Source organism: Haliotis asinina, chromosome 1, assembly GCF_037392515.1.
Source record: "Haliotis asinina isolate JCU_RB_2024 chromosome 1, JCU_Hal_asi_v2, whole genome shotgun sequence".
NCBI lineage: Eukaryota > Metazoa > Mollusca > Gastropoda > Lepetellida > Haliotidae > Haliotis > Haliotis asinina.
The window spans coordinates 37,826,666-37,898,754 of record NC_090280.1 but is presented as its reverse complement, the minus strand read 5'-3'; the positions used below and the strand labels follow the sequence as shown (position 1 = coordinate 37,898,754).

General features: G+C 40.2%; 2 protein-coding genes across 2 annotated transcripts in view; both read right to left on the bottom strand.

Moving 5' to 3' along the window:
- Nucleotides 1-2,872, bottom strand: part of LOC137291056 (uncharacterized) — a 17,095-nt gene extending 14,223 nt beyond the window's left edge. The window contains exon 1 of the mRNA XM_067822338.1: nucleotides 2,287-2,872. Coding sequence (XP_067678439.1) covers nucleotides 2,287-2,794 — 508 coding nt within the window. The 5' untranslated portion in view covers nucleotides 2,795-2,872. The remainder of the gene's footprint in view (nucleotides 1-2,286) is intronic.
- Nucleotides 2,873-39,142: 36,270 nt separating this feature from the next.
- LOC137278721 (platelet glycoprotein Ib alpha chain-like) lies at nucleotides 39,143-58,257 on the bottom strand. The gene is made up of 5 exons (XM_067811238.1): nucleotides 58,018-58,257; nucleotides 42,185-42,638; nucleotides 41,945-42,070; nucleotides 39,634-39,773; nucleotides 39,143-39,289 (listed from the first exon to the last, which is right to left on the bottom strand). Exons 1-5 carry the CDS (start codon nucleotides 58,255-58,257, stop codon nucleotides 39,143-39,145), a joined length of 1,107 nt encoding a protein of 368 aa, XP_067667339.1.
- Nucleotides 58,258-72,089: the final 13,832 nt, after the last annotated feature.

Genomic DNA, 72,089 nt, shown 5'->3' with positions numbered 1-72,089 from the left:
CATAAACATAGAGTAAAAAATCATCTTAAACCTCTGTACTCATCTACCTATGGTGGAAGTATGAAAGGTTGCATCGCTTAACACCAGCTATGTCGAAACGTCTCCTATACAGAATTAAAACAACGCATATATCAATGAAAATTGCCCCCATTCTTCATGAACAGGGAGTTTAAATTCTACGTGAATCAATCTAATCGTAGCCCCCCAAAATAATGGCTTTCGCTGACTTTGACCTTGACATTCACGCTCTCACTCACTCATTATGTACCTGCGATTTGTTTTCGAATCAAAGAGAATATTGTGCTGGAAAAAGCTTGAAACATAACTACGCCACAGACTGTTTAAACAATAGAAAAACTTATCAGACACTCAGTGTGACAGGCCGTTGTTGTTTCTTTTGTGTTTAGTCTTTTGTGTGGTTATATAAAATATTTTGCTTTATATATATGGACCCTGATAATTTCCAGTCAAAAAGAAATTAAGTCAAGGAATATATGGTTGTGTTCTGTTTGCTCGGCATTGTAATGCCATGCACGTCCCAACTCATTATTCTATGAGGCCTGCACTGACTACTTGACTTTCCGATTGTTTCTTGACGATGATAATGTTTCACTAATCACAAAGGTTCGATGGTGTAGCCAGGTGGTTAAAGCGTTTGCTCGTCACGCCGAAGGTCCGGGTTTGATTCCGCGTATAGGTACAATGTGTCCCCACCGCGATATCGCTGTAGTATTGCTATAAACGGCTTAGAACTTTAATCACACTCACTAAACCACGAAATAGTAAACACAGCTCTCAATAATGCACTAATCAGTTATAAACAAACACTGTATAATCCGAGGTCAGAAAGGTCAATGACACAAAGAGGAAAATGATGTTACTATGGTAACGCGAGAAGAGTGTGGGAACAATGTCCGCCGCCACATCGAGATGACAATGTCCTCCTCCGTAGTATCGATTGACACTGTCAGTTAGTGGACGATAGGTCAACGTCGTGAGTGATGAGTTACGTGATCAAACTGGCCATTTGTTGACAGTATGTCAGAACAAATGTTGACATTATCTTAGAATAAATGACATTGCGTCCTCTTCAGATAGAGAGTTAAAAAAGCATCAAACGATAACGTTAAACACAAATGTTTTGTTTGATGTTAATTGTTTATAACGCCGCACTAAGCAATACCCCAAATGTATTGCGATGATCAGTAAATAACTGAGTCTGGCCTAGAAAATCCAGTGATCAACATCATGAGCTTCGATCTCCGCAACCAGGTTGCGATGACATGTGCCAACCAAGTGAGCGAGTCGGACGACCCTATCCCGTTCGTCTCCTCTTACAAGCATGGGTAACTTAAGACCAATTTTAACTCGGATCTTCACGGCTACAATGCACACCACTGAGATCATTTGCACTTTCCAACATCAGAAACAACCCCCGCAGGGACATCCACGAACTTAACACCATCAACGAGGCAATGAACAGCTGAAGCTAAAACAAATGTGTTTGATTTCAGTTTCAAATCCAGTTCCAGCCATAATGTAGTCAATATAAATATCCTTTCATGTGTCGTATCCTCTAACGTGATAGCTAAATGACTCGGTGTTCGGTAATCTAGCATCTAACGTTGTCTACATCAACCCCGTATCTAGCACGGCTTCATCTGACATTTGTGATGCTGACATTTCCCTTGAGCAATAGACAATTAGTGCTTCCTCAATCGTTCGTGGCTCTGAAGTACATGACCCGTATTTCGTTTCCGAAGGTGATGATAAAAAACAGATTACAAAATTACAAATGTCAAGCGGCATTAGCGGATCACTTAAATTGGCTTTAAAGAGTTCATTTTTTCATTGTTATTAGAATATCGATTTCTAATTCAAATCCCTTTCACGAAAATACCCCCCCACCCCCTCCCCTCCCTCCAGGTAATGGAACAGAAATTATTGGTAGTAGCATTTTTCTTTTCAAGAACTGTGGTCCCGGCTTTGTGTTTACTCGAAACATCGGCTATGCTATATTTATAACCAGTGTTACGCTGAAACACATAGCACGATACCAAAAATGCATCTCAGGACGAAATGCGCAGTGTACCTGACCTCACTCATTCACTGACTGTAAAATGCCATTCATATATAGCGCTACGCATGGTAACAATAAGTACCATCATTAAATGATTTGTAGTATGGCGTTGCGTTCAACAACGATAAACGTGCGCTTTATCCTAACTATCAAAATCTCCCAATTGCTTTAGTCGTAAATTGAAAAACATCAAATAAAATGTTTACCAGTAGCAAATCCCATGATGACATCCAGTACTCCGTCCTGGTTCACCTCCACCATCCTGAACGCAGTTTCAGTCAACATCTTGGGCATCCCAACCACCCAAACATCCTCCACCTCTATGTTATCACAGCCAATCACACCCATCCTCTCAGAACCCTTTCCACCAATCAGCTTCTGTGTGACATAATCGAATCTGTGCTGATACCGGTTCACAAGGAACAATATGAGAATCATCAGTCCGCCAAGGGAGGCAACTAGGAAAAGGAAGTAGAGAATTGGCCGGATAAGGAGTCTACATTTGCAGTCTGGTCGCCGACTTTTTACCCTTGCTCTTTGTCTTGGGTGCATGAGGGGTTTTGTTGCAGAGGACCCGTCAAGGATGGGGTCCTCAACGAACACATCATCGTCATCGGAGTACTCGCCGTCATACACTTTGTCGCTGTTATAGTCCTCCTGGTACCCGTTGTGCTCACGGGGGGGTTTCCGGCTGAATATAACCTTGGTATCCATTTTTCCGGTATTCAAACTTACGGAAGTTCAACGCAGGTGTGACAACTACAAGAGATCAGAGAGGCACGTTTCCTTCCATTAGAGTCGCCACTTTGTGGTGATGTCTCGTGGTGAATTTTCATGTATTATTGACTGTTAAGATGTATCGTAATACATTTTAATGTAGTGTGAACTATTATGGTGTACTGTGATGTATTGTTAACTATTACGATGAACTGTGATGCAATGCATTGTATCATCAACTATTGCAATGTAACAATCACGTGCCAATTGTTAAGATGCATGTCCATGTACTGTGATGAATAGCAATGTATTAGAATGCGCTATCAACTATTACTATGTATTGTGATGCACTACAATGCAGTATCAACTATTACAATGTATTGTGACGTATTACGATGTATTATCAACTGTTACCCTGAATTGTGATGTATCACAATGTATTATCCACTATTACAATGTATTATGAAATATTACAATGTATAGTGATGTATTGTGACGGTTCAGGTCAGCACAGGCCGCAGGGCTCCCAGAGAATGTATTAATTGAAGTGTAATGTCATTGTTAGTGCGCTGTAGGTTCTGTCTTCTCGTATTAATGTCAATACCATCTTTTGTCAGTATAGTGAGTACAACTCCTGCTGTGACAGCTGCGTAAGAGGATGTCCGATGAAGATGTTTCTTGAATGGCGTATCACAGTCCCTCACCTGTTGGAAAATACAACAATTGTTCATATTCAGGTGTAAAGGAAAACAGTGAGAGAATCTCCACAACAAACGAAAATGGATACAGACAGCTGGTAAAAACCCAGACCATAATCACAGTCCGTTGTACAGGTGTACAATAGGTGGTACGTGTGTACGTCAAGGTACATGATATACCCAACATGAAACCTGGGCGATGGAGGATGGCCTACGCTACTTGTAACAATGTCTTCAGCGTAACTTGACATCAAATAGAATATCTACACCACACCACACCACACCACACCACACCACACCACACCACACCACACCACACCACACTACTACACACTACTACACTACTACACTACTACATTACTACACTACACTACTACACTACTACACTACTACACTACACTACTACACTACACTACACTACTACACTACACTACACTACACTACACTACACTACACTACACTACACTACACTACACTACACTACACTACACTACACTACACTACACTACACTACACTACACTACACTACACTACAAATTGAGAAAGAGTTAACATTTAACGTCACATTACAAATTGACACTGATTATCTATACAATACAATCCTGTCTACGATGGACAGTAAACCAACTAGAATATCTCAGTATTACAACTACCATATTATGCTAAAATGACAGCTCTATTCGTGAAAATACAATACACAAACGGACTATAGATTGCTAGCAGCTGAATGTAGTTCAGCATACTAGGGACCATGGGTTATCAAATACCAGTATGTGGGCGGCATCATTTGTGTGACATTAGTGGCATCAACATGCTTTGTCATACATGAATGCTTTATGGGAGTTACATCACACTCGTGTCACATATCTGAGAGGTATCACAGCAAGCGATACAGATATGGTGCCGGCGATTAGGTGTGTGAATTTGTGTGTGTTGGGTTCGAATCCCGAATGGGACTCAACTATACAATAGTGCTAGAATGTGTACTTTACTGAGAAAATGTAACCCCAAACATAACATGTGATTCAATTTATTATCTATATTGAACAGGGCAAACATTAATAAAAGTGACATATATTATTCATATCGAATAGGACATTCATTGAAATCAGTCTCAATATCATACGCTGATATATATTATCCATATTGAACTGATGTCATGCATTGACATCAATATCAATATCTTGTACTGATTATCCATATCGGAATTAATGTTAATAAAATATACTGATGTATGTATGTATGTATGTATGTATGTATGTATGTATGTATGTATGTATGTATGTATGTATGTATGTATGTATGTATGTATGTGGATGGATGGATGGATGGATGTGTGGGTGAATGGATGACGGATGGAAGGATGGACAAACATTGGTATCAAATTCACATAATGGTGTATATCAACCACAATGAACATAAGGACATGCATCGTCCATATAATACTATGAGCAACATATAACATGACGATCCATGCATACATACATACTTGTGGTATCATGGTAAGCTGCATATCTGAACTGGAGCATTCAACGATGAAAATGTCATAATGCAGATTGTCGTATGCACATGTTGTCAGTGCAGTAAACTGCATTATTTACAAACCTTCTGTTGCAGGCTGAAAACGTCTATTTTCATTTGATCTGCGAAACTGCCTTTACTATACATAATGATGGAGAATTATTGTAGCAATGTAGAAACCAACCGAAAGGCTCTCCATTTTTTTCAGCTACACTATGTTAATAAGAATATGATCATATTGGTGTCCAAAATTCGCTTCACTAATAGGTCATATGTAAACGAGTGAGTATAGTTTTGCGCCGATTTTAGCAATATTCCAGCTATATAAGGGCGGCACCATGGGCATAACACACTGCAGCCAGGATCATATATCATCATATTATACCTTATGAAACTGAAATCGAAAACTATAGAATAGGGATAATAAATTGATATGTGCCTTTGTGTATATGTGCGTTCGTGTGTCTGTGTGTTGGTCTGTGGTATGTATACAAAGATACCATGCCGCGGTTTAATATGAATACTCTACTCGGACACATCATATTGATTCCAAGCCAGACAGGGATGCAACAAGTAACATGTTTTATAACGGGTATTCACAGAACCGCACAGTTACAGAGATTGATCATGACTTAACATATCTTAACAGTTTATCTTAATAAACTATGTATACAGTTGTACGTTATCACTTACGCCAGTCATTTAGTTAAGTCAATCTGGTCAAGCCTGGTCACATGGTCCCGTTAGTCGCCTCTTATGATAAGCATGGGTCACTGAAGATCAATCAAGTCTGATCTGACGTATGTGTTGGTAGTCGGTAACAACTGTTGTATAAAGATCGATGCGACACTGACAAATGATTCACAATCCACAAAGACGTGTGTGATAATGTCGGAATCGTACCTTGGTCACTTTTGTAGAAAAGATCAGACATACTTTATGTCCTAAAACTACTACTGTCACTCTACACACACAAAGGGCCACACATACAGACACCACCACACCACACGCCCTACACACGTCACACATACACACACACCACAGACATACACACACCACAAACGCAGCATAGACATACACATGCCACACACACACACAACACACGCACACACACACCCTCCCCAACACACACGTCACACATACACACACCGCAGACATACACACACCACAAACGCAGCATAGACACACACATACCACACACACACCCTTCCAACACACACACCACACACATACACTAAAATCCAAAAGATACGTTACCCCAAAACCTTTATGAATTACCTAATCGGTGTCATGGACATCTTAGAGTATGGTCAGGAATAATTGAGGATTTAAAGATTGTACTTGTAATTGAACATATTTCTAATACAGCTTTATGTAAATCATGAAAAAACATTTTTCAAATGCATTCACATTTATGTAAAATGCATCTTTTTCAGAAGAATTGTATTTTCGACCATGCCAAAATAAACACATAGCAGTGATTAAGATGCCCAAAAGAAAGAATGAAATAAAATTCTTCTTTGAGAGAGACAAAGATAAACCATTTCACGTCACCATTCTCAACTATTAAATCAAGTAGCAACTCTCTGTTGAGTGTTTCAAAATAATAAAGGAATCATTCCCATGATTTCAGCCTGCTAAACCATTTGTTGCTAATTTGCATTTGTGGAAACAAACAAAACGTTTCTTTGATATTGTAAAAAAGGTGTTTAGGAACATTAACATGATCTTTGTTTACATTTTTGCTTCCATATTCTGTTTACACATACCAATATCAATCGCCAAAACTTGGAACAGTACTTGTATCTATTCCAGGCGTAGGATGATTCTATAGGGTATAAAAGGAGACTGGAATGAATGATATGTACGAGAAATATCTCACGATTAAGAGCTGATGAGAGCGAAAGGGCCATTGGGATGGTGATTATAGGGGTCGACATACAATGTTGTTGTATAATGTACAATGACATACTCCCTTGGGTGCCATCGTATAACGGTATAAGACCGTATAAGATTCATTCAGAACTACGGAGAGAATGGGGTCGCAGACGTATCAAGGAGTGAACGCATCACAGGGATACCTGTAGATGGGTACTTCCGTCATTAAGGATGAAGGATAACGCTTCTTTTGGCGTTTAGTGCACTTGTTTTCAAATATACCTCTACGCTAAAGCTTACAAGATATCATTCTCTCCTCGAAGCCTCGAGTTGTCAATATGTCATACCATCATAAGCCTCATCAAAACTGTGTGCGTGAATCCGAAGTAGCGTATTGATTTAAGTGATCAATACGCACGAAGTATTTACACTTTGTATTTGAGAATGTCCCTTCAGCAAAGCATTTTAGGTAATGTTCTACGCTGCAAGCGCAATATAAGATATGCTTTCGTTTGGTCTGTACAAGGTTTTACCATGACTTGCATATGATGGGTTAAAAATACCAGAAAATGACTAGTTGTAGCAGAATAGGAATTCAGTCAAGGTAAGAAATAGAGTCGTGTACTGATCAAGTGGATACAAACAGCATCTTCAGTTTGGAATGTCCAACGATAATATGGACGGGGTGATGGTGAAATTCTCTCTCTCTTTGAATCTTTAATCTTCATCATCCAGCATGGTTCGTTGTTACACACACATTTGTCTCCTGTTAGCATTCGAAATCTCTTATCGTCTATCTTACTCTTTCTTACAGGCCAGTTTTTTTTCTCCCACTCTCTGTAAAACGTTTAAGTCTACGTACAAATGTTGGATCTCCTGCATTAATAAATCATTGTGTGATCACTCAAGGTATCAAATGGAATGGTAAACCTGGCACCTTACTCGTTCATTTTTTGTAAGTATGTCTGTCAGTACAACACGTGTATTAGTTTATACACACACTTCTAGACATGTTCCCTCATCACAAAGTAGTTTAAACAATACGTTTTCCCCATGGGAGAGAAAAGCCGTCCAATTTTCTTTGTGATTTGATCAATTGCGTTTGCTCTTAACTATACAAACAGACTGTATTGATTTAACAAAACCATGGAAACTCTGTATTTGCCTTTAAGTTTGAAGAATGCCTTTAGTGCGGGAATACGGATGTTGCTTTAGTGTTGGAACAGGTCTCCACAGACACTCGAGACACCTTGCACTGTTGGCCAATGTCAATAATAGTTCCCAAAACGGTTTCTAAAACCTATCGATTTATGTGATAACCCATATATACAGCAGAATGTGAAAGACTATATACTGACTGATGTTAAAATGGAATGTTTGAATGTGATCATACGGGGACAAAATTCCTTGTGTCCTCAACCATGACCAAAGTTTGGAATGCTTGGCAATCGTTCAGATGATTTGACGATGTTTGGAACAGTTAATCAGTGGCACAGCTGTTGTTATTTGGGATGTTTTAGAATGGTTTTCGCAATGTCTGGGTTGTGTCATGACGTTTACAACAGTTTGTCGGTGTTTGTGAAGTATGACCTAACTGACTGGTGATAAAAGGAGAATTCGTGAATGTGATCAGTGTCATCAAAGTCTCTTGGTTACGAAATGTTTGTCAGTTGTTAAGGTGATTTGGAGATGTTTGGGACGGTTATGCAATGTTTGGCAAAGCACAATTTATGTCATGGTTTGTAATGTTTGAATTGTTTAGGGCTTCTAATCACAGTTCGGGACTTTTTTGCAACGGTGGGAATAGTTTAGCATTTTTAGGTTGTATGCCGAGCTTGGAACATTTGGCAATGGTTTAGAAATTTGGCAAAACTTTGGCCAAATAGTATGCTGCATTTGACAGGCTGTTGTGACACTTTTTCCACTAGAGAGAGGATTTAAGCCTTGGACTACTGGTGGAAACACAATGTTAGAAATCAGTATGTTTTATGAATATGACGCCTTTCACAGCAGGCTGAAAAGTCGAGATTGAAATGTCAAGTGTTTGAAAGACCAGCCTCGAAACTTCACGTAAATCCAGAGTCTTAAACTCGAAATTAGATCTCGTTAATAAGCCAAATAAGCTAAAAGTACATGGGTACTTGTACCTGAGTTCACGAACCCCCAACAAGTACGAGGATCACGTTTATGCTATAACAGCGTCTGTCTAGTAGAAGTGTAAATGATTGAAACACAAAATCAAGGAAGAGATCTGTGGGGTTCAAGGATCTCGGATGGGGCAGTTATGGATTCCAGCTAGCAACCAATGATCACTTCTTCAAAGATGGAATGTGGAAAGAAGGATCGTTAGGAGCTGAATCCAAGTCAGATTGTCTGAACCCCGACTCAAAACATTTCAACATGATCTACAGTTGACATTTACAGTAAATATTATTTTAACTCAAATACAGCCTTGAAGAAGAAGGCACATGAGACTGTAATTTTCTGTCTAGACTATGTTATTATTGTTTCATGTGGCTCCGAGATATTTCCATCTATTATTTCAATATATCCTACAAACCCTTCTGCAAGAAGTCCGGAATTGATTCATAAACATGCTTCAGAGGCATAAGGGACTATCAAATTTGATACATGCACGAAAAAAAGAAGAAAAAAAATAGAAAAGAAAAGTTGAATTTCTTAAAATTTCTTTAATCACACTTTTTCGGAATATATTGTTTAAATTTCATCAAACAAAAATTGGTATGTAGTAAATAAATGCGTGTCTTTTCAAATAGATGTCGTGTGATATGTAACGAGGGACATGAAATTGAGTCACATTAAGTGCACGCGATTAAGGAAGTCCAAATTATCCGAAGCGTGACTGAAGCAGTCTTCACTTCTTTGATGGCACCCGTGGCGAGCCACCTCATGGTGGGTGCTGGGTAAGACTAAGAGCTCGCCAACCCCAGTGGATCTGGGTCAGCAAGGTCCATAGCACCCATTGCTGGTCGCAAGGAGCTGCCGAATTGGGAAAACTGTTTGCCGTGGGTTGCGTCCCGTGTCGGTGGTGGGTGGGATCCTGCTGGTTGAGGGCAACTAGACCTTTGACCATGTTCTGTTTGCCTAACACCACATCGGCCCCTACTTTCCCTAGACGGGTGGTTGAATGGGCCCGATTCAACCAATCGACTGGTCATGCCAAGCCCTGTGCATGGAATATATATATATGCCATTGCACAAATTTCATTTGGACTTTAAATTTCGGTCTTGGCTGAATTATTCATCGATTTTTCTGCTTTTGGAATGTATTTTGCTTTAGCACTGTCCTTCTGATACTCCGTGGTGGGTGGGGAGCTCGGATGATGAACTATATTACACTAACCATGGCCTATGAAATTCCACCCAAAAAAACAAAACGTCCACTTGAAATTGACCCTGATGATACTGACCACAGACCGTGTGCATCGACTGAGTATTGGCCGCGTTTCATTATGATTGAGACTCCTGACAAGACACCGTTAACGATGAACCCCTTTGCTGTATCCAAGGGTATTCAAGGTATTGCTGCGGATGTGGAAAACATTAGACGCTTACGTTCATGAGCACTGTTAGTTGAATGCGGGAAAAAGCAACAAGCAGCCAACCTGATGAACATTAAATCTTTTGTGGGCATTCTTGTCACGGTCTCTGCTCACAAGATCTTGCACACAAGTAAAGGCATCGTGAGAGATTGTAAGCCTGATGCTTCAAAACAACAAAGTGGCAGAGCTCCTAAAGGTCACAAAACAAAATTCAATTGTTTAATAAATATGGGTCTCTTGAAGACATGGACGTTTCTGAAAACGTCCATTCTAGGGCACATAGCTTGTCGCCCTCCAAACAAAATGCAGGGAAGATCCTTATTAAATCCCCCCCAAAAGATAGCTTATTCCAATAATATTTACAGTGGAACTGTAGAGGATTGAGGACTAATTTACATGAATAACAGCTATTAGTCCAAGATTTTACACCTTCAGCGATATGTCTCCAAGAGACATATTTAAAACAAACAGATACATTTGACCTTGGTCATTTTGATGCATATCATTGTTTTCCCCTCCGGGTGATAGGGCCACTGGCGGATCATCCATTCTAGTCGGACAAAACGTTATTCATAGCTCTGTTTCACTTATTACTAATATGCAGGCTGTTGTACTGAGAATTACTTTACATGTAGCATTTACACAATGCTCTTTCTATATTTCACCGTCTTCGACGTTCCTCAAAACTGATCTACAAGCTCTATATGACTAACTTCCGAAGCCCTGTATTACAATGGGAGATTTAAATGGGCACAACCCACTCTGGGGTAGTGTAAATACAAACGCTAAATGTAAACTGTTGGAGGACTGACAATGATTTATGTATTTATGATAATGGTTCCAGCACATATTTGCACCCTGGTATAGGGACCTACTCTTCCCTCGACTTGTCACTCACAAATTCAGAACTACTTAATGAATTTGAATGGTGAGTCCACGATGACGTCTGTGGAAGTGACCATTTTCCTACTATACTAAAATCTGTAACTCCATCTGATGTTCCTCCATCAAGACGGAATTTTAAAACGGCTAAGTGGGCTTTATTTAAAAACTTAAACCTGAACGTTATATTGACGTCCCTGATGCTGATAAATGCTTTTCTGATGAATTGACTTCCATAGTTCATAAGTGTAGACCAAATTCCTCTGCAGTTCCACATATTCGAAAACCATGGTTCAACGATGACTGGGAACGAGCTAGGACATCAAGGGGAAAAGCAGAACATTATTTCCGTCGCCATCCTATGGTGCATAATTTAAATAAATTTAAAATTTTCAATGTTAAAGTGCGGCGTACTTTTAAACAGAACAAACGCCAATCTTGGCGGAATTATGTATCCAAAATAAATACACGGACACCCATGTCCAAGCTATGGAACATGGTTCAGAAAATTAAAGGTAAAGGTACTAAATCTACTTCCATCATCTTAAACATGGAGATCAATTACTTACGGATAAATCAGATTTTGCAAATAAACTGGGTGAAACCCTTGCTAAACACTCATCCTCTTCTAATTATGTACCTAAATTCCAGCAGTATCAAAACAAGAAAAGAAAACTATTACGTTCCATTCTGATAATGGGGAAGATCATGAAACATTTTCTATTCATGAACTCCATACTGCTCTTGATCAAGCTCATGACACTGTTACAGGAGCTAATAACATACATTATCAACTCCTGAAGCACTTACCAGAATCCTGTTTACAGACGCTCTTATATATATTTGATTATATTTGGACTTCCGGGATATTTTCTTCTTTATGGCGTGATGCTATAGTAGTACCAGTACCCAAACCTGGACGTGATCATACGGATCCATCCAATTATCGTCCGATTTCATTAACTAGCTGTGTTTGCAAGACCATGGAACGCATGAAAAATAATCGACTTGTTTGGTACTTGGAAACACACAACCTCATAACAGATATACAATGTGGTTTCCGTAAAAACAGAAGTACTGTCGATCATCTAGTGCGACAGGAATCATTTGTGAAAACGCACTAATTAATAAACAACACGCTGTGTCTATCTCTTTTTTCACAGTCAGGATCAGGGTGTTCCACAAGGCAGCATATCGTCTGTCACACTTTCTAGTATAAACATAGTTTATCAAAAGTTTTAAACGATTCAACTGGTGGATCATTATTCGTGGATGATATTAATATTTCTTGTCGTGGGACAATATGCATATGAACGGCAACTGCAACTGTGTGTAAACAAAATAAAAGGTGTAAAGGAAGCCAAGTTCTTGGGCCTAATCTTTGACTCTCACTTAACATTTCTGTCTCATATTAAGTCCCTTAAAACTAAATGCCTGAAGGCCCTTGACTTGTTGAAAGTTGTTTCTAACTCAGAGTGGAGAGGGGGATCAAGCGACCCTCTTACACTTATATTGATCAGTGGTCCGTTCAAAACTTGATTATGACTCAATCGTATATGGTGGAGCCTGCAAAAGCAACCTTAAACTTCTTGATTCTGTCCACCGCCAAGGTTTAAGACTTTGTCTTGGGTCTTTCCGAACTTCACCTATTGACAGTCTTTACATTGAGGCCGATGAACCATCTCTTACACAACGTCGCATAAAATTATGCTTACAATACATTATTACATTATACTGTAATGAATCTAACCCTGCATATAACTGTGAGTTCAATCCACTTTATGAGGATTTGTACGACAGGAAACCTTCTCTTGTTTCGCCTCTAGGACATAGAATTAAACCATTTCTTTCTTCTGTCGGCATTGAGGTGGAAAATATAGCTCCTTCCCGTCTACTTTCTTCTCCTCCGTGGCAATTGGTTAGGCCACAAGTTGACCTAGTATTAACTGCATTTAAAAAAATCAGAAACTAATGAATTACAACATATACAAGAATATCATCAATTTAAAAACTAAATGTAGCAACTATAAATCTATATACACAGATGGGTCCAAGGACGGAGGCGCAGTGGCTTGTGTCACTGTCACTGAACACAGAACAATATCTTCTAGATTACCGGATAATAGCTCTATTTTCACTGCTGAAGCTAACGCCATATTAACGGCTCTTAAATATATTGAAAGACACCCTAAACGTAAACAATTTATAATCTGTCCAGACTCTCTTTCTTGTCTTCAGGCGATTAAAAGTTTATTTTGTAAATATCCACTTTTAATTGAAATTATTGAACTGTATTATAATCTTGCTACTGGCCAGTACGACATCGTTTTCTGTTGGTTACCCAGCCACGTAGGCATGTCCGGTAACGCAAGGCAAGGCAACACTCAACAAATCTGTGACACCACTTCTTATTCCATACACTGATTACAAAGTTAGCATTAGAACCTACATCAGTGATCTAATGCAGAAGGTGGGACACCCAAGTAGGTACAAATAAACTACTTGAAATAAAACCGTATATTGGTTATGCCTACTTGGGTTGTCAGTCCATATTTGAAGAGGTAATCATGCGTCGATGTCGTATTGGCCATACGAGATATACTCATGAATACCTTTTAAATTGTGAGGCTCCTCCGTTTTGTATCCCCTGTGTTGAGAGAACCACGGTGAAGCATATCCTGCTTGACTGTGTTGAATTCGCCATCATAAGGGATAAATATTTCAGTGTAAAAACAATTAGGGACCTTTTTAACACCGTAAGTTCTCATTTAATTCTTGATTTTTTAAAAGAAATTGATTCCATAACTGCATTATTATGATCTGTTGCATTTTATTTCATTGTAGTTTAGATTTGTAACTTGAATTGTTAATGGCTGTACCCTCAAAGGGGGTTGAAGTACCGTAAATTATTGTCCTCCTGAGAGGGTACGTAAGTCCCAAAACATTCCATGTACATTTAGACTTTCCACTGTTTTTAATCGTAGTAGATCTATATGTGTATTTTTAATTTGTGGTTAGATGTGACTAACAGCTGAATGGATGGTGTAAATCCAGCTAGGCTCCATGCAGGAAGCAAAGGTACTGTAAGTCCCCATGGTCCCGAGTATGGTGATCTACCTTCAATTGTTGGCAATCTATAGCCTGTTTTCATATTGTATTGTCCGAATAGTGATATTAGTTTTAACTTTCCACGCTAGTTTAATTCACTGTCCTTCGCTGACATGTTTTTATAATGTCGCAGTAATATATATATAAACTTTGATTGCACGTCATCGTCAAAAACGTTAGTGTCGAACGCTGCCAGCTCAAACAGCTCAAGTTAAATGTTCTTAGGAGGAAAGCATTCATGTAGCGATGGACATTTATTTACAGTTTCACTCAGTGCTTGTGCCCTGAACGACTCTGTCATCAGCTCGGTGCGAGTTGTTTTCGATGGAAGCTGAACATTTGATTTGCATTAGCATTTATTGTGATTGTGTTGTTTGTCAATATCCTGGGCAGTAAAGGTAGGTGAGCCAGGACGTAACCCTGGCAACGTCACTGCAGTAAACATGTAAAACATGAATTAAACATATTTACTCTTCACAAAAAGTGGGGGATAATGAACTTTCAATTTTGATAGGAAGTGTAAACGTTAACAAACGTTTCAAGGACAACCATCTTTTGGACGCACCACCATTTCATTTCCCTCTATTACCACACCTGAACACAGCGCATGATATGCACGTGCACAACGCAGTACTCCCATACACGTGCATGGGGCCCATTCTTGATTTTGACGTTTGAAAGCACTTAGAGCATTAATTTGACACTCATCTTGCATCACTCATTTGTCAGTGTTTGTTTCTAGTCGTTTGTTTTAAAATGAAAATCGTACACATGCAAATTACATGCCATACACCAATCATCTTTAAAAAGCGACAACATTCCAAACAACTATGGTTGTAAGGAAGTGTAAATGAATTCACGCACTCTCACAACATTCAGTAATATCATATCAACATTGATTGACTCCGATAAATCTCCTAGAAATCGCAAATAAAAGATGAAGATTACTTTTTTTGAAGAGTGTATAATATCTGTCACTACAGTATAGTGACACTATCACTATTCTCAGACTCAAGTTCTCAAATCTGTGTCTTTCACATTTAAGTATATAATGTCCCGGTATACCCTTCATCTATACATGTTACCACTGTAGTCTTGTTCTTCTTAAACGTCATTACAGTAAGTGAGTGAGTGAGTTTAGTTTTACGTCGCACTTAGCAATATTCCAGCTATATGGCGACGGTCTGTAAATAATCGAGTCTGGACCAGACAATCCAGTGATCAACAACATGAGCATCGATCTGCGCAATGGGGAACCGATGACATGTGTCCACCAAGTCAGCTAGTCTGACCACCCGATCCCGTTAGTCGCCTCTTACGACAAGCATAGTCACCTTTTATGGCAAGCATGGGTTGCTGAAGGCCTATTCTACCCCGGGACCTTCACGGGTCTCATTACAGTAAGATAACGTTAAACGTTAGATATTGTATTTTCTGGAGTTCGAATTCAAATGAGTGGTTGGAACAGCTTCCTGGTTAAAACTGGTCTTCAGCAACCCATCGTTGTCGTGACTGGTGACTAATCGGGTGGTCTGGCTTGCTCACTTGGGTGATGCATGTCATCGTGTCCCAGCTCCATAGATCGATGCTCAGAATGTCAATCACTAGAATGTGTGGTCATGTGTGTCTCGATTATACCACCGCCACTGTATTGCCGGAAACTGATGAGTGACACGATAAAAAGCAAGAACATCCATGTTCACCAGTGGCAACCACACACACACAGAAACAAACACACTCGCACGCACACACTCACGTGCGTTCATTCAGACTGTTTTAAGTGCACCAATATCCAGCACCACATTAATCACCTTCACTCGTCTCATCTCATGTAACAGTCTCATACCATTCCCTCAAAGACAAAGTGCGCAGCCTTTTTTATTCCAAACTTAAACACTAAATCATTGAATATTCCATTGCTCAGACGCCAAGGGTAACCTTTTCACTTCTTGTAATAACAGAACAGTTAAACATTGATTTCGAATAAACCTAGAAGCAATATCTATTCAGTTGCCTTGCCAACATTAGCCGATTTACAAATTTGTGCTCCCCAAGCGTATGGCCCCCAAGACAGTGGGTCGATGGTTATCCTCGCTCCTTTCATTAAGCCCTTGTCAGAAATGACAAATATACATGTACGCTTTAAAATATCTTATAATAAACTATCTGTAAACTTTAGACGTTGGTAAAAGCTCACGTGCGTCAAGTCAAATAATTGGGTTCGATTTCTCGCATGGGAACTATAGTTATATGAAGCCCATTTCTAATATCTCGTGTTGTGATGTTGCTGGATTATTGTTAAAAGTGGCTTAAAACCATACTCACTCACTCACTCTCCGACGCAACCATGTTTTATATTCTACCAGTAATTTACAACGTCTTAAATTTGTGATAGCTACATTTTCTTCACATTTCACTGTTTTCGATACATTTGTTTTCTTTTGTGATATTTTGTGCATCCACGTGTTATATTTATAATATTTTACTTAAAATATCATTTGATTGGAAAAATGTTACGATTCCTAAATAATCGATTAAGAGCTTGTGAGCTTCTAAGATATGTTATGTTTGAAAATTTGACATTTCATGAGCACTGATCTACATAATTAGGTCACAATGACATATATATATCAACGAAGTAGTGAGGTAGCCCACCCAACCCCATTAGTCGCAGGTTGAGTATTAATTCTAGCCTAGATCTTCAGGGTCCATTTGTCGATATTGAAATATCCTTAGAATCAACACCTAGAAAAGTCAACTTTCTCGTTTCTGTCGGGAAGGTGTAACACAGAATGTTCTCTATTAATTTTGTATTCAGTGCCTTCTGATGTGTACTGTGCCTCTTCACTCTTTGAAAGGCACTATACTACCTTGGTATCACGTCGTAAAGGGTAGTTGGGGCAGCAGGACTAAATCCAGCTGGGTCAGTCATATGTGCAGGCTATGTAACGGAAATTGTTTTGTGAACAGACTACCCACTCGTTATTGACTTCGATTTCTTGTCTCGATCGACGGAGTAACGGCATGAAAACGTATAACTTGCCTGCATCGATCGTGTTGAAGAAAACTGGAGGCTGAATTAGAAGTGTTCATCAGGATGTTTTCTTCCCATCGTCATTTAATCTGGTAAACACTGATTGAATATATGTGTGTTTACGGGATCATTGTCTTTCTGGAATCAATACATTGGCATTGGCATTGTAGAATCCCATTTCTTGATTGTTTATGGGACCATTGTCTTTCTGGAATCAGCTCATTGGCATTGTCATCGTAGAATCTTTTGATTTAGTCAACTTGTATTGTCACTCCAGATCAACTCATTAGAATGTTCACTCTCGAATACACGCTTTCATGTTGTCATTCACTAATCAACTCATAACTGTTATCCTCGAATCAACCATCCTGTATTGTCATTCACCGATTCTTGAAACAAAGGAACGAGACATGTACACGTCATGTATAGCTCACTACGTTTATCGCGAACACACATATAAATAACTGAGAGTTACAGTTTTATCTTTAGACCTGATCACTTGCTATCAGTTTTAGTCTAAATATACTTAACGAACTAACGAACACTTGTCGAGGCCAGGTAAGAATGTACAGACCCGTAATCAGTTTACAGTTTCTCTGTTTTTTTGGAAGTTTAACCATGAAATTTATTTGTTTTTCACAAACAATTATCTCACTCATTATTGCTCTCAGCAATATTCAAGCTGTATTACAGATGTAAATAATAACTAGACAAACCAGTGATCAACAGCAGGAGCATCGATCTACTGTTCGGAATTGGACCGTTGTAAGGAACTGAAAATAGTGGCCCTGTGGTTTCGTTACTATTAATAACTGCAAATATCCATAACATACTGAGACAAACAAATAAAAGAGCACATGAAAATTCAAGCGTTCCCTTAATATTGTCCGGTTTCATCGCCAGTTTTGAACAGTGCTGAGGGTTCGAAACGAGAATAAATAAAGGTACACTCCAATGAAGTAGTGTTCTCTTATTTGTTTCCGTATATGTAGATACAATGTTCATGAAATATCACACACGAGAAGCATACTCGATCGATGTAACTAACTAACTGCACCAAGTCAGTTGACGTTAGAGTTCATATACATGTGCACTGCATAAAGTAAGTGTTCTTACTCAACGTTTGAAAGATCATGGCCAACTGTTATGCTCGAAGTATAATGTCTGATCTGTTGACGATGAACTGTACTTCCTTCTGTTATGTCCTAATTATCAGACATGTAGATAACTGTTTGTTCCACCATATTATTATATCAATCTACCCCATGATAAATTTGTCTGATTAATATCAGTAACCAAATCTGTTCTGATAAAGATGATATCACTGTTCCTCAAAGAAATGTATCACGCTAAGTAGCCTTGCCTTGTATATCAATATATCAATATATCAATATACTGTATTACTTGTAAGATGTATGCATTAGAGCTGTTCCAGTCAAAGGATCTACGTTATCCGTTATTGTGCAACGCGTGAATTGAGTGTTTAGTTAATATAGCATATGTGGAAGATGAATTTCTTTCTGTTATGTCCTCATTATAAAGTATGTAAAGGACATTTTATACAGCCATAGTATTATAGCAATCCATCTGAAGACAAATTTGTCTCCTGAATATCAACAACATATTTTGCTCGTATGGAGAAGAGATCATTGTTTCTCAAGAGAACTGTCCCTTTGTTAAATATTCTTGCATTATATATAGATATATCTTGCCAGCTGTATGATGATTTGTGTACGTTAGCACCATGGTCGATGAGACCTCAAATGCAAACTTGCCATTTGTCACTTGTCATAAACTAAATAGTTCACTTGTGTAACTCAACGTGTCCCCTGACAAAAACCAGATACTCCCATGTGTCGTACTTACATGATCTGTTGCGACTGATATTCTGGCGTGAGGTGGTGACTCGCTCTTGTTATTGATTGTTGGACATGGCAACAGTATAAAAAAATGCAATACTTCCTCACATCGTGACATCAAACAGCAACACGAGCCATATGTTGGACAGATTGAGATGAATGACGACTGAATTACAAGAAGAGACTATCCTTTATCAAACCAATACATATCTTTTGACTGACACTTTAGAAGTTGACAAGTGCATTAATGACAGCCTGTACGGATAACATTTGTGATATAAATCATTCCTACTTGAAAACGGTACAGGAATCTGTATCGAGACAACGTAAGAATGCAGCATAATTGTAACATACATAATTACTGGGCTTTTTTTAATCGTCTCAGGAAAATCCTTTTCTTCTCTGACAGATATTTTTGTCGAAACTTCTACAAAATAACTGGAAGGTTTTCAAATGGTTTCAGGAAATTCTTTCGCTAAACAGATCATTTTCATCGGCAAAAGTAATGCTCGTCGAAAATTCTATTCCATGTCTTGTAGTCGAGTTGATTGTACTGGGTTTTTTTTATTTCTATTAACGTGCATCTTCTTCTGTGAAATGTTAGAGTGATGACATGAGCAGTTTCCAATATGAAATGTTTCTATCTAGAGGGATTGCCGAGCAAACAAAGTTAGTCCCTTGTGCCGATGTTTGTATCCCTCGAGGACTCCGATGAAACTTATTTCACCCCTATTGTTCCTACCTGGAGACGTTTGAACACAATAGACAGTGAGTAATGGTACTCATCGCTAGACCGTGGACAAACTTGGAAAGTTTGAACAGAATAGACAGTGAGTAACGGCACTCAACGGCTAGGTCACGAATGACCTCGTGATCACTAAGGAGTCAGATTAATTGCACCATAGTACGGCAAACATCGGAACGCTGCATGACGCAAATATTAGCTTGCCGTGCCAAGACTAGAATTTAGGATACCACGGAGACATAGCTCTGGTAATGCTGGGATATTCTTAGGATATATCTGTGATGTTGCTGCTGTCATGTTGCTGCTAAACAGCGTGCACGATACAATGACACTGGTGAGATGTTGCTTATTGTGCCCCCTGTAGTATTTTTTTCGAACCATGCAAGGTTACAGCTATTGTATTTCATGGAAACAGCTTCAATAGTGGCGTGGCTATGTACCTGATGTGTGTCTTGGATATGTCGGGGCTGTAACTGGGATATGTTTAGAGTGAAACTGAATATTTCTGTTTATAACGGGGATATGTGCGGGGCGCCAGTAGGATATGTCTGAGATGTAACTTGAATTTAAGTGGGATATAGCTAGGATACGTCTGGGGTATAAGTGCAATATGTCTGGAATGTAACTGAGATGTATGTCCGGGATATAACGAGGTTATATCTGGGGCATTGGCGGGATATTTCCGGGGTATAACTGGGATTTGACTTGGATACATATGGGGCACTGATGAGATATGTCTGGGGAATAACTGGGATTTAACTAGGATACGTCTGGGGGAATACTGGGTTATGTCTGGGGGAATGGTGGAATATGTATGGGGTGTCAGTTGGATATTTCCGGTATTTATTAGCAATACTAGTATGTGTTGGTCGTAACTGCTCTACGTCTGGTAAATAACTCGGGAAGTATGTGAGCGATTGAACACTGGTGTAAATGGGATTAAACTGGGTTCTGCCAGGGGTGTCAGAGGAATTGTCAGACATATAACTGGGATGTATCTGGTATCTAACTGGAATGTCTCTAGGTTGGGTATTTTGTGTGGCATCGGCAGAATGCCAAGGCGACCACAATCATCCAGAATCTTCAGCAGCGTAAAACCTACACATTTCTTTGCACCTTTATATTAGCTTTTTTCAACCATTTATTATGTAAGTAAGTCCCACCGTCCACCAAACCTTACTAAGAAACAGAATTGTCAGTATGTACTTGACAAAGGTTCCCCACTGGATTAAAACATCCAATAATCAACTGATCACAAGTAACACATGGCGTGTTTGTACCTTCAACAATGTGGCCTCCTATAACCCATCAAACTCAGACAACTTTCCTTGCTGCAGTTAAAGGTTGGAACATATAGCTGGGTGTTCTTTCTGGATCAATATTCACCAAGCTGCATGCGACTGTTGGCTGGTAATTGACATCTGTCTCAGTGACATGTATACAGGAGAATGAAGACAGCAATACACTGCCCTGTGTCTCACATGTGATCGGAGTCAGTATCATTGGCGTATGCGATCAATATTCTTGATACATGTCTTTACTGTTCAGTGGATTTGTTGTACTACACTGCCCTCTCTCACATGTATCAGTCGTGATTGGAATCAGTATCATTGGCGCATGCCTCTTATCTTATACCAACTATAAAGGGGTGGTCTGTAAATAATTAGGTCTGGACCTAGCAATCTGGAGGGCAGCAGCATGAACATCGATATAGGCAACTGGGATAGAATGACATGTGTCATCTAAGTCAGCAGGTCTGACCACCCGATCCTGTTAAACGCCTGTAACGGCGTCAAGTTTAGAAACAAGTTGCTGAAGACCAATTCTAACCCGGATCTTCACATGTTGCATTACTTAGCTGTAAACTGCATCAATATACACGATGGATATACTCGGCATATGTTGCTTGATAATCTTAGGGGTCCACATGGGAAACGTAACATAAATGCCTTCAAATATTCTGTTTGGCACCGGAATTCCCTTTCACAAACATATGGACGGCTATGATGTCATCATTAGAGTCGAAGTGACTGGAGCTTCATTCACATGGACATCTGACACTGCAAGATCAAACGAATGGGGAAAACGTACAGCATGTTCCACGTCTGTATTGTTAACATAGAAATGACAAACTTGAAGACGCGTACTCTTCACACCGGAGGAAATAAATATTATATTGCGGTGTCCTATGTGATAACGGCCTGTAAATTATCGAGTCGGGGCCAGTCATCCCGGTGATCACCAGCACTGGCTTCTTTCTGCGCAGTCCTTATATTTGGGTTTTTTTACTAGTCAAGATTAATGTCCTTTACCAATAACTAAAGCCAAGCTACTAAGCTGCAATGTCACAGACGAATAGTGATGTTCTTCTAGGATGCTCTAGGGTAACAGTCCAGCTGCATGACAATAGTCCGTTATCAATCGAGTCTGGGCCAGACAACCCAGCATGTATCAGCAGCATGTATATACGCATTTGAGATATGGTGTCACGTACCAACACGAAAACAACAAACAGCAAAAAACAAAACAAAAAGTCACACACAATCCAGTTATGATCAGCACGAGCTTGCGACGAGTCACCGGGCCTCACCACGCGATCACCTTAGCTGCCCCTTATAACAAGCATGTTCTGCTGAAAAGCAAGTCCACCCAGGTTCGTCATGAGTCGACCCTTGGTTGAAAGCTTTTCTCAGCTACCAGAGTGTCTTAGCTTTACCTATCCTCCGCATTTGCCTTCAAGTGCAGTCCCATATGCCTTGTTTAATTAGTTACCATGCAATTTCTAGTTCCGCCTCGCATAGAGAAAGCATAAGACGTACGCCTGTTTGTCATCACATGCGGAAACCTTTGAACCAGACAAGCTGAAACTTGCCTCATTTCCAAAATCGTCTTGGGTAGACGGAGGACACTCTGTCCTGGGAAATGCCAACTGAATCAGCAATAGGAAGCTCAGTCATTCTGCAGTCTGTCATCTCGACATCATGCATTGTCTGGTTAATTCCTGGCGTTGCTGTAGAAGCAGTCCGTATCAGGCAGAAGCCGTCTTGCAGGGCTGTACTGGGTGTATAGTCTCAGCTGCTTGCGTCCACACTGTGACACACTCATATGTTCAAGTAGATTTTGATCATTGTATGATACCCGAATCTGTCCTCTTTGGAGCGATGGATGCCCTATTGCGTAAAGCCTTCCCTCGACACGCAGAAAACTATGGTTCGAATCCCCACATGACGGGTGAAACCCGTTCCAGGTGACCCATGTCGTGATATTGCTGGAATATTGCTAGAAGCGAAGGAAATCTAAACTCACTCACTCACCCACTGTATACTTTTGGGACAACCATTTCTCTGAACTGACGCATTTAGGATACATCTCGATAACCCGTGTGTACACATATTCGACAGCGAGCCGACCATTTGTTGTGTTAGCCCCTTATTACTGAACTTTCTAGGTTAGGGCAGGCCTTCGTTGGTTACGACGAGCTAATGGTGGTCAGCTTCCATCGATATCAGATCGCGCGTTGCTAGTTGGTCTCAAGAGGTGAAAATTTACGCTTGTTATTGCTGTTGAATAAACCCAACTTTGAAGCTGAACAAATTCAATAAAGCTTTTCGCTGCCTTCTTTGAAATATTTCAATCTGAACGAGCTAAAATGTACACCAAAGCATACATATGCGAGCTCATTACAGAGACATTTCTGCAGTGGTTACGTCAGTGCCTTGATAACCTTTCCGCTGTTTTTGCCATATTGTGGCGACATCATTGTCTGAAATTCTAGGAAAGACATCAGGAACTGTAATCAAGGCTGAAATCGAATTTCATTAATCCTTATCGAAAGTCAGTACTCGCAGTCACATACAGAATGCAGAAGACTACAGGTGCGAGTCACGCAGATATTTGCCGGATAAAACAGAAATGCTGGTGTACAGTAACACGTCAGTCTGACGGTTAAGATGTTACTCCTGAACAGACCACGACCTGACCAAAGAACCGCACAATGTAATGGCCACAACGTTGGTAAGTCGACTACGTGTTCCGTTTTACCACGGTGTCAAGGACCTTAATTCCACCTACAGCAAGTCTGGAGAACCACAATTTACTTCACAAACTGCTGAGAACGCCCACTCGCCAACAAGAAATCTGATGCTAACACTATGCTGTGTATACCTGAGGGGAAACACTTGTTCAAGTCAGCGACATACCATTACCATTGGGGAGGTGGGTTGTCTTGTGCACAGAAAGAGGGTTAAAAAAGATAGTTGAAGTTAAGACCTTGGATGGGTAGCCGTGCATGGCAGCTTGACTCCTCAGAGTTTATTGGACTCCTGTCCCATCCCACAAAGGAGTACCTATTTGGTCTCACTTTTGCCAAGTGAGTTTGAAAAAGATTGCCTCTGATAGCCAGCAGACATAATGCTTAGCCGGTGGTTAAGTTATACGACAGCAGCTTGTGTTATCCGTGGTAATGGTGTTCATGATGTTGTATACGCACAAAGCAGGCCATTTCGGCGTGGAAAAATTGAATATAACTTTACGTGCTCGGTTGTTAATATTATCATCAAATGGTAGTTTACAATCTGAAGGTCTGAAGGTCTCCGGGTAGCTAAATCATCTTCATCATAGCACCTGTTCTGTGAAGGCCACGTGTTGTTTTATGTTCCACAGCGCCCTTGCAGACATTCCGTTACCGTGACAGCAATAACTGACCCGCATCGCCAAACGTTTCTTATTACAGAATTGCACGAAACCTATATGCTCTGGTTAACTCGACGCACGCAACATTTGTATCACGATTTCAAATTCTAATTAGTTATCACTGCAATACATTTACAACAGTTATATTATATTATGAGCAAGAACCAAATGTAAAATCGATATTCCTCGGATATAATATGAATGTTTTCATATTTTATTATGTATGAAATTATATGAACTGTTTGTATAGATATCAGGGCACCTTAGTTCCGTACATCTGTTTGGATCCGGGCTAGGGTTGGTCTTCAGAAACACGTGCTTGTAAGAGGCGACTAGCGGGATTAAGTGACCAGGCTCGCTGACTTGGTTGACACATGTCATCGTATCCCAGTTGCGTAGATCGAAGCTCATGTTGTTGATCATTGAATTGTCAAGTCCAGACTCGATTATTGCCGAACGCGTGGTAAAACAACCAACGCACCAGTCCCGCTACCTTGTTCTGTACGTACACCAAACAGCTGTTGATCGATTTAATTCTACCTTCATGAGCATGTGCTCCCAAGTCCAAGGTGTAAATTTGATAACATTTCATCAAGCTGTTGTTTCAAATGGTAAATAGTGTGCATTAATACGTACAATCAATACATTACGGGCACAATAGGTTATGCAGTGAGAATATATGTTGTTTGTATGACATAATTATTTGAATTCAAAGGTAAAATGTCATGATCAAAAAGTAATCAGTCTTGTTAATCCGATTCTGTGGGCATAAACACAAGGGTTAAAAGTGTACAACTAGCTCAAGGAAAATCGGCAATGACACCAGGTGGTCCTGGACACAATCTCAGGGTTGCAGGGAAACCTAGCTGGTGAAGAGTTCGAACGTCGCCTTAAGACTCGGGTTCGACTAACACATGGTTACAAAATGTGAAGCCCATTTCTGGTGGCCCCGCCGTGATACTGCCAAGAGATTGCAGAATATTCAAATAAGCAGTTATAGGCCCTTGAACATTTGGGGTAGTGTCTGACATTATATGCCAGTCCTCTACACATAGGATATTGAACATCAGGTGTAGTATCTGACATTACATACCAGTCCTCTACACTTAAGATCTTTAACATCAGCGGTAGTATCTGACGTTATACACCAGTCCTCTACACACAGGCTCTTGAACATCAAGGATAGTATCTGACATCATACACCAGCCCTCCACTCACATGCTCTTGAGCATCAAAGGTAGTGTTTGACATTATATACCAGCCCTCCACACACAGGTTCTTGAACATCAAGGGTAGCATTTGACATTATACACCAGTCCTCTACTGACAAGCTCTTGAACATCAAGGGTAGTATTTGACATTACGTATCAGCGCTCTACACGTAGGGTCTTCACCGTCAGTGATAGTACCTGACATTACGTATCAGCGCTCTACACGTAGGGTCTTCACCGTCAGTGATAGTACCTGACATTACGTATCAGCGTAGGGTCTTGAACGTGAGATTAATATCTGACTAAATATAGTGGCACATAGATGTAACAATATCCCTAGTTCACGTTCAAGTTGATGTAAACCAACACTTCACTTAGACTGTTGAAAACATCGGCGGGTAGCATGAGTATACCAGCACCCTTCCCATGTACGGTAGCACAATACATGTAACAATATACCTAGCGCACGAGGATTTGCCATACTTCAAACTTAGACCACTGAACTTTAAACGCAGCAATTGGCTTGACACAATATTCAACACGCACAATATTACAAGGGATGTTTTCATGTCGTGCAACTGCCAACAAAAACGTTCAATCAGACATCGAGAACAGTTCCGTCAATCTCCAACCCTTGCCTCTCAGAGGTGAGCATGCATTAACTATAAAATAATCAGCAATATGTCCCAGTCACCCTATTGATATATGCATGTGACAGTCCAATGTGCCCTACAAGGTTTCATGCAAAAGATGTCTGCTTTCTGCCCACATTGGAAGCAAAGTGTACCAAAGTGCTGCCAAGTGTGCCTGCCTGACTGACAGACGGACATATGTACTCACCTAGGTGATGATGATCCCGACAGCCATCTTCCTGCAAGTCCATGGTGCTTGGAATCCACCGTGACGTCATTGGTTTGGATGATAATCGCTTCCTTGCTATGGTCATTCATTTGTCCGAGCCATAATTTCCAACGCGTTCTGGCAGTCGTGTTCCAGTAGCGACTGAAGACGAAATTAAAACCGGTCGATAACCTCACCAAACAGAGATCATGGCTGTGAAGCTATGTTTGGTGCACGAAATCTGATGAGCAAACAGGAATCTGTATTTCAAGCAAAGCCTTATCACTTAGGTTCATATTATGAAACCAATATTTTATGTTAAGACATGTTTCAGAAAGATATGGGGGCTCGGTTACTACTGTTGTTGATGAATGGGCGTTTGGTGCGTGCGAGCGATGAGCTACCTCAGAATAATCTCGCGGGCGTTTGTTCCGCCATGTTTATTATCGATCACAGCCACTGCCTAGTACCGCTTGTGTGCCGTGTGTCCAATGGTTGGTTAATTGACTAAAAATCGAAGATTGCTGGAATTAGAACCCGCTGATCGGCCGAGGTATTAATGATCATATCTACCAGAGAAAGGAAACCGCAATTGCTGCACTCCGTCTCCGAGGTCGGAGAGCAAAAGACAATCATCGACCAATCAGGGCGATTGTGTTGCCATGCCAACGGAAAGCTACAAGCCGCAATATCGTTTGGTGTTATTACACCGCCGCACACGATATGTGTATAAATCATGTATACACACCCGCAATTGATTTCAGAACAACTGCCACCTGACGTTGCTATGAATAGTTTGATCACTGTAACTTAACAGAAATCCGTCGGGAATATTGTGATTTCCAGGAGGTATCTACAAACATGCTACACAGGGGACAACTGGTGTAGCAGACAGACGGCAAGTGTCCTCTATATGTATATGGCAAAACTGTATGTAGCTGGTATATGTAACTGGTGACAGTACATTATCCAGATGGTAGCATTTATCATTCAAAACAGGAGATATCGCTTGTGTGAGATCAGACGATATCTCCTAGGAGATATCGTTTTGGCATTACAGTTTGAACAATGCCCTGACAATGCTATGATGTTATGAACTTGATGACGTCACAATGCTATGACATCGCTGCTCTGCAAATCTAATGGCTGTGTTCAGAGATTTAATTTTTTTATTGAAAACTAATGAAGAATGATTTTGGATAATAAACAGATTCTCACCCTCGTGTCTACTGATATCAGTAATACCAACACTTGTTACTTGGGGGAGATTCTCTATACATAATAATAGATGCTACACAATAATAATAACGATGACAACACGATATTCGGATTCCAAGCGCTATATGCAAAGTGCAATACCTTACCTTCATGGTAACATTCAAGATGGTAACAATATATGCACATGGTAACATACGTTGATGATAACATTGCATGTAGACGGTAACACTGTTTTGGTGGTAACATTATGTGTAGATGTTGCATTATGTGTTATGGTAACACTATATAAAGATGGTGCTGTATGAAGATAGTTACAATGTGTGTTCATGGTAACAGGCTTTTTTAATACTAGTGTTTGGACGTGACATGTGAATGTGCAAGTAGAAGTGCACTCGTCTTTTAGCGTATCTGTCAGGGATATCATGGTGAATGACAACATAACTGAGTTTGAAAGTAAAACCAAAGTTAATGTAACATACTGAATCAATCATGCATGTTTATATATCATGTTACATTTATCGCGCTTTCTCAGTTAATTACAGAATATTTGCTGGTGATTAAATGCTTGACTCTGAGCAATGCTGCCGTATAATTTATTCCGAAAATAATTACGTATTAATATAAAAAATGACATCAACAAGTCCGAGTGAGTTAATGCAACGTTGGAACTCTGTTACGAACAATGTTGTAAGGCAACCTGAACGGAACGCATAACAACTGATCAAATTTAAAGTTTTGTTAAACTACACGTGAAATACAGAAACATACTATTAGTGTTTTGGAGATATATTTACTGACACAGACAAATGAGAAATTATGGCACCAATTGTATCATTCTGTTTATACTCACAGTTGTATACGCCGACTCTAAAATTTTAAAGCGATCAGCCGTTTGTCCGCCACATTCCATCAAGGTAAACTCAAGGTGTCTGGTACAACACGTGTACCAAGTCACGTCACAGCTTTGATACGCCTGCATGGTGCCGTATGCTTTGGCTATTAACCAATCAGAATTCGATAAATGTATCTTCAGGGTAATAAATGTTCATATAAAACATATTCATATTAATGAGTCAGTTCATAAGTCATGTATTATGTTTGAAAGCAGTTTTGTTTGATCTTATTGTTCTGTATTCTGATGTTTACACTTCAACTACAATTACATTACATTATAAATTTGGTTTCAATTCTTTTATTCTCATAGTGTTAAAATTCTGTTTTAAAATTAAGCAGATAGCATATGAGGGATTATTGTTTATTCCTTGAATTCAGATGTAATATTTTCTGATGGGAAATCAGTATACAATTCTCCCATCCTTTCTATAAATACAGCCAATACAGTCAATTAGTAAATGTATAAATCACACTCAGATACCTGTTTACAAAAACAGTGAGTGAGTGAGTTTAGTTTTACGCCACACTCAGCAAAATTCCAGCCATATGGCGGCGGTCAGTAAGTAATCGAGTCTGGACCAGACAATCCAGTGATCAGCAACATGAGCATCGATCTGCGCAACTGGGAACCGATGGCATGTGTCCACCAAGTCAGCGAACCTGACCACCCGATCCCGTTAGTCGCCTCTTAGGACAAGCATAGTCGCCTTTTATGGTAAGCATGGGTTGCCAATGACATATTCTACCCTGGGACCTTCACGGGTGTCTACAAAAAGAAAACAAAGAAACATTAGTATATGTAATCCCACGCAGAGTATTATCAGATCAAGGTGATTTGCAGAATACCTTTACAATATTTAGGGACGTGTCAGTGGACACCGGTAACGTGACAACGCCAAATACGCATACGTGCTGCCATTTCCTACCGAAACGTACGTCGTTTTGTGTTTCAGGATAACGGTGCAAGAGAACACCCAACTCGTATTGCTACTGGGTATCTCTTACAGCAATACATATACACCTCACCATGATCAACGCTCAGTCCAGACTTGGCACCCATCGAATATGTCTGGGATATATTTGGTCAGGAGCCATCGACCACCTTTAACAAACATGATGACTCTGCCGCACATGGGATAAAATGAACCAGGCTGCTTGGGCATTTGCTTAGGAATATGTAGTCCAGGATTATCTCAAACGCACACCGTGTGCGTAAGATAAGCAATTTTTATAGTTTTTATTATTATTATTATCTTTTTTTATTTTAATACTTCCCAGACGTTGGTTGATATCATTTTATATATATATATATATATATATATATATATATATATATATATATATATATATATATATATATATATATATATATATATATATATAACAACATCTGGGGAATACAAAATAAAAAAGATAAAAATTACGTAATTACGTACACATCATGACAAATACTCATTTGGACCTGGTGTGGTTGACGAAATTCACAACACGCTGTGAATGAAATAATTATTGCATTATGATGTCTGAAGACTGATGTCTTAAGCCTCCGATCCGACGGTCTTGTATGGCACACCCTACTCGATATGTATATATGAAGGATTGTTTTGCTTATTCACACCCTGTACCAATTACCACCCGGCAATAGTCAGCTCAGTAATATCTGTTTTTGTAAGACCGTGACGAATGAGTGACCTGAGGGGAAATATTTTCCGTACGCAGCCGATACCACAAAATTTAATCTGATTCCGTTATCATTTCTTCATCACCTTACAGACCTGTTATTGTATCCCAGTTGGGTAGATCGATGCTCAGGCTGTTGATTATTATTATGTTTTACAGATTAGAATTAAAATGCAGCAGAGAGGTTTTGGGTGATCCTGGCACAGTCAGGATGGTCAAGCTCATCATCAGCCCAGGGCCCTCGCCCCCTCTACACGCAGCCCAGACAGCGAATGGGACTTCTCCCAGGAAACACTGCCTAGTCGAACCCACCAAGAACTTTTCGGAGAATATGGAGGCTCCCCAACACTGCAGCCTTCTGCATTACCCAGATTGTCAGAAGGGCTGTGCTCCCGGTGGAGAACCCGGGCACTCTCCTCATCTGCGCCAAGAGATCAGGAGATTATTACTGTTGATTATTATTATTATTATTATCTTTTACAGATTAGAATGAAAATGCAGCAGAGAGGGTTCCTTGCTTTCATCATGAATCTTGACGTGCATCACCAGAGGATCATCCGATAAATAAATATGTGCAAAAGTACACAATAAAATTCTGTCATGAAGAGCTTCCACATTAATCAAACCCCGACCTCCCGAACTGATTGGCATATATAAACGATTAAGAGAGGAACGAGGGTGGTGTGCTCTGTTATCAGACATGATCCTTCTGGTCAGGCGGTCAAGACTCTGGATGTCTTGTTTTGTCCAATCAACTACTCCAAAGGAATAGGAGAGGACTGGCACAGCAAAAGTATTGGTGGCTTTGACTTTGTTTCGAGCATTTAGCTCTGAACTCCAGATTTTCTTTAAACAAGATTTATACTCGGCCCGAAATTTATCTTGAATCTGGGCATTCTGGAGCTTGTCTCGAACTTGCATTCCAAGATAGGTGTAGGCCTGATCTTCCACAAGATGCTCAATAACTCCTCCCCCTTGTAACTTGACCGATCCATTATTAGTTACCTTGCCACGTTTCAGATGAAGAGTATTACATTTGTCGAGTCCAAATGTCATGCCAATATCATTAGAGAAGGACTCGACAAGGAGAACCTGTTCTTTCAAATTGGTATCTCCTTTGGCAAGGAGCTCGATGTCATCCATATAGAGGAGATGAGTAAGAGGTGTTGGGGATCTGTGCTGAGGAGGTCCGGGATGGTACCCTTCCTCCCTGTTGGGCAGAAAACTCAAAGGATTTAGAGCCAGACAAAAAAGCAAAGGACTGAAGGAGTCCCCCTTGAAAATTCCCCTTCTGATTGGAATAGATTCCGAAATCTGCACCTCTCCTTGCGAGTACATCTCAAGTTGAGTCGACCAGCAACTCATTAAAGACTTGAATAAATCAAGTAGTCGCTCAGGGAGGTCAATACACTGAAGAGACTTCAGAATCCTTTCGTGAGGGACAGAGTCATATGCCTTTTTGTAGTCTATCCAGCACATGGAGAGGTTGCGGTGGCATGTCTTAGCCTCTTCCAAAATCATTTTCTGTACAAGAAGTTGATCCTTGCACCCCCAACATCCCTTTCTCGCCCCCTTCTGCTCTCTGTAAATTATCTCATTGGACGAGCAGTAAGATGACACGAGGTTTGATAAACACCCTGTGAATAGTTTGTATTGAGTATTTAGACATGTGATAGGGCGGAAGTTTTTGGGATCAGTCAAGTCTCCTTTTTTGGGAAGGAGTATTGTGCGACCTTTGCAGAACCACGGAGGAACATCACCTGTGTCTACAAGAGAATTGAAACAGTGAAGTAATGGTGTTTGGACACAAGGGAACAGTTTCCAGTACAGGTTTCGAATGCCATCAGGCCCTGGAGCTGTATTAGATTTGGACTTTTTAATGACACTTTTCAGGCAATCTGGTGAGATGTAACAGACAAACGACCTAGTTACTTTCTCATGCATTGCATGGTCATAATCACTTACCCATGGTGCCTCCAGGTTACAGTTGCCGGGTACAGACCACAACTGTTTCCAGAACCTTTCATTGGCAGCCATGGGAGGCCGTTTATCATGTTCACCATCACCACCTGTTTTAAGTTGCCTATAGAATTGCTTTTCATTATTTTTGAAAAGTTTATTTTGTTTGATAAATTTGTTTTTCTTTTCCCATTTTTTCTTTCTTTCAGTCCAAACTTTTATTTTTGCCTTAAGGGAATCGACAATTTCGAGCAGTACCTTTTCTTTTGTTGTTTTGTACTGTAATTTTAATTTTCTCCAAATTGCCTTTTGTCGTTTAGACATTGGATTCCCTAATGATCTTAATTTCAGGCACAGCTCTATCCAGGAAATATGTTTTCTTGTTTCTGTTAGTTTAACTTGAAACCGGTTTTTCTTTGGTTTATTGTTCTTAGTATTTTGAGATTGTTCTTTGGAAACTGTGTGAAGTTCCTCCAAAGTTCGAGCGGCAGCATAGACACAACAATTTACTTCATGTAATGACCAGTCCGCAGGAAGTTTTAAAGAGATAATTTCATTAAGTAAATCAATTTCATTTTTGGGAAAAGACACGTTTAGTTGTTTAATTGGCATCCGTTTCTCTAAAGGTAAATTACAAATTTCCTCATAAATAGATGTAAACAAAATATAAACAGGATTTTCGGTAAGGTCTGCAACTGAAGAAGAGGAAGAGTGAGGGTCCAAAATTTCGGGTCCAATTGGCTCTTTCTCGGAAGAGTTTCCACCAGGAAGAGGGAAGAGGTTGACGCGGACGTCCATCAGAAGTTTGGGGTCTGCTGCCACTTGAGCATTTTGCTCTTGCAAAGGTTCCTGACGAGCACCAGTTGTGGGTTGAACTGTCTCACGGGGCGTAAGATGTTTTAGCCTCCGGAGTTGATCTCGGAGATTTTGCTCCGTCAGGTAAGCATACATGGGCATGGCATTGTCCCAATGTAGCTTAAGCGACTTGCCATTGATACGTGGATTATCAGGCCATCCAGTCGCCATCGCACACTCAAGTAGCGTGGATTTTAGATGTTTTGACCACGATATTCTTGGTCGGGTTCTGTGCCTTCCCCTGGGGCAAGTCCCATTTTCAGTAAGGTTGGTTTGACTACCGGAGGAAGGCTGACTGGGCTGCGGAAGTGAAAGATTGAAGTCTTCTTGTCTTGCTGTAACCCAGTAAGAAAACCAGTTTCGGGGGGTCAGCCCTAACTGGGTGATGTACGTTCAGTTCAGGGAATACAATTCCCCTATCTAGGCCCACCACGAAGAGGCGTACATCATCAGGCCCTTATTATTTTTTACAGATTGAGATTGAAATGCAGCAGAGAGGGTTCGGGTGATTCTGGCACAGTCAGGCCGGTCAAGCTCATCATCAGCTCAGGGCCCTCGCCCCCTCTACACGCAGCCCAGACAGCGAATGGGACTTCTCCCAGGAAACACTGTCTAGTCAAACCCACCAAGAACTTTTGGGAGAATATGGAGGCTCCCCAACACTGCAGCCTTCTGCATTACCCAGATTGTCAGAAGGACTGTGCTCCCGGTGGAGAACCCGGGCACTCTTGGCGCAGATCAGGAGGTACCAAACCAAGGGCACCGAGTACAATGGGGAGCCTGACGACAGTGTACTTGGGATGCAATCGAGACATTCCAAAGGCGAGGTCCGCATATTTATCATGCTTTTCCTGAATCTTGCCAATCACATTGCTGTCAAAAGGGACAGAAAATTCAATGATATAAATAATTTCATTGACTTTATCAAAAAGGACAAGATCAGGTTTGTTGGCTGGAATTCGTCTCAGGCTGTATACTGGCCTATTCCAGAGAAGTTTGAAAGCATCATTTTCCAGGACGCCCTGGACATGTTCAGGGTTGTACCATGGATGGACCTCGGAGTCAAAGCCACAGGCATGGCGGAGACGATAATAAAAGCAGCGAGCCATGCCATCATGTCTTTTAAGATATGCTGTTTGTGCCAAGGAAGGGCATCCACTGACAAGGTGTTGGACAGTCTCTGTAAATTTATTGCAAAGACGACATTTCATATTGATATTTTCTTTAAGAATCACATTCTGGCGATTGCGAGTGGGAAGTGACTGGTCCTGAGCAGCAGAAAGGAAGCCCTCAGTTTCACATTTGAGACCAGCCGACTTCATCCAGGCGAAGGAGTCGGTTGGATTGCTGTTCTGTTCCACACACTGCATATACACACGATGCAATGGCTTCTCAGACAGCTTCTCCACAAAGAACCGACTCTGGGCAGACTTGGTGAAGGACTTCACCTGGTTTACTCCCATCACTGTACCGTCCAGCAGTACATCGCCATCAACAAAATCAACTTCAAATTTCAAATTGTGTCCAACAACCTTGGCACGCTTAAAGTAGCTGTGGAATTCCTTGTTTTCATCATGAATCTTGACGTGCATCACCAGAGAATCGTCTGACAAATAAATATGTGCAAAAGTACACAATAAAATTCTGTCATGAAGAGCTTCCACATTAATCAAACCCCGACCTCCCGAATTGATTGGCATATATAAACGATTAAGAGAAGAACGAGGGTGGTGTGCTCTGTTATCAGACATGATCCTTCTGGTCAGGCGGTCAAGACTCTGGATGTCTTGTTTTGTCCAATCAACTACTCCAAAGGAATAGGAAAGGACTGGCACAGCAAAAGTATTGATGGCTTTGACTTTGTTTCGAGCATTTAGCTCTGAACTCCAGATTTTCTTTAAACGAGATTTATACTCGGCCCGAAATTTATCTTGAATCTGGCATAAAGTATATTCAAAGTATTGAGAATGTTTCTGATACCAAAGGTAAATGTCAACATTTAGAAGTTTTTAAATTGAAGCTGGTGCACATCGCTCCATGTCTGAAATGTAATGGAGCGAGCAGACAATGGAATGACGATACTAATGTAATTTAATGGGTTGTCCAGTACAGGCTCGATGATTTACAGACAGCCGCCATATATAGTCTGGTTCATAATTATTGAGAATTTTTCTTCTTACTTTGAGCTATCCTAACACCTCAACTGATTCACTGATACTTAAAACTAAGTAATGGTATAAGGGAGGTAACACATCTTGGCCTACTGAGTATAGTACAATTAGAGTTACCTCCCCTGAATTTGTAGCAGACGTCATTTTCCTCAGCACTGTCAACAATGTCTGCTGAAGATAAAAGAAGGTTGATTTTTGAGTTGTGTAATCAAGGAATTGATGATGTAAATACACTGGCAGAGAGAACAGGAACTCCTCTTTCTATTGTGTATAGGATTAGGAAGAATTTTAAAGAGGGAAAGGATTTTGGGCATCAGAAAGGAGCAGGGAGACCCAGAAAATTGGACTTCTCAGATCGTGTCCGGCTGGGAATTTTAGCGTCTAAAAAGTAAAGGGCAAGCATCTCCAACATCAGGTATGAAATGATAGAAAGGGGATCAACAGTTGTATCAAAATCTACAGTTAGAAGAAATTTGATTGATCTTGGATGGGAGAAAAAGACTGGAATTCTTTCTCCTCTCATGAAACAAGAACATAAAGACAGGCGTGTTGAGTGGTGTTTGGCACATGAAAACTTTGACTGGGAAAATGTGATTTTTACTGATGAAAGCTCAATATGGGTATATCCCAATAATGTGAAAATATTGACAAAGTCTGCGTCAGCACCGTTGTATCGACGACCTAAATACAGCCCAAAGTTTCATGTATGGGGAGAGATATCCTTATTAGGAACGACCCCGCTGTGTGTGTTTGAGGGAAATCTGACAAGTCAACGCTACACTAACATATTAGATAATTTTCTGCTTCCAAGTGCACATGTGTTTTATGGAAATGACTGGATTTTGCAGCAAGATAATGATCCTAAACACACCGCAAAACATGCCAAGCAGTGGTTTCAGGAGAAAAATGTGACTGCATTACCATTTCCTGCATATAGTCCTGACTTAAATCCCATTGAGAACATTTGGGGGATGATGAAGGAATGTGTGAATCAAAAGGGGTTGACAAAAATTGAAGACATGAAGAGAGAAGTGGTCCGATACTGGGACAGCATAACTCACGAGACACTAACCTCTCTGATAGGAAGTATGCCTACCCGTCTTAGACTGTGCCGTGAAGCTCAAGGAGACTTGATAAAATATTAAATTGTTACCTACACAACATGAAAAGGTCAGTTCACTTTCACAATACATTCAATTTTATCTGATTTGTTCTCGTTTAATAATATGAAATGCTTTAGCTATTCTCAATAATTTTGAACCATACTGTACATGTAGTTGTTTAACTCTTGACTGCGGCGTAAAACACCAGATAGCCAGCCTACTTCCTAAACTATCTTTAGCAAGGCCTCATAGAAGGGCTGAGTATATATGAGGAGTGTTGTACGGGTTAATAACTTTGAAAAATGATTCACGTAATTTTCACCACCAAATTTACAATATGGTCAGGTTCCATAATCAACAGATTAGCTTGATAAAGTGTGTTAGCGTTCATATGGCACCGAGGAACTAGTACTATGAGGAAACAAGGACAATATCACCTTTTACTTCAAGAATGTTTAATACACACGGTTTTGTACAACAATATACACGAAAAGTGGATGACACGTTCAGACATCGCAAGTACAGCAATGAGCGGAGATGCTTGCTCAATAATGCATAAGGTGAGGTGAGTTCCAGCTTTACATTCGAGCGGTACCAACGGACGATACCAGTAAAGAACCTGGTTCGAATTGGTCCTTAGCAACCAATTCATACTTGTCGTAAGAGGTGACTGACGGGATTGCGTGTTGAGGCCTGTTGACTTGGTTGACATAAGCTATCGTAGCCTAGTGGTGCCAGCGTTCGCTCGTCACGCCCAAGAGCGGAGTTCGATTCCCTACATGGATACAATGTGTGAATCCTACTCCTGGTGAAGCCCGCTGCGATATTAATGGAATATAGTTAAAAGCGGCGTAAATCCCAACTCACTCACTCACTCACACACTGATTACTCTCCACACTCGACTAATTTTACAGACTGCCATCATATACAAATCCAGAGGACAGTATACGGGACGGGGTACGTGGGCATGATTACCGCCAGGGGATATTCAGGGGGTGTTCATAACAGTAATCACTGAAAGACGCACGGAAAAATATATAATGACTTGGTGATTTTGAAAGGAGTTAACGTTAAATAAATAATTGCATTAGTTCGTATGCCTTCATTACACAGCATTAACGTTTGGAATTATAAACAAACGTGGATCGAGGATTGAATTAATGAATGCTTGATGAGTGAATGGATGGAGTATTCAATGATGGATGGACGGAGGAGCGAATTGAATGATTGATGTGTGAATGTTTAGATGGATGACGAAGGGATGGATGAGAGGATGGATGGACAGATGATGAGTGATGGATGGATGAGTGAATATATGGACAGATGGACGAATGAATATATGACAGATCGATGAGTGATGGATGGATGAGTAAATAGATGGATGGATGGATGAGTGATGGATGGATGAGTGAATTGATGGACGGATGGATGAGCGAATTAATGGATGGATGAGTAAATAGATGATGGATGGATGAGTGATGGATGAATGAGTGAATAGATGATGGATGGATGAGTGATGGATGGGTGAGTGAATGGATGGATGGATGAATGAGTGAATAGATGATGGATGGATGAGTGATGGATGGGTGAGTGAATGGATGGATGGATGGATGAGTGAATAGATGAACAGATTGATGAGTGATGGATGGATGAGTGAATAGATGGACGGATGATTGAGTGATGGATGAATGAGTGAATAGATGGACGGATTATTGAGTGATGGATGGATGAGTGAATAGATGGACGGATGGATGAGTGATGGATGGATGAGTGAATAGATGGACGGATGGATGAGTGATGGATGGATGAGTGAATAGATGGACGGATGGATGAGTGATGGATGGATGCATGGGTAAAGATAAATGTTGAATGATGGACGAGTAAATGGATAGTTGATGGATGGACTGACGGATTGGTGGATGGATGAATGGATGGATGGATTATACACGGACTGGCCGATGGATGGATCGGTTGTTTGTAGGATGCATTTTAGGGGATGTAGATGATTTGTTTGGTTGGGTGTTGAGTGCATGGTCTGACTGGTTGTTGGATATAAGGGTGTAGATGATTTAGTTGCTTTGGTGCTGAGTGCTGGGGTGGTTGGTTGACGGATGAATAGATTCATGATGGATTGATGAGGTTATGCATGAGAGTGCATCTGAACCAACAGCAATCACAGGGAAACTACAAATATATATTAACTTAAAGTTGTCAGTGAAAATGTAAACTGTCCATTGCCTACATCATTGAAACACCTGACTTTGAACCAAAGCTGCGATACACGCCACAGTCACAGTTTAACAATGGTATCAAACAAGAATTGGATTTGAAAAAACACGATTATACTCTGACATAAAAAAATCTTAAAATATCAACAGCCCACAACTGTTACCCTAACGAGCAATATACTTTCTTGTCTGTTATATTTAAATTTCAGGGGACTATTGCATAGATGGATATCCTCCACGGACCTCCACAACTGCTGCCGGATTCGCCTGAACATTGCTTGGAGCACTCATGGTCTCCTTTCTTGGCGTACCCAACTCTGATTTCGTTACCGCAGAAACATTCGCTTCCATCCTGGAAAACGACGTTGTAAACAGGCACATAATTATTATTATGTATCATAGAATGATGTTTCAAATAATAAATATGTCAATACAAAATATGGTACGATGTTGGAAATAAGAAATATGTGCATAATTATTGCTATCTCCTCCATTCATCGCAATGATGTTAAATATATGCACAATCATTATTACGTATTATTGTACGATGTTGGAAATAATAAATATGCACATAATTGTTACTATGTGTTGGTAAGATTTTCGAAGTAATATATCTGCACACATTCTAGTAATGATTTAGAGATAACAGTACAGTTTTGCTTTCTTTAAGAGACGAGATTCTGAGATGCGACCTACCTCAATTCCAAAGTGGGAGTAATTGCTGTAGCAATGCAGCATACATTTCTCAGATTTCATCGTAGTCCTGTCGATAAGGTGAGCGTATGGAAGAACACGGTCCCAGTCATCTTCATAACACCCGATATACGTGCCGCATTCTGTAAGTAGAAAGTAGCGTGAAAGGAAACATCATCATCACAATATACACTCTTTCATTCCCTCCAAAATGGACACATGCCTGTAACTAACAAAGTCTGGACCAGACAATCCAGTGATCAACAACGTGAACATCGATCTACTCGATTGGGACAAGATGACATGTGTCAACCAAGTCAGTCTGGCCACCTGATCCCGAGAACTGATTATCAGGTGTGACCCAAATCATCAAGGGTAAGTAAATGAGGCGGGAAGTATAATTTCATTGGCCAAAACACGTTTTTCCAAATCCATAAACAATTTACTGACAAATGGATGTAACCCATGACACCGATTAGACCCATGCTGATTTCCTATGGAAGGTGTTGGACAGAGAGGTGGTCAATACCAGGCAGCCGCAACAGTGAGGACATGGCTACATTATTTCAATAACGTGCATGGAAAAGGAAAAAAAGGATACTGATGTGTTTCAATTCAACTGATTGCTAGAACGAAATAATCAAAACTCAAAATGAAATGTGATGCACGGGCCTGATTTTATTCGAAACCCGTATTGAAAATGTTCCTTTACAACAAAACGCTGTTACGTGACCGTTTAAATAGAGGGGGTTAACAAAACGTTGCATTTACCTTAGAGCGTAATGATCTCATCACTATTAATTTTGAAAATGACTATCAAATGTCAGAAGTCCTCTGTCTAGGAAAAGCCTTTCAAATGTCACATAACAGCTCTTTACGGCATTTTCTTTTAATCTCCAAAACATACCAACATCTGACTGAAGAAGTAACATCTTACTAGTGGCATGGAATCATTGATGACAAACAAATTGTATCCAAAAATAAGAATTAAATTAGATCTTAAATTGTCATGAACCACGACATCAAGACATTAAGATACAAGTTCCTGTCCTCGATGCGACCCGTGAAGATCCGGGTGATAATTGGTCTTCAGTAACCCGTGTTTGTCGAAGGAGGCGACTAACGGTTGGTCATTGTATCATGCTGTCAGTGATAATCACTGGATCATGTGGTCCAGACTCGACCATTTACCCACCGCATGGAAATATTGCTGAGAGCGGAGTTAAACAACAAACCGACCAGCAACAACCCTCTTCCTTGACGCAAGTTGGGTTTCCCTTCAGCACAAACTGACATAGAGCTAAAATAATCTCTACAACTACCTTTAACCCCACTTTCTCACTCATTTCAAATGATAATTCAGTTCCGCACTAATCTACTGTAAGACTTCCATTTGTTGTTTGTGAACCACTCATCAAGGCCACTTAACTGAGAGCTTCCATTGTTTAGCCTGACATCTTTTATGTCTGATTACTTTTGTTATTCGTACATTTAGAAATTAATATTCTCTGCCCCATCCTGTTTATTTGCCCCATCCTGTTTATTTGCCTGATTGTTAGACAACAATCTAAAGACCAGAATCTGAAGACAATTAACAAGACAAAAATCAAGTCTAGAGACCTGAACCTAGAGACCAGAACCTAGAGACCAGAGTTATTGAGATCAGAATCTAGGGACCAGAATCTAGGGACCAGAGTTATTGAGATCAGAATCTAGGGACCAGAATCTAGGGACCAGAATCTATAGATGAGAAACTGGAGACACGATTCTAGAGACAGGGATCCAGTGTCAAGAATCCAGAGGCCAGAATCGAGAGTCCAGAATCGAGAGTCCAGAATCTAGAGTCCAGAATCGAGAGTCCAGAATCGAGAGTCCAGAATCCAGAGTCCAGAATCTAGAGTCCAGAATCTAGAGTCCAGAATCCAGAGTCCAGAATCCAGAGTCCAGAATCGAGAGTTCAGAATCCAGAGGCTAGGATGTAGAGACAGGGATCCAGTGTCAAGAATCTAGAGCCCAGAATCGAGAGTCCAGAATCCAGAGGCTAGGATGTAGAGACGGGAATCTAGAGTCAAGAATCTAGAGCCCAGAATCTAGAGTCCAGAATCCAGAGGCTAGGATGTAGAGACGGGAATCTAGAGTCAAGTATCTAGAGGCCAGAATCTAGAGACCAGATTCATGAGACAAGAATGTAGTTACTCTCCAAAACATAAAGACCAGAACCTAGAGACCTGAATCTGGAGACCAGAATCTAGAGACATGAATCTATATACAAGAATCTAGAGACAAGCATCTTGAGACAAGAATAATTCATTACCTTGGTTGTTTACTAAAAGACTCGTGACTGTACACACGTAAGTCACAGTAGTCGTGAGAGTTGATGTAGTCGTAGTTGTTGTTGTAGTTGTGGTGGTAGCAACAGAGGTCGTTGGCACGGTTGTAGAGATAGTAGGTGCGGTTGTAGAGATTGTAGGTACGGTTGTAGAGATAGTAGGTGCGGTTGTAGAGATTGTAGGTACGGTTGTAGAGATTTTAGGTGCGGTTGTAGAGATTGTAGGTGCGGTTGTAGTCGTAGTTGTTGTTGTAGTTGTAGTGGTAGCAACAGAGGTCGTCGGCACGGTTGTAGAGATTGTAGATGCGGTTGTAGAGATTGCAGGTACGGGTGTAGAAGTTGCAGGCACAGCTGTAGAAGTAGCAGGCATGGTTGTAGTGGTTGTAAGCACAGCTGTAGAGGTTGTAGTAACTGAGGACACGCCCGGTGTCGTTGCCACGGTAGTTGTAGGTGAGTTTGTTGTAGTTAAAGTTTCTGTCGTAGTGGCTGTAACCGTCGATGAGGCAGATGTCGACTGTGAGGGTGTGTCAAGTGTTGTCGTCACGAAAGCTGTAGTCGTTGAAGTACTAGATCCGGGAGTCATTCTCAGGCAAATATGGGCCGATCCCGCTTCCACGGGAACACAGATCTGGTGGATGCCACACATTTGGCTCCGACATATGTCTTTCCGAAGAGCTGTCTGTAAGCAAAAGTCACATCGTTTGATTCATGTCATTACCTTCTTTCACATTTCCAGGCAAACAACTTTATCCACATTACATTAACTGGTCCCATGGTGCCCGTATCACATTGATTTACATTGTCAACAATATAGGAACAGATTTCATGACAAGCTTTGCATTTGGGTAATGATTTCCTCCTCAACGCAAGTCAGACACTTGCCAAATCGTAATGTCCACCCGTGAAGACCCAGGCCAGAACTGATCTTCAATAGCCTATGTTTGTCAATGTCACTACATTGCATTATTTTTTAAAATCAATGATATCTGGGCATTGATCAAAACTTGGAAAAGATAATCTTCGAAACACTACATCTGAGACAAGACGACACCGTATTGGATGTCTGAGATGTTATTGTTACACAGTTTACATATTGTTGAGGCATAATCATCTTTACTTCTTACATTAGTGAGTGAGTGAGTTGGTAATATTTCAGCCATATCGTGACGATATCAAGTTCTCTATAGATAATTATAGGTACAGTGTACAACCAAAGAGAAGTAAAAGAGCCGAACTATCACAGATGTATATTGTAAAACTGGAAATGAAATTTAAAACAGTTTAACCATTTTAACAGTTTAACAAGACAATATAAATACAGGCTACTGATCACCAACAACTGAATTCAGATCACCATACTGGGGACAATGCCCTTTCTACCTGCATGGACCCTAGTTGGATTTACATCTTGCGTTTAGGGGCTGGGAATTGTGGGAACAATTTTGCCTAATTTTAAGGAACAAAAATAATACGTTTAAAAGTCTGATAAGCTGAAAATTAACTTCAAAAGTTTTGGGACCTACGTATCCTCTCAGAAGTACAATAATGTTACGGTACTTTAACCCGTTTAGACGATATAGCCACTAGCAATCTTAGTTGCTAATTCAAACTTCCAAGAATGAAATATTTATCTATTTAAAAATCAGGTAACAAATCTAATTCTTTTTAATATACAATAATTCAATGAGAACTAACATTATTTAAAAATGGCTTCATAGTTCACGATTTAAAATAGTTATCCCTTGTGGTGGAATATTCAACAAAGTCAAGAAAGATACGCTTGACCGTGATTCTTTCCTCACAAGGGATGTAAATCGGAAGGTCCTCACCTTTCTATGGGTATTTACGAGTACATTTTGTGCGACCATGGTGTTCTCAGAGAATGTTAACGTGATTGGGCAAGAAACGAAAGACGATACCATATTGGCTAGTAGAAAGATCGTTATATAATTCAATCATTTCTATTAAAAGTTAATGTTTATCGGAAAGAGTTTTAAGAGCCTGAAGGCAAGAAAGAGAGTCAGAAGAGATTATATGTTGCTCAGATACTACTTCTATTACAAAGAAGGGGTAGGTGACGAAGCTTATGTAAACAATCAATATCGTCTTTATTCTTTAAAATGTACATTAAAACATAAAAAAACTATGATTCATTAATTCTACCAGTGAGGTTTGCCCCTTTCCATGTAAAAATGAGTGAGTTGGTTTACGATTACGCCAAATTCGGCAATATTCCAACTATATGGAGGCTTACATCAAAAAGCGTGCAGTTGACTACTTACCATTGGATTTTATCATGCAGTTAATCTATTTGCTAAATGTATTTCGTTCTTCAAACCCAGATGTATCTTTATACCGATTTGCATGCAAATCCGATGTAAACCCTATCCGAGAATGTGTTTTAACTAATTTATATTTATTTTCTATCATTTACGAATATATCCTAGATTAATTAAATAGCATAACGTTAAGTGTCGTTCGTTAAAATGCAAATTATTTTATTATAATAGTAAAATCTAAATGTGCCTTCGTTAAACATGCAGATCATGAGGCAGATATTAGTATATAGGGCGCACGGTCGTTGTCATCCAAGTCAGAGAAACAAACTACCCGATCCCGTTAGTCGCTAACACTAACCCGAATCTTTGGAAGTTTTTTAAACGCACTGTAGTGCGTAAAATTTCTTAAAGCTTAGCTGCAGAAAGAAAATGTTGATGGCAAATTCAGACTACCTCGTCATAAGTGAGATCCGAACTTTGGCAGTGTCGACATTACTGCTGATCTGATGTCGGCTCGTCGCAACAGACCCCGTATGTAGGTCACGGCACTTCGCGAGACCTTTTTACTTCCGGTGACAAATAACGTTTCATACCTTTCCAAATGGGCTCATGGTTGTCATTTGACTGTATGGAACCTCCCTATCTTGTCGGATCTGACGTGTGACGTGTGCTCCTATGTATGTCTCTATACAAAAGAATTCATGATAATTGACAACAAGGTAAAAGTAAACGAGATCTCTGATCCCACACTCTCTGTTGGCAAAGACAGGCGAAAAATCTTGATGTGACATTCTCAAGTTCTATGTGACTGGACGACCACTCCTAGGCCAGAGCGAGCTGCCTCACTACATCACCAGGAACTTAGGACGATCAGACACTGTCTAGATGCCGTGGCCAACAAGCTCTCAATCCAGTGTTATGTTACCTCCAGGCTAGACTACTGTAACTCCCTGATTTCAGGAACAGCCTCCATGAAGAGACTCCAACTGGTACAAAACAGAGCTGCGAGGGTGGTAACAAGAAATACGCCGCACCATCATATCACTCTAGTACTCACTCCACTGGATCCCTGTTCATGATCGGATCAAGGACAATGTCATATCCATCACCTACTCCACGCTGAACAATCCTCAATCACCACAGTATCCCAAACACCTCATCCATCACTACCAATTAAACAGAACTCTCAGATCACAGCGCAAATGCCAACTGTCGGTGCCAGACTCTAAGAGAACCATGGGGACCACAGTCTGTTCAGTTAGTGTTTCCATTCTCTGGAACTGTCTTCCTATCAAGTTTATATCCTGATCATTTCCACTGACCCTTAAAAGCGCCACTGAGTGTGGGCCCCGGTGTGCGATCCGCCGTTTACCATTTCGTCCATGATTCCTCAACCAAAATAAACATGGCTGCTGACATTATCAGCTCTACAGCTAACTTTTGTCGTTAGTCTGCCAATCATTCTGAACTATCAGATGAGAAATTCAATGTTCTTGGTCATTAAGTATAGATTTGTGTAACTGTTTATACTTTCGGCCTGTTATTCCCCTGAGCGAACAATGTGTCTCTAAATCGAACGACTCACTCGATACAGAAATCTGCAAGTTAAACACGCGTGTTCAACGGGTGCTCAACCTGTGCGGAAGACGTTGATCGCGTGCGTGCGTGCGTGCGTGCGTGCGTGCGTGCGTGCGTGCGTGCGCACGTGCGCACGTGCGTGTGTGTTGGTGGGGTTGGGGTGGGACTGGAGTGAGGAGGGAGGGTTATCTTGGGCAGTCGTGTATGATCACTTCCGGCTCCTCTTGATAGAAGCGACAAAGCCTTGTTCACGTCTATAGAGGCCTCTGCCTAAAGCCGAGTCAACTGCATAACTGTGACTGTATAATAAGCGGATATTCAGCAGTATTACAGATGTACGACTTGTTTGTAAGCTTACCGAGTCTGGACCAGACGATCCAGTGATTGTCACCATGCGATACGATGGCAATGCGTGAACCACGATGAAACAGTGCTGATATCAGGTAATCGTATACTGCCTGATGCGACGTTTCTCACTCTCTCACTCATTCACTCTCACTCACTCACTCACTCACTCACTCAAACACTCAGTTGAACAGAGTGGTTGGTGAGCGAGTGAGTCTAGTTTTACGTTTTTGTAAAAAATATTTACATGATTCTTACATAAAATGAATCTCCCTCGATATGGCTTTACGGCTCCAGTATTTCAGTAATATCACGGCGGGAGACACCAGAAATGGCCTTCACAAACCGGGGTATGCGAAACCGGGTCTTCAGTGTGACGAGTGCGCTTTAACCTCTAGACTTCCCCCAGTTCTACTGTAAGTAGAACTCTCTGTGTGGATTACTGTGTGTAGAACTCTGTGAGGGAGGTACTGTGAGCAGAAGTGTGTGTGGAGTACTGTTTGTAGAACTCTGTGTATGGGTGACGGTGTGTGGAGTACTTTGTTAAGAACACTGTGGGTAGAGTACTATGTGTAGACCCCTGTGTTTAGAGTACCGTGTGTAGAACTCTGTGTGTGGAGAACTGTGTCTAGAACAGAGTGTAGATTACTGTTTGCAGGACTCTGTGTGTGTGTGTATGGGTGGGGGGTGTTATTGTGTGTAGCACTCTTTGTAGGACTGTGTGCAGAGTTGTACAGAATAGAACTGGGTATTTTTTGTGTCCAGTATTGTATATAGTAACTGGATAGTACTACGTGTACAGTGGTGTACAGTTGTATATTGCACTTTGTGTAGTACTGGGTATAGCACTGGGTGTTTACTATGTGTATTATTGTATATAGTACCTGTGTATTGTACTATGTGTATTATTGTATATAGTACCTGTGTATTGTACTATGTGTATTATTGTATATAGTACCTGTGTATTGTACTATGTGTATTATTGTAGATTTACTAGTGTAAAACCGTGCATAGTACTGAGTATAGTGCTATGTGCAGTATTGTATATAGTACTGGGTACAGTATTGTGTATAGTATTGTATATACTAGTAGTTGTTGTTTAGTGGGGGATCACGGTGGGCTAAAGCACTAGGCCAGTGATCCAGCGAGGTTGAGGTGTCGGGAACGAGCCCACTTGTGACCGGGTGTAAAAGCTTTTGAGTCAACTTTTTATGCAGACTCTTTCCGTGTTTTCACAACCCTTAGTATACAGTAGACAACCCTGTGCACTTAGTAGAATCCTGGAATCCGTTGGTGTATGACCAGAGGGTGGCCACATGAAAACGTGCAGACACCTAGTTGCGGTGTGTCCCAGTCCACCCCGCTCTGAAATGGGTACCTCTTTTGTATCAGAGAGCCACAATGAAGTCGGTGCGCCTACTCGCTACAAGGTATTGTTTTGTAGACCACATATGTAACTAAATGTCATCCACGCCCAATGTTTTTAATTATATTATTTTCAAACGAGCGATAAGAAATCCTTCTATCAAAAAACTTAGCTTCTTTCATTATCGCAAAACGTAAAGGTAAACAGTTTCACTGAGTTTGCAGAACATGGGAGAAAGACAGAAAATGTAAATGGGTTCCAACGACACAAATGTGCGCTCACTTGAGCGTCACTGACATCAAAGACGTTTCGTGGCAATGTTTTCAAAGTTGCAATGGCAAATGTTGTAATAGCGTGCCATTTTGTCCTGTTAAGATTTGAAAAATATTATGTGTTTATTGTTTAACACCACAGTTAATACATTCCAACCACATGACAGAGGTCGGTAAATAACTGAGTCTTGACAAGACGATCAGGTGATCAACAACATGAGCATGAACCTACGCAAATAGAACCGATAACACGTCATGTCTGTGAGACTGACCACCCGATCGCGTCAGTCGCCTCTTACAACAAGTATGTCATTTTTAACCCACAGCCATAGAAGCCAGAGTGGACTAAAGAAGAAACAGTGTTATGAGTGACGTCCGTGGCATACATTTTACATGTTTCTAATTGCACTGGTGCACTGGAATAGACTGACAAACCACGTTATTTAAAAATGCAGTAGCCATTGATGACTTTGTCACATAACGTTACACAATACCTGTGAATTACACAACGCCTAATAGTTGCTGCTTTGAAGTGGAATGAACTCAGATTCGAGACTTATATAACAGTTAAAACTACATCAATCAAACCCATAACACAACACGTACTGTTTTGCTCCGAGACATGCACGGATATCGGATCAGATATCGGATTAGCGCATGATTTGTCTCTCTACAAATTCACAAAGCACCGTCTAAATAACGTTGGTTCCAGATATCATGTTACAAGAAAGGAATTATCCACAAATGTTTGAGTATCTTATCCATTGAGATTCAGTGAATCAAGAAATAACGTTGGCTGTCCGAGTTCTTTAACACATCTAACCAGTAACGTACGAAATCGATTTCATTTACGATGGAAAACGCTATTCAGTTATGGTTCCTGGAATGACAATAGAAACACCAACAGTCAGGTAAAATCGGTTCATCAACATGGATCCTTAGAAGAGACCTGATAAAAAAGCAAGGTGATATAAACAAAAATGGTGTGAAATGCCACTCAAATATGCGGAAGTAAGAAAACTGCGTATATCTCGTATTTTGGGAGCGTTTCCACAAATAGAGGAGCGTTATGGAAATCTGTTGAAAAGAGACTAACCCAACGGCTATCGTGTTTTTGTTATCAAGAGTGACTTTTTTGAAATCATGACGCTTTGCACTGAGAGTAATTCATTAATGATATGTGAGTCCGCACTCAAATTCTGAAAGGTCCAAACAGTTCCATGTCAAGACTGTAAGTGTGACGGCGGTTGACATGAGCATAGAGCATAGCAGTAAGAAGACATGCAGCGAATTGCTTGCTTTTGCATTCGGTGCTATGAAATTTTCTGTCTTAAAATTATTATGCAATGCATATATATATATGACTTTTAAAATAAAACTCAGCTGGACGTTGCACTTAAAATGCATATGAATCAGACTTGATCTCCTCACTGTTTGACTGGAATAACGCCGTAAAGCCCACCCCAACTCAACTCAACCCATTAAGCAATTATTCCGTGTGTCTAACAGTGTTCTGCCAATACCGTTGGCTTTAAAGTTCACCCCCACGATGAGTCAAACGGATTCGACAGATATCTGACAGTTCTAGAATACAACGCGAGACAAGACAAGTACTAGAATCGCAGCCATTTTCGTAACAGATGTCCGGCAATTTGGTCATCGGCTCCACGAACAGGTGGTCGTTCACATTTCAAGAGAAACGCTCTAGTGAAACGGCATGCGGTAGACAGGTATATGGGACTATCGAGCATGTCGTCGGATGTCCTGTTTCAATGTGATGGTCGAGTCAGCTTATACCAAAGTGTGGGCGAATGACATACACCAGTATACAGTATGTATGAAAGACATTCTTTCCTATGGTGGCAGTGGTATGGTTTTCTCAGAAGCGTCTGTGGGCGAAAGACCCCAGTTTGGACACCATAAAGTAGAGAACCGGCGTGGAGTCTTGTACCCAGAGGAACTAAAGTAACCTGTGGTGGAATCTAAGAACAGATATGTACAAGGCTGGAGTCTTGCAGCCAGAGGAACTAAAGTAAAGTTGTTACTAGAGGGTGTTTTTTCTCATTTGTATAATCATTAATTAGGTGTTAGTTGTTATGGGTCGTCACATTTCGCATCATATGTCCTTTCTATCGAGAAAGCTGTAAGTTAATGGCGATACACACGCTTTGCTCGAATGTTACTGACAATGTGTAAGTAAGAAATAAAGGCTGGTTGTTGTATGACCGACATACACACGGACTTGCACTCGGAATTATACTGGAGTTAAACTACCTGTATATCTGCCCTCATTGTAAATTCCAAGACTCTAGTGAGCTGATATCTTATATGTGACACATTACTTTAGATTTGTGACTCAGTTGTATTGAGAGATCTGTACCTTGCCTACTGTTTGTCCAATATATTATTGACTATGCTGGACTTGTCTGTACTGTGCTATATTTTGCTGGTTCAACGGGATTCATTATATCTTTTGTCACGGCCGTTTGTTAACTGTGACGGTGGGACGTTTCGATACCGTTATCTGCTTGGCAACGATAGAGGTATCTGTGCCGAAACGTCGCATCGCCTGACTATAGAAGTTCTTCGTTCGTAATGTTTGTCCTTATCTGACTCTCCAGCTTCTATGAATGTCACTCAAAGAAACTTTACACTGGCTGTAGAAGTAGGAAGGCATGATGATATAACCTATGCTGGTTGTTTAGATCCATGAAAGCAAGGTTTACAATTTGTTTTCAACAAACAATGGTTGTCGTTAGAGACTAATAACATCGAATAGTTGATGTGGTGGGTGCATGTCCACAACCCATTTGGGTACATCGATGCGCTTGATATCTGGATTGTGTGACGCACTCAGCGTATGTATTTGTATCGCTTATTGCAATATTCCAGTTACATGACAATGGATTGTGTATAATCTGGACCACACAATCTAATGAGTGGCTCACTTTTTTTACTGGCATTTCAGTAGTTGAGGCATACAATACAGAACAAAGTTTATGGATAAAGAAGTAAAGACATCAAATTTCTTCTATATCATAAGGATCGTATCATTTGGGATACGATGATATGCATCAAGCGATATTGTTAGCTGCCTCTCACGACATGTATGGGATCCTGAAGACCTCTACTCCCGATTAAGACAGAATAATTAATGAAGAAGTTCTTATCGGTGAAAAAATCAATCAATATCATGACCACGATCGGAACATCAGTCCTCATTAGTCCTCATGATTCGGGTGTAATCCTGTATACTGTTCTGAAGAAGACGGAAATTGTTTATTACAATGTGTCACATCACAGTACAGGATTAGGCATGTGAGACACATTAAAACAAGTGTGACAGTGCACAATTTATCTTTGTATTCTTCATATTTGTATATGTTTTGTATGTATGTATTTTGTATATGTTTGCCAGTTATATCTTTCTGTGTGTTCACATTCACTTTTAAAGAGTTGCAATTTGGAAATGTCTCTTTAATTAACCTTCATGTTATGGTTCAAACTGATGTAACGCACCTGGCAAGAATAATTAACACAGGCCATATACCATTGAACATGTCACGCTTAAAACTCAAGCTATTGTTATAGCTATGTCTTAATGACACGCGGTATAGACATCCAGACCACAACTCTAATAAATCCAGTCTAATTAACCCCAAGCTAATTAGCCCCAACTACTGTTGTCACGGCCAGGTGACATCAGCTGTAGGAAGTTGTAAAACAAAACCGTAATTAAGTCGGTGTAATAATCCTGTCACGGTCACGTGACTACCCAAAAATTCATTTCGGCTTGTCCAATCAGTAACCAATAGTAAGAATATATGATCTTGGTCAACCAATAAAAAGGTAATTAAAACACCGATTGTACCTTTTCGGCCAATCACAAAAGAATTCCAACATTGATCAGTGGTGTTTCGGCTATAACAAGAGGTCAGTGATATCTTATCTACACACTTGACCTCACAATAAATGTTGAAACATCTCCTTGACTGATCATTGACTTGAGGAATTCTACATTCTCTTTAAGGATATAAGCTGGTTACCCCACACGAACCAGCTGACACAAGGATAAAAACCGTGACAATTTTCAGAATTTAAAACGACACACCTATAGTAAAATATATACGGTAACAACCACCATGCAGTGGCACAAACAACAAACAACCCAAACGCACACACAGTTACAGGTGTGGACATACTACCTCACATACACTCACACGCGCACGCACACAGACAATCAGACACACATATAATCACACTCACTCACACTCGTACACCCATACGCCCACTGATACTTGCACGTCAATCTTATCCCTTATACCATCTGATCCATGAAACAGTCAAAATGTTCAAACAGATGGTATACATAAATAATGGCATAAGATACCCATACACACAAGCACGCAGACACCCCTACCCCCCCCCCCCCCCCCCCCACACACACACACACACACACACACACTTCAGCACTCACTGACCCCTTCGCCACCCTAACACTTGTAAGTCACCATTTTACCCCATTAAACCTATCATCCATAAACAGTTAAGTTGTTTCAACAAATAATACAAATGAAGATTGAATGTTAGAATGTTATTGCATTCCATGCACATACAGAGGTCCATTACATGTTTTAAGATCTTCTTTTCATCATGCTGTGGTATGTCGACAAGAAGTCGACCTTTGGAAACTTCGCTATGGACACGAAGTCGATTCGTTGTGTATGTTGATGTTGGAGGTGCTGCTTGAGTCACGTTAATCCGCTAGTAAGAGTTTTTCTTAAGATTTTCGATAACGTGAGCAACATAGTATACTCACGTAGTTCAATCAAAACGGCATCTATGTCATCGTATGAGAGTGAAGTTTGCAATGACATCCTTCATTCAATGTGTAATGTTATATCATGCATGATATTGATCAATGATTTCTATCTATATTTCTGACCATGCCCGGTGACGTTATCGAGACTTTAGTGACGGACAGACAGACAGACAGACAGATTTGTTTATTTACATCTCACTCGCACAGATATATAAATAAATAAAAATGGTATAATGAATAAAAGCGACCAATCGCCAAGCGATTTATGAGAGATGATTAAAATTATAAACAGTGTTATTTGCAATATAAATACATAAAATAATACAGTGTTGTTTATACAATAAAGAATGCCTATGTTCTAAAATACCAAAGCAGGTTTTGGCCCGTATAAAAGTAAACTCTTAACATGTAGAAATAAGGGCGGGGTGATGAGACATTGTAAGATGCATAACACCTGGAGATTTATAATAACAAAGGTTTGAAAGGTCACTTGTAAGATGTGTATATAAGGGGCAATTTAGTAAAACATTAGCTCCATTTTTTGAAATTTGAACAGTGAAAACATAACATATTCTCATAACGGCCTGTCTCTAATCTCAGAGGCGCTACACCACATCTAAACTTAGCTAGCGCAATCCGATGCTTCCTTGGCATTTTGACATTGGCGTAGTTTTTTTCACAGCCAAAGTCCTGTTTAAAAGTCTTGTAATTTCGTAATTTTCTGTTACCCTCTCCATTAAGTGTTTCATTCCAGGTCGCCTTGTAACTTGAAAAAATGGTATCTTCCACTGTGTTGACTAAAATTTTCTTCTCCGTCCTTATATTAATGTCGGATAAGTGTTCTGGATGAATACTCTTAAACTGTTAATGAAGCCTAAAATTCCAGTTTCGTTTATTCTTGACAACTACCATTTCATCTGCCAATCGAAAAACTTTTTTTGTTCATCCTCCAATCTGTTGTGTTGATCATTCGTTCCCATAGCCGGGCCACACTGACCCACTGTCTCACCTCGGGGGGCGTCCAGCCCACATCACCTGTTATTGCTAAGTTAGGGTCGTACTTTCCCACACTTGTTGGACTGCTTTTACACATGAGTGGACTGTCGTACCCCATATCGCCGCATCGTAACTTAGCCTCTACCACACTGTAGAAACAAACAGTTTAGTGTATATTGTATATATATAGCTAAAAGGCATTCCCCCTAGGCACTCATACTTAGCGATTAGAAGGCCTAGCGCTCTACTGGCGGACGTTGCATCTGACTTTGCCATCAAAGATATTCAGTTATTAAAACTCCAAGATAGTTGTAGGAATCCGTCAATGCCAAGTTTTTATCCCCACAGTTAAAAGTTGAACTGGTCCTTCCTACATTCTTCCCTCTAAAGTGCACAACGTTCCTGTTAACAATCATATTGTTCTCTTCACACCATATGTTAACAGCACTTAATAAGTTGTTCAGGTCTGTGGTACTTTCAGCAAAGAGAACAACGTCGTCAGCATAGGCGAGGATGCTAACGTTATGTTCACCGACTGTAACACCTTTCAGGGAACTTATCTTCACAATCAAGTCATTGATGTACATATTAAATAACAGGGGTGATAGTAGACAGCCTTGGTTTAATACTCTGGTAACAGTAAACCAGTCCGTCTTCTTTCCATTGAGCCTGACACAGCACTGGACATTACGGTACAGACTTTTAATTGCCTCGCACATATTTTTGTCTATTCCACAATTGCACAGCTTTTCCCATAACAATTCACGATCTATCCCATCATAAGCCTTTTTAAAGTCAATAAAAGCAGTGAATGTTGATTTCTTCATATATTTTCTTGTTTCGAGGATGCTTGTGAGTGTTGATATATGATCCATCGTCGAACGTCCTTTCCGAAATCTATTTTGTTCCTTTCAGCCCAAGTCTGTCATTCAAAACACTACTATTCAACTTATTAGATGCCGGCGCCAAAGTGATACCTCTATAACTTAGTGGGTCTCTCGGGTCAGTCTCAGAAGACTTATGAATAGGGTTAATAAGGATTTTACACCATAAATTCGGCACATTCCGTGAATTAAAACAAATATTTAAAAAGTCGATGTAAAGAAAGCAATCGTGTTTTCATTTTTTTACTTCATCAGTAGCGACTGGATTGACGGTGACCTCCATAGATCCCAGTAGAACCATCTGGAACGGTGACATTTTGGTCTGAGGAGATTGATGGGAAAAATATTCCCAGCTTTATTGCTAAATATCTTCTTAAGGGACAGCAATATTCCAGCTATATGGCGGTCTATAAATAATCGAGTCAGGACTAGACAATCCAATGATTAAAATCATGAGCATCGACATGCGCAACTTGGATACGATATGTGCCAACGAAGTCAGCGAGCTTGGCCACTAGATCACGCCAGTCGACTCTTACGACGAGCTCATAATCAATTCTAAACGGGTCTCAGTTATGCTTAGGAACAAATTCACACTTAAGTCCGCCTGCTGCAGTTGCGCGACAGGCAAAAAGAAAAAGATAAGGGACTGCGCCGCCTGAACGTCCAAAGACGTGAGGTTAGGAGTGGCCATTTCAACCCGGTGAGCTTGCAGATGTTACATCACACCTAGATAATGTTGGAGGATTTTGTATAGGAAACAAAATGGACAAAATCTGGTACTTTTCTCATATTGTGTGTGATCAGAACCACATAAGCAGGATCATCACCTTATGAAAACACTGGATTATGTTTTTGTCTTTTTTATCCCCCGTTAATTTGTATAAGGTCAAATGGATTTTCTCTTATTAGTATAGGATATATGTATATAACGAACATATTCAGGTAACTAGTATATGCTCAAGTCGCAGGTGTTTTTTTTCTTGACATTTCACCCATGTGTTTCACGTCCTGTGTAGATGCCATTTGAGGCTATGTTTAAAATCAGTCTTAAACACGAGTCCCTGAAGATCAATTCTAACCCGGACCTTCACGAGTTTCATGCTAACATTAGCATGTTAGCTTCGTTCTTTGATCGGTCCTGTTTACTCTGCTCCGTGCCGTACAACAGTTGGTTGTCCGAGCAACGCGTGACGAATTCAAGTGCAACACATTCTCAACAATTACCAACATTTCACACAATCGGTCGAGTTGGCATCCAGAGTATGAGACAGAGTATTTGTCGCTAATAACCTGCAATAATCTTGGAAGCGACGTTAAAAACCCCTTTCATCTTTTATTTACTTACCTTTACTGCAATACTCATCCCACTGACAGCGAAAACGCATTAACGACTTTGCCTGGTACAATGCAACGATTTTAAAACTTTACTTGAATTACTGTGAAAAAAGCCACTTTTGTGCTCAATCATCAGTACAAAGAAATTTTTTAGAACACTCGGCTTTCCTGCACTTATGCAAGGTCAAATTCTCAAATACATCATTTTCCCGTTAACTAACTCGCTGCTTGCGAGACTCTTGGAGATTTACTGTCATATACAGTACCGGGTACCCATTTCCTGCTAGATTCAGTTTTGAACAAACTCACTTGCCTGAGGTGAGACCTGTATCACATATGCTTCGTTGTTGGGAAGGAATGAAGTTCTAGGAACTCTCAGGAGTCAAGCTGTCAAACATGGCCACCCATGAAGGGACTGTCAACTGTCCAGTTCTATCATGAGCGAGTGAGTGAGTAAATTTCCCCCAATCCACCCCCTCACCCCCGGTCGGGGGACACGGGAAACGGAAACGCCCCAACTCTGTATTATAGCATTATGTCAAATTATGTTAGCATGCAAATACAAATTTGCATTATTCGAGAAAAATGGATATAGGTAAAAAGGATTACAATGTCACATTTCATATACTATTTTACAACGGAGAATTTTAAAAAAAAATATGCTAATATGTAAAATTGTAATTTTTAATGCTTGCGGATGTGATAAGCAATGAAAGAGGACGTGTATATTCTTAATGGATTCATGTTTGAAATAAATAACTAGACACATTTCACATTTTTAAACATCCACTGTTATGAAACAGGTGAGTGATTGATTCACTCGGCAATATTTCACCCATGTCGTGACTTAGAAAGATCTTAACATACACAATCAGATTGTAAAAAACTGCCAACGAAGGGTAGAAAACAAATAAAATATCATAGATAGAGAAGACAACTCTATCAAAATCATTAACTATACAATTCGACCAAAGGTTATATATAATACAAAATAACAATCGGGTTGAAGATCAAACTGAAGGTAGGTAATCATAGTAGAAACTGAAGCAAGTGGTAGAGAAATACCGGCAGAAAATACCTTGTTAGCCGCTAAACAGGGAACAGGCATGCACATATGTGCCAAATATCACAATTTAAGAGTCGTGGACTTTCATTTTTAATGGTAATGATTAAGAAGGGTTACGAATCCCCGCAGAGAGAAGATTCCAGATACAAACACGTCCGGAGAGATTTCAACGTACAGACTCGTGCCAGTTGTAGTGACACCGTTTTCAAGCTAAGTGTGAATACAACCAAATGGTTTGTCTGCCTTGGCTGTAGAGGATTTGTGTTCTTTTAACCGGGTGTCAACACAAATCCTCTACAGTCAAGGCAGACAGCCAATCAGCCCTCTCAAACCATCAACAAAAATTCCCCACTCATCGAATCAAGTTTGACGAATTCGAAGTCCTCGTCAACCCAAAACCAGGACTTTTGAAAGCCACCGAAATCCGCTGCCACAAACCTTTGATCAACAGATACCAAGGATACTATATACCATCGGCCTATGAAGAACTAATCAAACCACAGACTATCTAAGCACTGTGTCTGTTTGTTGTTACTACTTAATCCCACTCGTCTTGGCTTCATCACTGGTGCTCTTTGTTGTCTTAGTTCCCTACTGGCCTCTTCCTATTATGTACCACTTGTTTACTCTATCACACACTGTTGTTAATGTTAATCCGCTGTTAGTCACAACATACCATGTATATAACCTTCTCACTATTTGGTTGTATTCACACTTAGCTTGAAAACGATGTAAGAATCTACATCGAAACGTCGCTCAACGTAATAAACAAGAAGATGTAATCCTCAAAGCCGTATGTTTCATTTTGGAATGAGCATCAAACAAGTAGTAATTTCCATAGACCTACATGTACGTTAAATGTATCATTAACATTTAGGGGTCTTTTTAATATCCACAGTGAAAAATTATCTTACCTAGAATCTCATAACTTCAGTTTAATTTTCCGTAGCTTATTTATCTAGTGGTAACAATTTAAGCAGCATTTTATAGTACGGGTTTAATGTACCCTCTTTGAAGACAGCTCTTTGAAAATAAAACCTTTGCTGTATATTTAGCTGAGACGGATAATAAGGACTGAATTTAGTTAGTTAGATAATCTTTGCTGTAGTTACCTGATACTGAACAAGCATCCGACCCCATCTACTGCTGCCCGTTTCTCCTCCTGTGTGCAGATGGCAGGATCCGGTGACAACATCCCAGGAGTAGGAGGCACACCTGGTTGTGTAGGTACACAGAGAATCACAGACCAGGGAAGAAGGTGTCACTTTGGTAAGGAACACATCCTGGCCTTGGCATGTGATACACTTATATACACCGTAGAATGTCAACAGCTGAACAATTAGCGTGTACATGGCTTTGCACCTACACTCTCTGACGAGCAGAACAAATAGCGTTCGATACACGACGTTTCTGAATATACATCTGTACATGAATGCTTGAAGAGTCACGTTGTTGAACACAAGGAACATGCATACGTATTAACAGAATCAATATGATGTTACCGTTACGGTAAATATGTCTATCGCACATTTGTTTATAATATCGACAGTCAGTAATTTCATTAATACTTGCTTTAGTCTTGACACTGTGGAGCAATCCAGAGTGAGCTGAACTAGAATGTCAAGAATTAGCGAAGACAGTCTAACATACATAGATACATAAATAACTAAACACATAAAAATAAGTATGCTTGATTGTTAGGTCATTTCTTTATATGTTGTTTAAGGCGGCACTTGACAATATTAAAGCTCTTGGGCGGTTTTCTCCAAACAGTCGTGTCTCGACAAAACAATCCAGTGATTGACAGCATGACATTGACCTACGCTGTAGGGATGCGATGATATTCGGAATGCATGCGACCGAGATTGAGCCATCGTTAGTCGTCTCTTACGTACAGACTGAAAAGAAGAAGGCCATTTCGTACAGTCTACTTGCAGTGAAAACGTACCGATGAATTTAACTTTAAGCAACTCCTCATAATTTTACGGTGACAAATGTGTTTAAAAAGTGTGTTTTCTGTGATTTGTATTACTATTATTTATTAATTTATAGCTATTATTGGGTCACAATATTTAGAGTTTTGAGTGATAGTTATTTTATGGGTCACATTTCGTTTCACGGTTTATAGTGCGGTGATTTAGGGGCACGCCTTTTAAGGCAGCGCTTTAGAGTTGCACCCCTTTAGGCGCTTTTTTGTATATGAGTATGTTTTGACTGTTAGTAAACACGACGCCGAACGTTAAAGATCTAAGTTAATGGCGATGTTGTAGTACAGTGCTCGAACGTTCAAGAATCTATCACTGTATATATAAGGATCACTGTATATATAAGGCTGATTATTGTGTTGACGGGACACACACACAGACTTACACATTTATTCTGGAGTTTGTCATTCAGCATACCTACATCTGTCTGCCTCTTCGTCAACGTTTGACCTTCATTCAAGACATTTAGTAGAACTGTTTCTCACTGAAAGTCAACAGTTTGCTGAATTGATATTATATTTGTGACCCACTACTTCAGATGTGACTCAGCTGCAATGAACCGGGAAGCTCTATTGTGAACCATTGCATCTTGTTCTTTGGTCAATACGTATGAATATTTTAGACTTGTCGGTGTTATGTCTAGCTGGTTCATAAGGGATTTTTTATACCTTTTGTCACGACTAATCACCAACCGTAGCAATTGAACAATTCAGTCTCAGCATTTCAATCAACTTAGGATAAAATTGTTTAACAAGCGATCACAATTTCAAATCGCTATTATTGGATTGTATTGCAATCTTAATTTCACATTATTTTACTTACTTACTTACTTACTTACTTACTTACTTACTTACTTACTTACTTACTTACTTACTTACTTACTTACTTACTTACTTACTTACTTACTTACTTTTACCCTAACACAAATTACAAATCTGTTGTTGGTATGTTACACTCGCAAAGAGGACAATGGGAATCATATGCTTTCTATGGTGAGTAGGTTCAAATGCAATGAGTATCCACTTCGTGTCAGAATGGGAATCTGTCGACGATACAGGGATAACCGAATATGTCACATTTGTTTACTTCGTTCATGCACATCGTCCCTCTGACCTACACACTGTTTGTCAATTCACTTAACCATATGCTGAAAGAAGTCTTGGTCTTTAATATTTTGTTTAAATTCAAATCGATTATCGATGTCCAAATAATTTAACGGTAAATATCAAAGCACTTCCACTTTAATAGATTGTACTTTAAAAACGTCCACTGGGTGTCTTCAAAATGAATCATTCATCGGTGGTAGTCAGTTGTATCACACAGCTGTCGTTAAGTAACTTATTGACAAATCACGAAAATGTTTGCTTCAATAAAATATTGATTAGAACAATGCCGTTAAATACAACCGAAGATAATGCAGCACTAGACGTGAAGACACGTTCGATAACTTAGGGCTGAATGTGAAATGATGTAAGGATTTCGTCAATACTTATCATGCTGGCATGACAATGTCACGCGACTCACGTGTGTATCCCGCAACTTGGCCAATGGTGCCGACGCATCACATTACCCCGCTCAGGCTGTTTGAGCCGTGCTCAACTAGTACTCATTTTCTTACTTATTATGCCATGTAATTAACATCTCATCCTTCGATGTGCTTACCCTCTTGCAGAGGAGTCCACTAGTCTTCAGTACATGTAACTTATGTCTTTCTATTTGTTAATATACCAAAGATAAAACCATTTATGCCGCCCAAATTCTCAGGTATACTATGTATTATATCAGGGTTTCGCTGTCTGCACAAGTTATGAACCCATTGACCAACTATTCTCCTACATCTGTTTGTAGTAGGACTCTCGCTCTACCTGATCCGGTGCCCCTTTCGCCTATACCTACTCTTAGGACATAGTTATCGCCTTTGATATACCCAACTGTTAGCACACTGCTGTGAAGGTCAGAGATGATGAGTCGACATTTTACATCTCACATTGGGTACTGTCCACTCCGACGTCCACGCGGCTGAGATATAGCCGACCATGGACAGTCACTCGGACCTTGGGAAAGACTAGACTGCTGCGCGCAGGTTGACCGGCTACCTTGCTGTCAAGAGCTGCATCGGGAGACGACCGGGAGGCTGATCTTGGGAGTCCAAGACAGGATCTCGTGATGGTATCTCGACCTGTCTTTGTCTGTCCGGTCTATTGGACACGCTAGTTACTATTACTAAGATACTATTATTAATATTTCTATTTGGGACCCTTGCGCGCCCTGTTAGAGGCTGCAGTCCGACACTTATTCCACGTCCTCCCTCAGTAGGGGGCACTAAGCAATTTATGGGCCGACCCCTGGCCTTGTCTGTTAAGGCGAGCTGTTGTGGCCAGTTAATTCTATGTTTGTTGATCTAGCGGCTTGTTGTTATGCTGGTGTGGTACTCTGCACTCAATAAATGTTTTAAACTCACTGTCGGGTTTTTGTTCTTGGAACGTGTATTGGATCATTTTCCGTCCAGATTCCCTTGACGGTAGGTGACACCGTGACAGACAATACTCACTGATTTCAAGGATGAGGTTGTTGCATTAATATTCAGTTAGCATATTGAGGATACCTTGGGCCTGTGACAAGGTGAACATTTCCCACCAACTGTTTTGATACTTAGTTATTTGAAAACGACAGCAATGTGAAGTATATCGCTACATCCATGTACCGATTTTGTGAAGTATGTTGTTACACCAGAGATTGTTTTCTCAAAGCATGTTGTGAAATACTTAACACCAATATACCGATTATGTCAAGTGCATTGGTGTATCGTTCGTTCTAAGTGTAATATGAAGTATTTGACGGCAATATACCGATTTTGTCAAGTGTATTGGTATATCATTTGCCCAAAGTGTAATATGAATTATATAACATAAATATACCGATTTTGTCAAGTGTTTGTTGGTGTATCATTTGCTCAAAGTGTAATATGAATTATATAACATAAATATACCGATTTTGTCAAGTGTTTGTTGGTGTATCCTTTGCTCAAAGTGTAATATGAATTATATAACATAAATATACCGATTTTGTCAAGTGTTTGTTGGTGTATCATTTGCTCAAAGTGTAATATGAATTATATAACATAAATATACCGTTTTTGTCACGTGTATTGGTGTACCGTTTGCTCAAAGTGTAATATGAATTATATAACACCAATATACCAGTTAAGTATGTGAATATACAAGCAATCGTGAAACCAAACCATTCATTAAGGAAGCAAGCTAAACGTTAACTGGAAATCAGAAGATAAAATATGACGGTCACATGTCAGTGTGAAACCAAGATGTAAGAACGCAGTGCGATATCAACAGTTCTTTCCTTACATCCATAAGTTCATAAATCAGCGCAAATCTCTAGATAGGAATTATAGTGACAGTACACGATAGCGTGACAGTACAAATTTAAAGCTTGTATAATATGAGAGCACTGGCTTTAGCATTCCCCTCACTGAAACAGTGATCAGAGCTTTTAGATAAAATATCGTCTTCACAGAACAGTGTAGTTAGTGAGTGAGTTTAGTTTTACGCCCCTCTCAGCAATATTTCAGCCATGCGACGGTGGTCTGTGAATAGTCGAGTCTAGACCAGACAATCCAGTGATCAACAGCATGACCATCAATCTGTGGAAATGGGAACCGATGACATGTGCCAACCAAGTCAGCGAGCCTCACTACCCGTTAGTCGCCACTTACGACAGGCATAGTCGCCTTTTATGGTAAGGATGGGTTGCTGAAGACCTATCCTACCCTGGATCTTCACGGGTAGTTACAGTGTAAAATGTGCTAGTATGTGTCCCTATGCATAAAGCTCAGGTCGCGAATCAGTTGAAATTAAACAACCTTGAACGCGGATAGTCCTGGATGGGAGACCGTGTTTGGCAGCTCGACTTTTGAGAGTGTCTAGGATTTCAGCCCCGCCCCACAACGAAGCGCATGTGATGCATTCGGTATCATCTTAGGCAGGTGCATTTGTTCAAAACTGCAAATTGTAGAATATGTTCTGTGACTATAACGTTTTAGCGCTTACCAGATTGTGTTATGCGGGGTAATAATGTTGTGCTGTTTGCGCGCACTTCGAGCATGCCCCTTTCTGGTGTGGAGTATTGCGCCGTATATATACCCTCAATAATATATTTATTATTCACAGATTAAAATGCAGAGAGGGTTCGGGTGAACTTGGCACAGGAAGGCCGGTAAGGCTCATCATCAGCTCAGGGACCTCGCTCCCTCTACACGCAGTCTAGCCCGCGAATGGGACTTCTCCTAGCAAACGCTGCCTAGTCGAACCCACCAAGAACATTTCGGAGAATATGAGGGCTACCCAGCACTGCAGCCTTCCATTTCCCAGAGGCACAGGATAATGTTTGTTTTGCTAGAATTCTTTTAAGATGGTATGAAGTTTGGGGTCCTAAGTTGATGATGAGCATTTCGATGCAAGGATCACTTGAACCCTCTCTGCGGCATTTTTCAGTCAGAAAAGCCAAAACAGATAATGAATCCAAGATAGACAAAATATTAAATAGTCCAAAACTACAGTAAACAGGCACTCATCTGGGCCGAAGGAAGAATCCGGTTTATACAGCTTACCGGACTGTCGGACTGATGATAAATGTACAAGCCACAGACGGTACCGAGATTTTCTGAAGGTGAGGACAACTTTTAGCACTTGTTGCGTAGCCAAACCTGACCTTGTCCATTATCAAATGTGGTCAGACAGATGTTAACATGTATCTGATTTTACTTACGATATAACTGAAGTCAGGGTCTAGGTTTTCGAAGCTCTCTTAGCGCTAAGATGGTCGTAACTGCCATACATTAACATTAACGTAGGACTTAGCGCTAAGAGATCTTCGAAAATCTAGACCGAGGTGAAATGGGATTTAACGTCGTATTAAGATTACTTCGCTCACATGACGACGGGTATGCGTGTGCATGTTTGCTTGTACTAGCCCAGCTGGTGTAATAGTGCTAGCTCACTGAGATACCATGCCGCAGTTAGGCATGAATACTAGGAGCCGACCAGTCCTTGTTGTACCGGGTAATGCCCAGTGGGGAAGGGACAAACAAGTACCATATTGTAACTGGTTTTTTTTCTTTGAATGGTGTGGTCGAACTCGCGACCGTTCGTACTCCGGTCGGCCGCTCTAACCACTACCCCTCGAAGGCGATCCGACATAGCTGAAATATATGACTGAAAATCGTTACTTACTCACTGTTGTGGTATAACTGGTGCATTCAGTTAGCAGCTGATATTGTTTGTGACTGCACTTTCGATATATGAAATAATGTAAAATGAAAAACCTTCAAAATAACAATAGGAGTGCACGTTTTAAATTGTAGTAAGTTTCTGAGGTTGCTGTAGTTTAGTTGCTGGAGGTTGCTGTAGTTTAGGTGCTGAAGACATGTAGTCTGTTTCTGTCTAGTCGTTAAGGAAAGGTTTATTGTAGTTATGTAGTTACATGATAGCAAAATGTTTTTTGTTGTCTTTTACATAGCTAATAATAGCATTAAACCATGTGCATTTGTCGATGAATCTCAATTTAAACATCAGAGACAGCACCTGAACAGAATCAGTCGCACCATTAATATTTGATATTCTAACTTCTTCGTCCACTGAACACGGAACAAGTGAAGTGTTGTTGAACAACACCAGTTTGACGCTGTCATGGTTATCCAGAAAGCGTTTCTTAAGCCACACAGATAATGGGGAAGGCTACAATGAAACCTTTTCGATATATGATCAGGCTCCCGACTCTGCTTCTGGGCCTGATAATATCCATTATCAACTCCTGAAACACTTACCGGAATCATGTTTGGAGACACTCGTTCATATTTCAATGACATTTGGACAACTGGAAATTTCCCCGCATCATGGCGTGATGATTAATTGTTCCCATCCACAAACCTGGACGTGATCATACTGATCCTTCCAATTGTAGGTCCATTTCACTAACTAGCTGCGTTTGTAAAACCACGGAACGCATGATAAATAATCGAATTATTTGGTACTTGGAAACTAATAAAAGTACCGTGAAAATATTGTCCTCCTGAGAGTCCCGAAACATTCGAAGCAAAATACAATTTACCACTGTTTTTAATCCTAGAATATGTGTCTTTTTAATGTTTGACTAGATGTGTGTAAATTTGCTAAAAGCTGAAGCGATGGTGTAAATCCAGCTAGGGTCCATGCAGGAAGCAAATGTACCGTAAGTCTCCATGGTCCCTAGAGAGGTGATCTACCTTCAGCTGTTGGCGGCCTATAGCCCATTTCTGTATTGTATTGCCCTGTATAGTTAAACTGATTTAGATCTATTTACTAGATTTGCATCCTTCTCTGTGATATTCTAGTTAGGTTTACTGTCCTTCGTTGACAAGTTTTTTTACAGTGTGCCATTAATTGATTTGTACTTTTGTAATTAATCGTTATCGTCAAACATTGCGGATGTGACGATACATTTTAACCCAGTCACTCACTAAGTAAGTGGACCAGCCCCGGGTCTGTCATTAACATTCCATATATTGCTGTATCGGGGTCATAGGTTTGCGATGGTCTGTGTGGACACGTTGAAGTGCCTTGCCACCTCATGTTGCGATGTCCGTCTTTATAAACGGCCGATGGCGTTGTGTCGTTGTTTCTGTCTACGGTGGGGTAATAGTCTCTGTACGTACATTACACTTTGTTCTATCGTTAAGGCCCAATGTCAGGTTTGATTGCTTCTGTCATGGACTAAATCATTTCAACAGGTTTCTTTATAACGTCGTTTCTATGAACGATCTATTTGGTTCATTATATGTCCAAAGTGCAGGAACATTCTATCCCCTTTGTCTATGTAATGTATTCAGCAGAAATGGACGGATTGTGCGGCTTATCTGGGTGTCGGCCAAGGCCGTCGCCAACCCACGACTTTCTGGACGATGAAGAATTGCCATCCGACTTCTGAATGTGTGTAAGTAACAAGGCGGGTCTCCACATCGGGAACACGCGCTTATTTAGTCCGGACGTGCGTTCTGTCACATGTTGTACCACTGTATGTATCATTTCGACTATCATTCGACCAAGCGAAAATAGAGCATGGCTGCTGCTGTCTACGTCTCTACCACTGACTCTTGACTTCATTCCGTCTCTTGTCCACCATCCAGAACTACCACCCGCAAGCAACCACAACGGGCTCTCTTGGACACTTCTTTGAACATGTTGCTTGTTGGTGCCGTGAGTTCTCTTTGCAGCGACCAAAACTGGAGCCGCAACAAAGGTAGCAGGGCCCAGGGACATTCCTACATAATGTGCGTCCCCTCCAACACAACAAAGAAGTACTGAAGGATATTGTATGGCCCTGCACGTTTAGTGCTTCTGCCTGAAGTTAACGCAAACAGGTTTGGTGACTTCTCCGAATCTAGCATACATATTTATGTGAGTTTCTGTCAGGCAGTTTACATGTTATCACAAAACTGACGACAAAGTTGTATGTAGACAGCGTACATAACTATAGTCTGATAGGTGAAAGCGTACAGTTCATTGGGTGGGAAGCATTCCTAATGCTTCCGTTAAACATTCTTTTTGAAGGTGACTCAACTGAATAATCACATTCGCTTTGGAAGGAAAGCGTTTTAATGGTTTGATATAAACCACAAAACGTCAAAAGTGTTAACACGGAAGAATATTCCACCGCCTCCACCATCTTCCTACATTTGTCTGTTCCATTTGTTTTTATGCTCACTGTTGGCAAGGAATAATTTCTTGAAAGTGTCAGGTATGTAGGTATACACAAAGAAAACAGAATGTCAGTTATGTTATATGAATACTGTTGAAGGTGAATTACATTTCCTTCTAATCTGTCCTGTTTATACGGGGGACCACATGAAGCCATAATTATATTAGCATCCAAGTGTAAGTAAGTTTTCAGATTAGGTTTTACTGATTTCAAAAACCCAGAGACAGACGCCATTTCCTTCACGTGTTTTATAGTCGTTAGCGATGCTTAACATAAAATAAAATGGTATGTTCATATGTTGTAAGACATTAAGATAAACACGTTGTATGCTTCCCCTTCGGCAAATACGGTGATGTACCGGGTCTGGTTACACTGCTACAAAGAGGCGTACATCGAGAGACGCATACAGCTTATAATGTAGATTGCTATCTCTCCATTTTCAAACGGCTGTCAAAAAAACACACATGCACTTAAATTTCTTGTAACTGAATATATATACACGATGACCGTGTAATGATTATGCATCATAACCTTAATGTTGAAAAATATCGAGACAATAAATCTACTGCACGTCTTCATAATCGAGCCATAGCATCAATTTGAAATTAGAAATCAATATCTAGACAATAAACAGATATGAGCCAGTTGACAAACGATACTTACTTTTACTTTAGTATTTAAATACGACCTTAGTGGATATTCCTCTGAGTGATGTATGAGTTCTTTGAGCGGTATGTTTGGAAGTTTGTGAATCAGATAAGGACAAACTTTATGGATGAACAACTTCTTTATTCAGATGAAGCGATGTTCGATACTGATTCTTGTATGGTTGTCATATACTAGTACTTGTTTGACAACAAAACAGCCATACATGAAACTGTAAACAATCCAGATACCGTCAAACGTTATGCATTAACAACATTTTTATTCAGGTAAAGCGACTTTTAGATACAGATTCTTGCATCGCTGTCATATACTTCATGACTTCGATACAAGAATCTGTCGGGAAGCGTCGCATTGCCTGAATGAAGAAGTCGTGCATCCATAATTTCCTTATCTAAGTGAGACCCGTGAAGGTACCGGGGTAGAATAGGCCTTCAGCAACCCATGCTTGCCACAAAAGGCGATTATGCTGGGTTATGTCGTAAGAGGCGACTAACGGGATCGATTGGTCAGGCTTGCTGACTTGGTTGACACATGTCATCGTTTCCCAATTGCGCAGATCGATGCTCATGTTGTTGATCACTGGATTGTCTGTTCCAGACTCGATTACTTACAGACCGCCGCCTCATAGCTGGAATATTGCTGAGTGCGGCATAAAACTAAACTCACTCACTCGCGATCTAAGTGATGTATTTTAAAAACCATAATATGTTTAGGAGAAAAGTGTAGATAGTGAAGTAGACAGCACAGAAGAACGTGTGAAAGCTTACAGTTTAAATTTTCTCTAGATCGTTTTGCAGGATTAATAATGGATGATGAACGTGTGTTAGATTGGTATCGGCCATAATTGGACATATGATCGTACTCAGCTGTTAGCAAAATTCTAGATTTGCTTTAGGTTACACAAATCTCAAATTTGCTTCAGGTTGCACAAATCCCAAATATGCTTCACGTTGCACATATAACAGACTTGATGCTCAACGTTGTGAGATGTGAATTAAACATATACTTCTCGAAAGTCAGTGATTGGTAGGGAGATTTGGTAAACGTGAAAGCTGGTAGGTTAAAATCAGGAACATACAAACAGCCATATCAATAAAGCAGACGGGAGGATTGGTCCATGTTTGGTCTCAGTCAATGGAACTTCAGGGCAGCACTTAATAGACTGATAGCTTCCATCGGTCAACGCACTTGGAACTGGGGTCACCTTCACATGGCATTCCGCATAGACTGCTGCTCACATTCCTAGTTGCTTTGTTCATGACGTTACCACAGAAGCATTCCTGTGCGTACTGTTATTAGAGTAAGTTTCATTTTACGCCACACTCAGCAATACTCCTGCTACAGTCTGTAAATAACCATGGTTGTACCAGACAATACAATGACTGTTGGACTGAACCACCAAAAAGTACTAGCAAGTGAACCAAGATTGTACAATCATAAATTATAACTGTAGTTAGGCAACTGATATGTTGACAATAAGCTGTCAGTACCTCTGTACCAAAGAAGGAAAAGTTGATGCAGATCAGACTGCACATCTCTGTCGTCAATCCAGGAAGCTTCCCAGCATTTACACCTTTGAGCGTACGTGCTTACCCCGGTTCATCTGTGAAACAACCCACGTACTTGTAAGACCCTGTGGATAAACACATAAATAGTATATCTATCGTGTATGCATCGTCGTCGTCGTCATCATCATCATCATCATCATCATCATCATCATCATCACATGCTGTTGTGATGGCACAGATATTATAGTACAGTCGCTATTGTTGCAAACCCATTGTATAAGTATCGGTACTACAAACAATCCTATTATCAACAGCATGAGTATCGAGTATTGGGATCGGTAACTTGCGTCAACCAAATCAGCGAATCTGAGTCTTCACAGGTTTGATCAGGTTGAAATGTAAACGTTAGTCGCTTCTTATGACAAGCATGGGCTACTGAAAATATATTTTAACCAGGTTTGATCATTTTGAAATATAGACATGTCTGTTTACCTGTAGCATACCAACCATCAGCACCAGGTGTCACTAGAGGAACAAAGGTGTTATTAGAGAGACGGGACTTTGTACAAGAGATTTGATATTGCACTCCAGGGCATCCTGGTAACTGACGGCATTGCACAAAGCAATTCAAGGTACGTATCACCCTCGTCTTTTCTTGGACTGATAGACTGAAGCTGAACTGGTGGTCTGATTTCTTAAAATGCCGCTGGATTATCTCGAACACATGAGTTCCGGCTATTGTGGAAATGATTAACGAAATACACACTCTGGTAATCATCATCGCACGCATGTGTTGATAGCGAAGCAGCAACGACTGCACTGTGTGTTTTAGACTGAAATATGACAGCAAATTAATGTTCTTCTTCATGAATATAAATCTTTGAATATGTATCTGTTGTATGCAGATCTAGCTTAGTATCATCCTACAGCGGTACATTTACACTAGTGAGTCTAAACTTTTGATGGGTAGTAAAGTTGAACACGTGAGTGTAATGGTGAAGGAAACAGCACTAGTAGACACTCAGATTAAATGAAACACATGACAGAGTAGACACTCAGATTAAGTGAAACACATGACAGAGTAGACACTCAGATTAAGTGAAACACATGACAGAGTAGACACTCAGATTAAGTGAAACACATGACAGAGTAGACACTCAGATTAAATGAAACACATGACAGAGTAGACACTCAGATTAAATGAAACACATGACAGTAGACACTCAGATTAAATGAAACACATGACAGTAGACACTCAGATTAAATGAAACACATGACAGTAGACACTCAGATTAAATGAAACACATGACAGTAGACTCTAATGGTAAATATAACACATAACTGTACACTCTAAACGTAAATGAAACACATGGCTGTAAACTCTAAAACAGTCACTGAAACAGTCGACAAGGAAATGGTATTCGTATCGGGGGGAACTAAGTGGACCATTCAGATTAATGTATATTAACATATATCGAGCATCTCCTAAAGGAGATAATTAGGCCTACGTCCTATAACGTACGTAGGAGATAGTACGTCCTATAGTAGGTTATTGTAAGTCCTACGTAGGTGATAGTAAGTGATAAGTAGGAGATAGTAAGTCCTACTTAGATGATAGTAAGTGATAAGTAGGAGATAGTAAGTCCTACTTAGATGATAATAAGTCCTACGTGGGACTTAATAACTTCTACGTAGGACTTGCAATCTCCTGCGTGGGAGATGCTAAGTCCTACGTAGGACATAATAAGCACAAAGTCCTACGTAGTAGATACTAAGTAGTAAGTCTTAGGTAGGAGATAACGAAACTAAAACATTTTTACCGTGGCCCTAATACGATTCCGTAGCTGGTCGCACACACGTCATTACTTCTTTGAAACGTCACTCGCTGGGTGTGTGTGTGGGGTGGGTGGGGGGTGGGGGATGGGGTTGGGGGGTGTGTGTCATGTGTAAATGTTTTCAGCAAACATATGTTCTCTAGTAAACTAGCACAATGCTGCCACTTTTGTAGCACAGACTATTTTGCCGCGAAGTTTCTCTACATTTCTTTTCTTGTTGCGTCCGGTTACTTGGAATAATTAGTTACTTCGACCACGCACCACCACAAATGATTTTCAACAATCCATGCATATCGAGGCAACTAACGTGATCGGGTGGTCATGTTCTCTCATCTGCTTGATACATGTCATTGTATGCTAACTGCTTAGATCAATGCGCATGCTGCTGATCATTGGTATTTCTGGTCCAGGCTAGAATATTTACAGACCGCGGTAACACTGCTGGAATTTTGCGACAACAGTCAACCAACAATCAATCAATCATGAAGCCAATTTCTGGTGTCCCTCGCCATGACATTGGTGAAATATTGCTAAAAGCAACATAAAACAAAACTAAATCACTCTCTGACACAAATTCACCCACCTCTGTTTCAACATGCTGGCACGTACTCAGAGCGAAAGACTGATTTGCGGCTTTTCAGTCAGGTTCCCTGTGTGAAGGAGTTTAGAATGTTTTCCGCTTCTGGCAGTCTAGCATGACTGTCACTATGTGACATTCTATCAAATGGTCCGTGCTGGATAGCGATGTATGGGTTATCGCGTCACTGAGGACACCAAGGTATCATCAACGTCAATTTGCTTGTGTCATGGTTTTTGCTCAAGAGACATATGAGTGAGAAACCATCAGCATATGGTTCAATGTTGCGGGTTTCCAAAATGTCTCATAACTCTTTATTCTGCTTCTTCGGTTAAGACGTTCAGCTGTTCCACAGTAAAATGTACTTTCTTTTAATTATTGACTTATATGACAATTAAAGATTTCTGAGCAACCAAGTGATAATTAAGGGAAGAAAGGTAGATTTTAAGGTAGGCAGTGCAGAAAAATATAAGGAAGTTTGCTTGGAAGATTGCAGTAGCAGGATTATCAACTACTACATTGACATTTGTCATGTATTGTTTGGTCATGTCTGCTCACCTGGTTGCATACTCCAGAGATTGTACGTCTTCAGACATATGGTGTTAAACAAATCAAATTCTAGCACGTTTACTACCTTTACGTCTTTAAACATGTGGTGTTAAAAAATCAAATTCTAGCACGTTTACTACCTCTACGTCTTTAAACATATGATGTTAGAAAAAATCAGATTCTAGCACGTTTACTACCTCTACGTCTTTAAACGTGTGGTGTTAAAAAATCAGATTCTAGCACGTTTACTACCTTTACGTCTTTAAACATATGATGTTAAAAAATCAGATTCTAGCACGTTTACTACCTTTACGT

Excerpts from the sequence above, each read along its gene's own strand:
- LOC137278721 (XM_067811238.1), bottom strand. The coding sequence starts at position 58,257 with ATGTACACGCTAATTGTTCAGCTGTTGACATTCTACGGTGTATATAAG. Across the intron at positions 42,639-58,017 it reads GGATGCTTGTTCAGTATCAG|ACAGCTCTTCGGAAAGACAT; the intron begins GTAACTACAGCA and ends TTTTGCTTACAG. Across the intron at positions 42,071-42,184 it reads AACTACGACTACAACCGCAC|CTACAACCGTGCCAACGACC; the intron begins CTACAATCTCTA and ends CACCTACTATCT.